Raw genomic sequence first — 71,625 nt, forward strand, 5'->3', positions numbered from 1 at the left:
GAGCAGAACGTAAAAAAAAAAAAAAAAAACTGGAAGAAAACGGAAAAAACAAACCGGAAAAAAATCTGGGAAAAAATTGTGAAAAAAAACCGGAGGAGCCTGCTAAAAATGAGGCCATTACGGCTCGCCTTTAGGTGACCTCCTCGGGATAGCGTCATTTAAAGAATGAGGGTCAGCAGAACGTATAAAAAAAAACCTGGAAAAAAACAAACCGGAAAAAAATTTGGGAAAAAAACTGTGAAAAAAACCGGAGGAGCTTGCCAAAAATGAGGCCATTACGGCTCGCCTTTAGGTATCCTCCTCAGGATAGCGTCATTTAAAGAACGAGTGTCAGCAGAAGGTAAAAAAAATGGAAAAAACCGGAAATAAAGAAATTGGAGAAAATTCTGGGAAAAAAACTGTGAAAAAAACTGGAGCTTGCCAAAGATGAGGCCATTACGGCTCGCCTTTAGGTGTCCTCCTCGGGATAGCGTCATTTAAAGAACGAGGGTCAGCAAAACGTATATAAAAAAAAACAGGAAAAAAAATTCGGGAAAAAAACTGTGAAAAAAAACTGGAGGAGCTTGCCAAAAATGAGGCCATAACGGCTCGCCTTTTGGTGTCCTCCTCGGGATAGCGTCATTTAAACAATGAGGGTCAGCACAATGTAAAAAAAAAAAAGGAAAAAACCAGAAAAATACAAACCGGAAAAAAAACTGTGAAAAAACCGGAGGAGCTTGCCAAAGATGAGGCCATTATGGCTCGCCTTTAGGTGTCCTCCTCGGGATAGCGTCTTTTAAAGAACGAAGGTCAGCAGAACGTTAAAAAAAAAAAAAAAAAAAAAAAAACTGGAAAAAACCAGAAAAAAACAAACCGGAAAAAAAATCTGGGAAAAAAACTGTGAAAAAAACCGGAGGAGCGTGCCAAAAATGAGGCCATTACGGCTCGCCTTTAGGTGTCCTCCCCGGAAAAAAATCCGGGAAAAAACTGTGAAAAAAACCTGAGGAGCTTCCCAAAGATGAGGCCATTACGGCTCGCTTTTACGTTTCCTCCTTGGGATAGCGTCATTTAAAGAACGAGGGTCAGTAGAACGTAAAAAATAAATAAATAAATAAATAAAAACTGGAAAAAACAAGAAAAAAACAAACCGGAAAAAAATCTGGGAAAAAATTTGTGAAAAAACCGGAGGAGCTTGCGAAAGATGAGGCCATTACGGCTCGCCTTTAGGTGTCCTCCTCGGGATAGCGTCTTTTAAAGAACGAGGGTCAGCAGAACGTAAAAAAAAAAATAAAAAATAAAAAAAATACCTGGAACAAAACCAGAAAAAAACAAATCAAAAAAAAATCTGGGAAAAAAACTGTGAAAAAAACCGGAGGAGCTTGCCAAAGATGAGGCCATTACGGCTCGCCTTTAGGTGTCCTCCTCAGGATAGCGTTATTTAAAGAACGAGGGTCAGCAGAATGTAAAAAAAAAGTAAAAAAAAAACTGGAAGAAACCGGAAAAAACAAACCGGAAAAAATTCTGGAAAAAAAACTGTGAAAAAATCGGAGGAGCTTGCCAAAGATGAGGCCATTACGGCTCGCCTTTAGGTGTCCTCCTCGGGATAGCGTCTTTTAAAGAACGAGGGTCAGCAGAACGTATAAAAAAAAATCCGGGAAAAAACTGTGAAAAAAAAAAACGGAGGAGCTTCCTAAAGATGAGGCCATTACGGCTCACTTTTACGTTTCCTCCTCGGGATAGTGTCATTTAAAGAATGAAGGTCAGCATAATGTAAAAAAAAAAAAAAAAACCTGGAAAAAAACAAACCGAAAAAAAAATTTGGGAAAAAAACTATGAAAAAAACCGGAGGAGCTTGCCAAAAATTAGGTCATTACGGCTCGCCTTTAGGTGTCCTCCTCAGGATAGCGTCATTTAAAGAACGAGGGTCAGCAGAAGGTTAAAAAAAATGGAAAAAACCTGAAATAAAGAAATTGGAGAAAATTCTGGGAAAAAAACTGTGAAAAAAACCGGAGGAGCTTGCCAAAGATGAGGCCATTACGGCTCGCCTTTAGGTGTCCTCCTCGGGATAGTGTCATTTAAAGAACGAGGGTCAGCAAAACGTATATAAAAAAAAATAGGAAAAAAATTCGGGAAAAAAACTGTGAAAAAAAACCGGAGGAGCTTGCCAAAAATGAGGCCATAACGGCTCGCCTTTAGGTGTCCTCCTCGGGATAGCGTCATTTAAAGAATAAGGGTCAGCAGAACGTTAAAGAAAAAAAAAAAAAGAAACATGAAAAAAACTGGAAAAAAAAAACCGGAAAAAAAAATTTGGGAAAAAAACTGTGAAAAAAGCCGGAGGAGCTTGCCCAAAATGAGGCCATTACGGCTCGCCTTTAGGTGTCCTCCTCGGGATAGCGTCATTTAAAGAACGAGGGTCAGCACAACGTAAAAAAAAAAAATGGAAAAAACCAAAAAAAAAGCAAACCGGAAAAAAACTGTGAAAAAACCGGAGGAGCTTGCCAAAGATGAGGCCATTACGGCTCGCCTTTAGGTGTCCTCATCGGGATAGCGTCTTTTAAAGAACGAGGGTTAGCAGAACGTTAAAAAAAAAACTGGAAAAAACCGGAAAAAACAAACCGGAAAAAAAATCCGGGAAAAAAACTGTGAAAAAAAACCGGAGGAGCTTCCCAAATATGAGGCCATTACGGCTCGCTTTTACGTTTCCTCCTTGGGATAGCGTCATTTAAAGAACGAGGGTCAGCAGAACGTAAAAAAAAAATAAATAAAAAAAATTGGAAAAAACCAGAAAAAACAATCCGGAAAAAAATCTGGGAAAAAAACTGTGAAAAAATCGGAGGATCTTGCCAAAGATGAGGCCATTACGGCTCGCCTTTAGGTGTCCTCCTCGGGATAGCGTCTTTTAAAGAACGAGGGTCAGCAGAACGTTAAAAAAAAAAAAAAAAAAAAAAAAAAAAAAAAAAACGGAAAGAAAATCCGGGAAAAAACTGTGAAAAAAAATGGAGGAGCTTCCTAAAGATGAGGCCATTAGGGCTCACTTTTACATTTCCACCTCGGGATAGCGTCATTTAAAGAACGAGGGTCAGCAGAACGTAAAAAAAAAAAAAAAAAAAAAACCTGGAACAAAACCAGAAAAAAACAAACCGGAGGAGCTTGCCAAAGATGAGGCCATTATGGCTCGGCTTTAGGTGTCCTCCTCAGGATAGCGTCATTTAAAGAACGAGGGTGAGCAGAACGTAAAAAAAAAAAAAAAAAAGGAATTAATCGGAAAAAACAAACCGGAAAAAAAAATCCGGGAAAAAAACTGTGAAAAAAACCGGAGGAGCTTGCAAAAAATGAGGCCATCACGGCTCGCCTTTAGGTGTCCTCCTCGGGATAGCATCATTTAAAGAACGAGGGTTAGCAGATAAAAAAAGAAAAAAAAAACTGGAAAAAACCGGAAAAAAACAAACCGGAAAAAAAATTCGGGAAAAAATCTGTGAAAAAAAACCGGAGGAGCTTCCCGAAGATGAGGCCATTACGGCTCGCCTATAGGTGTCCTCCTCGGGATAGCGTCATTTAAAGAACGAGGGTCAACAGAACGTAAAAAAAAAATGGAAAAAACCGAAAAAAAAAACAAACCGAAAAAAAATCCGGGAAAAAACTGTGAAAAAAAACCGCAGGAGCTTGCCAAAAATGAGGCCATTACGGCTAGCCTTTAGGGGTCCTCCTCGGAATAAAGTCATTTAAAGAACGAGGGTCAACAGAACGTTTAAAAAAAAAAAACCTGGGAAAAAATAAACCGGAAAAAAACTTTGAAAAAAACCGAAGGAGCTTGCCAAAGATGAGGCCATTATGGCTCGCCTTTAGGTGTACTCCTCGGGATAGCGTCATTTAAAGAACAAGGGTCGGCAGAACGTAAAAAAAAAAAAAAAAAAAAAAAAAAACGAAAAAATCCGGAAAAAATTCGGGAAAAAAACTGTGAAAAAAAAAACTGGAGGAGCTTGCCAAAGATGAGGCCATTACGGCTCGCCTTTAGGTGTCCTCCTCGGGATAGCGTCATTTAAAGATCGAGGGTCAGCAGAACATAAAAAAAAAAATGGAAAAAACCGGAAAAAACAAACCGGAAAAAAAAATCCGGGAAAAAACTGGGGAAAAAAGCCGGAAGAGCTTGCCAAAAATGAGGCCATTACGGCTCGCCTTTAGGTGTCCTCCTCGGGATAGCGTCATTTAAAGAACGAGGGTCAGCACAATGTAAAAAAAAATGGAAAAAACCAGAAAAAAACAAACCGGAAAAAAAACTGTGAAAAAACCGGAGGAGCTAGCCAAAGATGAGGCCATTACGGCTCGCCTTTTGGTGTCCTCCTCGGGATAGCGTCTTTTAAAGAACGAGGGTCAGCAGAACGTTAAAAAAAATGGAAAAAACTGGAAAAAAACAAACCGGAAAAAAAATCCGGGAAAAAACTGTGAAAAAAAACCGGAGGAGCTTCCCAAAGATGAGGCCATTACGGCTCGCTTTTACGTTTCCTCCTTGGGATAGCGTCATTTAAAGAACGAGGGTCAGCAGAACGTAAAAAAAAAATAAACAAAAAAAAAACTGGAAAAAACCAGAAAAAACAAACCGGAAAAAAATCTGGGAAAAAAACTGTGAAAAAATCGGAGGAGCTTGCCAAAGATGAGGCCAGTACGGCTCGCCTTTAGGTGTCCTCCTCGGGATAGCGTCTTTTAATGAACGAGGGTCAGCAGAACGTAATAAAAAAAAAAAAACCGGAAAGATAATCCGGGAAAAAACTGTGAAAAAAAAACGGAGGAGCTTCCTAAAGATGAGGCCATTAGGGCTCACTTTTACGTTTCCTCCTCGGGATAGCGTCATTTAAAGAACGAGGGTCAGCAGAACGTAAAAAAAAAAAAAAAAAAAACCTGGAACAAAACCAGAAAAAAACAAACCGCAGGAGCTTGCAAAAAATGAGGCCATTACGGCTCGCCTTTAGGTGTCCTCCTCGGGATAGAGTCATTTAAAGAATGAGGGTCAGCAGAACGTAAAAAAAAAAACCGGAAAAAATCTGGAAAAAAACTGTGAAAAAAACTGGAGGAGCTTGCCAAAGATGAGGGCATCACGGCTCGCCTTTAGGTGTCCTCCTCGGGATACCGTCATTTAAAGAACGAGGGTCAGCAGATAAAAAAAGAAAAAAAAACTAGAAAAAACCGGAAAAAAACAAACCGGAAAAAAAATTCAGGAAAAAATCTGTGAAAAAAAAACCGGAGGAGCTTCCCGAAGATGAGGCCATTACGGCTCGCCTTTAGGTGTCCTCCTCGGGATAGCGTCATTTAAAGAACGAGGGTCAACAGAACGTAAAAAAAAAAATGGAAAAAACCGAAAAAAAACAAACCGAAAAAAAATCCGGGAAAAAACTGTGAAAAAAACCGGAGGAGCTTGCCAAAAATGAGGCCATTACGGCTAGCCTTTAGGGGTCCTCCTCGGAATAAAGTCATTTAAAGAACGAGGGTCAACAGAACGTTTAAAAAAAAAAACCTGGGAAAAAACAAACCGGAAAAAAAATCGGGAAAAAAACTTTGAAAAAAACCGAAGGAGCTTGCCAAAGATGAGGCCATTATGGCTCGCCTTTAGGTGTACTCCTCGGGATAGCGTCATTTAAAGAACGAGGGTCGGCAGAACGTAAAAAAAAAAAAAAAAAAAGAAAACGAAAAAATCCGGAAAAAATTCGGGAAAAAAACTGTGAAAAAAAAACTGGAGGAGCTTGCCAAAGATGAGGCCATTACAGCTCGCCTTTAGGTGTCCTCCTCGGGATAGCGTCATTTAAAGAACGAGGGTCAGCAGAAAAAAAAAAGGAAAAAAAAACTGGAAAAAACCGGAAAAAAATTCGGAAAAAAACTGTGAAAAAAAACCTGAGGAGCTTGCCAAAGATGAGGCCATTACGGCTCGCCTTTAGGTGTCCTCCTCGGGATAGCGTCATTTAAAGATCGAGGGTCAGCAGAACGTAAAAAAAAAATGGAAAAAACCGGAAAAAACAAACCGGAAAAAAAAATCCGGGAAAAAACTGGGGAAAAAAGCCGGAAGAGCTTGCCAAAAATGAGGCCATTACGGCTCGCCTTTAGGTGTCCTCCTCGGGATAGCGTCTTTTAAAGAACGAGGGTCAGCACAACGTAAAAAAAAATGGAAAAAACCAGAAAAAAACAAACCGGAAAAAAAACTGTGAAAAAACCGGAGGAGCTAGCCAAAGATGAGGCCATTACGGCTCGCCTTTTGGTGTCCTCCTCGGGATAGCGTCTTTTAAAGAACGAGGGTCAGCAGAACGTTAAAAAAAATGGAAAAAACCGGAAAAAAACAAACCGGAAAAAAAAATCCGGGAAAAAACTATGAAAAAAAACCGGAGGAGCTTCCCAAAGATGAGGCCATTACGGCTCGCTTTTACGTTTCCTCCTTGGGATAGCGTCATTTAAAGAACGAGGGTCAGCAGAACGTAAAAAAAAAATAAACAAAAAAAAAACTGGAAAAAACCAGAAAAAACAAACCGGAAAAAAATCTGGGAAAAAAACTGTGAAAAAATCGGAGGAGCTTGCCAAAGATGAGGCCAGTACGGCTCGCCTTTAGGTGTCCTCCTCGGGATAACGTCTTTTAATGAACGAGGGTCAGCAGAACGTAATAAAAAAAAAAAAAACCGGAAAGATAATCCGGGAAAAAACTGTGAAAAAAAAACGGAGGAGCTTCCTAAAGATGAGGCCATTAGGGCTCACTTTTACGTTTCCTCCTCGGGATAGCGTCATTTAAAGAACGAGGGTCAGCAGAACGTAAAAAAAAAAAAAAAAAAACCTGGAACAAAACCAGAAAAAAACAAACCGCAGGAGCTTGCAAAAAATGAGGCCATTACGGCTCGCCTTTAGGTGTCCTCCTCGGGATAGAGTCATTTAAAGAATGAGGGTCAGCAGAACGTAAAAAAAAAAAACCGGAAAAAATCTGGAAAAAAACTGTGAAAAAAACTGGAGGAGCTTGCCAAAGATGAGGGCATCACGGCTCGCCTTTAGGTGTCCTCCTCGGGATACCGTCATTTAAAGAACGAGGGTCAGCAGATAAAAAAAGAAAAAAAAACTAGAAAAAACCGGAAAAAAACAAACCGGAAAAAAAATTCAGGAAAAAATCTGTGAAAAAAAAACCGGAGGAGCTTCCCGAAGATGAGGCCATTACGGCTCGCCTTTAGGTGTCCTCCTCGGGATAGCGTCATTTAAAGAACGAGGGTCAACAGAACGTAAAAAAAAAAATGGAAAAAACCGAAAAAAAACAAACCGAAAAAAAATCCGGGAAAAAACTGTGAAAAAAAACCGGAGGAGCTTGCCAAAAATGAGGCCATTACGGCTAGCCTTTAGGGGTCCTCCTCGGAATAAAGTCATTTAAAGAACGAGGGTCAACAGAACGTTTAAAAAAAAAACCTGGGAAAAAACAAACCGGAAAAAAAATCGGGAAAAAAACTTTGAAAAAAACCGAAGGAGCTTGCCAAAGATGAGGCCATTATGGCTCGCCTTTAGGTGTACTCCTCGGGATAGCGTCATTTAAAGAACGAGGGTCGGCAGAACGTAAAAAAAAAAAAAAAAAAAGAAAACGAAAAAATCCGGAAAAAATTCGGGAAAAAAACTGTGAAAAAAAAACTGGAGGAGCTTGCCAAAGATGAGGCCATTACAGCTCGCCTTTAGGTGTCCTCCTCGGGATAGCGTCATTTAAAGAACGAGGGTCAGCAGAAAAAAAAAAGGAAAAAAAAACTGGAAAAAACCGGAAAAAAATTCGGAAAAAAACTGTGAAAAAAAACCTGAGGAGCTTGCCAAAGATGAGGCCATTACGGCTCGCCTTTAGGTGTCCTCCTCGGGATAGCGTCATTTAAAGATCGAGGGTCAGCAGAACGTAAAAAAAAAATGGAAAAAACCGGAAAAAACAAACCGGAAAAAAAAATCCGGGAAAAAACTGGGGAAAAAAGCCGGAAGAGCTTGCCAAAAATGAGGCCATTACGGCTCGCCTTTAGGTGTCCTCCTCGGGATAGCGTCTTTTAAAGAACGAGGGTCAGCACAACGTAAAAAAAAATGGAAAAAACCAGAAAAAAACAAACCGGAAAAAAAACTGTGAAAAAACCGGAGGAGCTAGCCAAAGATGAGGCCATTACGGCTCGCCTTTTGGTGTCCTCCTCGGGATAGCGTCTTTTAAAGAACGAGGGTCAGCAGAACGTTAAAAAAAATGGAAAAAACCGGAAAAAAACAAACCGGAAAAAAAAATCCGGGAAAAAACTATGAAAAAAAACCGGAGGAGCTTCCCAAAGATGAGGCCATTACGGCTCGCTTTTACGTTTCCTCCTTGGGATAGCGTCATTTAAAGAACGAGGGTCAGCAGAACGTAAAAAAAAAATAAACAAAAAAAAACTGGAAAAAACCAGAAAAAACAAACCGGAAAAAAATCTTGGAAAAAAACTGTGAAAAAATCGGAGGAGCTTGCCAAAGATGAGGCCAGTACGGCTCGCCTTTAGGTGTCCTCCTCGGGATAGCGTCTTTTAAAGAACGAGGGTCAGCAGAACGTAATAAAAAAAAAAAAAAGAAAACGAAAAAATCCGGAAAAAATTCGGGAAAAAAACTGTGAAAAAAAAACTGGAGGAGCTTGCCAAAGATGAGGCCATTACAGCTCGCCTTTAGGTGTCCTCCTCGGGATAGCGTCATTTAAAGAACGAGGGTCAGCAGAAAAAAAAAAGGAAAAAAAAACTGGAAAAAACCGGAAAAAAATTCGGAAAAAAACTGTGAAAAAAAACCTGAGGAGCTTGCCAAAGATGAGGCCATTACGGCTCGCCTTTAGGTGTCCTCCTCGGGATAGCGTCATTTAAAGATCGAGGGTCAGCAGAACGTAAAAAAAAAATGGAAAAAACCGGAAAAAACAAACCGGAAAAAAAAATCCGGGAAAAAACTGGGGAAAAAAGCCGGAAGAGCTTGCCAAAAATGAGGCCATTACGGCTCGCCTTTAGGTGTCCTCCTCGGGATAGCGTCTTTTAAAGAACGAGGGTCAGCACAACGTAAAAAAAAATGGAAAAAACCAGAAAAAAACAAACCGGAAAAAAAACTGTGAAAAAACCGGAGGAGCTAGCCAAAGATGAGGCCATTACGGCTCGCCTTTTGGTGTCCTCCTCGGGATAGCGTCTTTTAAAGAACGAGGGTCAGCAGAACGTTAAAAAAAATGGAAAAAACCGGAAAAAAACAAACCGGAAAAAAAAATCCGGGAAAAAACTATGAAAAAAAACCGGAGGAGCTTCCCAAAGATGAGGCCATTACGGCTCGCTTTTACGTTTCCTCCTTGGGATAGCGTCATTTAAAGAACGAGGGTCAGCAGAACGTAAAAAAAAAATAAACAAAAAAAAACTGGAAAAAACCAGAAAAAACAAACCGGAAAAAAATCTGGGAAAAAAACTGTGAAAAAATCGGAGGAGCTTGCCAAAGATGAGGCCAGTACGGCTCGCCTTTAGGTGTCCTCCTCGGGATAGCGTCTTTTAAAGAACGAGGGTCAGCAGAACGTAATAAAAAAAAAAAAAAAAACCGGAAAGATAATCCGGGAAAAAACTGTGAAAAAAAAAACGGAGGAGCTTCCTAAAGATGAGGCCATTAGGGCTCACTTTTACGTTTCCTCCTCGGGATAGCGTCATTTAAAGAACGAGGGTCAGCAGAACGTAAAAAAAAAAAAAAAAAAAAAAACCTGGAACAAAACCAGAAAAAAACAAACCGGAGGAGCTTGCCAAAGATGAGGCCATTACGGCTCGGCTTTAGGTGTCCTCCTCAGGATAGCGTCATTTAAAGAACGAGGGTGAGCAGAACGTAAAAAAAAAAAAAAAAAAAAAAAAAAAAAAACTGGAATTAACCGGAAAAAAGCAAACCGGAAAAAAAAATCCGGGAAAAAATTGTGAAAAAAACCGCAGGAGCTTGCAAAAAATGAGGCCATTACGGCTCACCTTTAGGTGTCCTCCTCGGGATTGAGTCATTTAAAGAATGAGGGTCAGCAGAACGTAAAAAAAAAAACCGGAAAAAATCTGGAAAAAAACTGTGAAAAAAACTGGAGGAGCTTCCCGAAGATGAGGCCATTACGGCTCGCCTTTAGGTGTCCTCCTCGGGATAGCGTCATTTAAAGAACGAGGGTCAACAGAACGTAAAAAAAATGGAAAAAACCGAAAAAAAACAAACCGAAAAAAAATCCGGGAAAAAACTGTGAAAAAAAACTGGAGGAGCTTTGATGACAAGTCATCTTAGCCTATTTTAACTAGTCTTTTTCTCTTGTTTTCATTAGAATTATGCACTTTCTTGAGCTACAAGCAAGCTAATTGAGTAGATTTTCATGTTTCCCTTGATTGAACCAACCGTATATGAATTCATTACATTTCATGAGGTTTTATGCTATATTTGTTGCATATTATGAAAGAATGAATATCTCATGATTTTGAGCATAGCTTTAATGAGTTTGGTTGATTAATGATAGGTGAAGAAAGCTTGGAGAAAGGTTGAAGCAAAGAGGAATGGCTAGGAGTGAAGGGAGGACAATGGAATAAGTGAAATTGAACCAGGAAGCAAGAAGTTAGCCCCAACGTTAGCCCCCTAACTTGGAGGCTAACGTTGGAACTTGAAATTTCCTCCCTGGCCATCCCACGTTTGCGCCAACGTTAGCCCCCTAACTTGGAGGCTAACGTTGGCACATGAATTCCCCCATGGCCAACCAACGTTTGCGCCAACGTTAGCCCCCTAACTTGGAGGCTAACGTTGGCACATGAAAACACAAGGGAGAGGGGCCAACGTTTGCGCCAACGTTAGCCCCCTAACTTGGAGGCTAACGTTGGCGCCACTAGCATACAAGGCAAGGCCAACGTTAGGGTCAAAGTTAGACCCCTAACGTTGGCACCAACGTGCATACCAGAAAAATGTGTATGCTGCTATGAAAAGTTGGAGCCAAAGTTAGACCCCTAACTTTGGCTCAAACTTTTGGTCCAACTTTTGCTAACTTCAAAACCGGTTCAATTGGTTCACTTCGGTTCTTCTCCAAACTTCAAGAGCAATCAACCAAGGCCTCTTTCAACCCAATTCCACCAAGAGCAAAGGCCCAACTCAAGGCTTGAAGATCATTTGAAGAAAGTGTATAAATAGGATAGAATTCAAGTTCTTTGGGGGGCTTTCCTTTTGGAATTTTCATAATAGTTTTCGCAGAGCTTTTGAACTTTAATTTCTTTGTTTCCATTGCTTTCAATTTCATTTTACATTTGTCTTGGATCTTGGATTGGAGAATTGAAGAAATTCTGTTTAAATCTCAATCTTGGATCTCTCTGTTTCTTTACTTCTAATTGAATTTCATTTCCGGTTAATTGCTCTTGATCTCTTTTCTTTGCAATTTACAATTTCCTTGCAATTGTTCTTGTTGGATCTAGGAAGGCATTGAGATCTAGACTTGGTTTTCTAGTCTCTGGGTCCTGAGATCCAAATCTCCAATTTACATTCTGTTTCTTTCCTTTCTATGTTCATTTACTTTTCTGCTTCATATCCGGTTCAATCCCAATTCCCTTTCCCTCTTCTGTTTGATGCAATTTAATTTTTTCTTGTTTAATTTCTGCAAATCCACATCCCAATCCCCTTTACATTTCAAGCAATTTACATTCCTTGCACTTTAAGATTCCGCAATTTACATTTCTTGCACTTTAAGTTTCTGCCATTTAATTCCTTGTTCCTTAAGATTCAGAAATTTAATTTCCTGCACTATTTACTTTCATGCAATTTACATTCTGCAAATCACAAATCACCCAACCAACACTCGATTCGCTTGACTAAATCAACCACTAAACTAAAATTGCTCAATCCTTCAATCCCTGTGGGATCGACCTCACTCCCGTGAGTTTTTATTACTTGATACGACCCGGTGCACTTGCCGGTTAGTTTTGGGTGTTCTGGGAGAAATTTATTTTTCCTCCAAAATATCTCATCAAGTTTTTGGCGCCGTTACCGGGGATTGATTAGATTGACAATGATTAAGTGAGGTGGTAATCTAGATCAAGCACTTTGTCTTTAATTTTGACTAACCCACTAACTGTTTGAAGTTTTGCCTGAGCTAATAGAAACCTCATTCTAGCAATAGAGTGAAATTTCCTTGGCTCATCCTGCTGAATATGATTTTCATAGCTTGAAAAACAAACGAGAGGAGTGGTTTTCGTTCATTTCTCTCTCAAGTTTGCCAACTGTTTGATACTTTGTGTCAACTGATCCTTCAACCATATCCTGGCCTGAATATGCTCTATCTTCACTTGAATTGGTTGTGACTGTGCAGATCATGGAAGGGAACTCAACAAATTCGAGCAATCATGAGAGTAATACCCCCACCTTGGACGATAATGTAACCCATGGTTCGAAGCAACCATCCATAGCCATGAATGATGTTGCCCAATGGTTTGAAGCTTTTCCGCAAGGAAGCATTATCGGATGGGAAGAATTGATGAATGGACTCCTAGTCAAATTTAACCCATTACAAAGAGTTGTTAAGCAAGAGGCAGAAGTGCATCCATTAGAGAAAGAAATTGAAGGTGCTCGTGCAGTAATAATCCAAAACAAGCAGATGCATCAGCAAACTCTGCAACAACTAGATATGATGGCTAGAAAATTCACTGAATTGAGGCATGCTGTAGTACATACATACAACCTGACTCAAAGCTCATATGGGTGTAATCAAGCTGAACAAAGCTTTGGGGCCATTAACCATGAGCAACAAAGCTATGAGCAACTACAAGCTCCAAGAAATCACTCTAGCATGCTCCAGAACAGGCCTCAGAATGATGTATACAATCCACCTTGGAGAACTCATTCTAATGGGAGAGGGGTTGAAAACCAAAACCAAAGACCAAGGGACTTCAACTGCAACAATCCCAACTTCAAAAATCAACTTAAAACACACCCCCACAACAACAATCACACACACTTCCAACCCCGTCCTACCTCACCATTCACTCAAAATGACCTTAATCAACCACCACAATTGCCTCAACCACTTCCAACCTTTCAAAGGATCTATATTCTAGAAATGCTGATGGAGAGGTCCATCAAAATTCAAGAAATGATGGCAATAGAGCGGGAAGAAATAAAGAAGCATAAAGAGATGATAAGCAAGAACCAGGAGGCTTCACTCAGAAGATTTGAAAGGCAGGTGGAACAATTAGTGCAAAACCTTGCTGAATTGGGTGAGAAAAAAGGGACTCTGAACCCAAAGAGCCATGAAAAGGATGCTGTGTTGAAAGAGAAGGGAGTCATGGAGGAAAATAAGAAGGCTATAGAAAGAGAAATAGAGGGAAGGAAGCCCATAGCAAGAGGAGGAAACCTGAGGCAACAGAAGCCTCAACTTCCATGAGCACAGAGTGAAGGATGTCAAGCTAGTGACAATAAAAGAGCGCTTGTTGGGAGGCAACCCAACCCGAGGTAGTTTTCTGTTCTTAACTATTTTAATAAAAAGGTTAATTAGTTTTATCTATAATGCAAGAAGCTAAGTTTGGTGTTGCACACCAAAACAATCTAAGGGAGAATGAAGGATTCTAAGTTTGGTGTCCACCAAAACCCCATTAAAACACATTCTCACTTTCTGCATAATGTAGGCTTCAAGCATACTGGATGAACTAGTTAGCCATTTTAATGCTTTTCTTAGTTTCCAGTTCTATCACTTTTGAAAAAGAAAAAGAAATTATCACACATGGTTAACCATGGGCAAGGTACTAAGTTTGGTGTTCCCACACCAAAGTAAGTTCAAAAAGCCCGCAAATAAATCATGCAAGCTAACCATTTTTCAAGTGCTTGGGGGACAAGCAACTTTCAATATCATTGCAAAGGTCAATACAAGCTGTTGGAAGGATTAAGCATCATCAACCAAAGAACAAAAGATGAACCTAAAGGCCAGCAATGATGATGATGAGAAAAAGAAAAGCAATTGAACTCCAACAGGTTGTATTGTTAAGTGATTGTTCTACATCAAATATTGCTGTGATTGAAAGTTGGATTGTATCCTTAATTGCCCTGCCTATCTGCATGATGAGATATTTTGTTGAGAAACGAATCTCTCCCAAAACACCCAAAACTAACCGGCAAGTGCACCGGGTCGTATCAAGTAATAAAAACTCACGGGAGTGAGGTCGATCCCACAGGGATTGAAGGATTGAGCAATTTTAGTTTAGTGGTTGATTTAGTCAAGCGAATCAAGATTTGGTTGATGGTTTTGTGACTTGCAGAATTAAATTGCATTGAAGTAAAGAGAACAAGAAATAAATTGCTGAAACGTAAAGAACAAGAGATTAAATGGCGGAAGCTTAGAGTGCAAGAAATGTAAATTGCGGAATCTTAAAGTGCAAGGAATGTAAATTGCTTGAAATGTAAAGGGGATTGGGATGTGGATTTGCAGAAATTAAACAAGGAAAAATTAAATTGCATCAAACAGAAGAGGGAAAGGGAATTGGGATTGAACCGGATCTTGAAGCAGTAAAGTAAATGAACAGAAAAAGCAATAAACAGGGAATTGAAATGAGAAATTCAGATCTCAGGACCCAGAGACTAGAAAACCAAGTCTAGATCTCAATGCCTTCCTAGATCCAACAAGAACAATAGCAAGGGAATTGTAAATTGCAAAGAAAAGAGATGAAGAACAATGAACTGGAAATGGAATTCAATTAACAGTAAAGAAACAGAGAGATCCAAGATTGAGATTGAAACAGAATTTCTTCAATTCTCCAATCCAAGATCCAAGACAAATGTCAAATGAAATTGAAAGCAATTGAAAACAAGAAATTAAAGTTCACCCAAGTTCAAAAGCTCTTCGAAAACTATTATGAAAATTCTAAAAGGAAAGCTCTCTGAATAACTTGAATTCTATCCTATTTATACACTTTCCAAAATGATCTTAAAGCCTTGAGTTGGGCCTTTGTTCTTGGTGGAATTGGGTTGAAAGAGGCCTTGGTTGATTGCTCTTGAAGTTTGAAGAAGAACCAAAGTGAACCAATTGAACCGGTTTTGAAGTTAGCCATAGTTGGACCTAACGTTTGAGCCAAAGTTAGGGGTCTAACTTTGGCTCCAACTTTTCATAGCAGCAAGCAAAATTTACTGGTATGCACGTTGGTGCCAACGTTAGGGGTCTAACTTTGACCCTAACGTTGGCCTTGCTTATATGCTAGTGGCGCCAACGTTAGCCTCCAAGTTAGGGGGCTAACGTTGGCGCAAACGTTGGCCCTTCCCCCTTTGTAATTTATGTGCCAACGTTAGCCTCCAAGTTAGGGGGCTAACGTTGGCGCAAACGTTGGTGCCCAGGGAAAAAGTTTCTCTTGCCAACGTTAGCCTCCAAGTTAGGGGGCTAACGTTGGTTCAAACGTGGGGAGCCCAGGGAGAAATCTTCATGCCTAACGTTAGCCTCCAAGTTAGGGGGCTAACGTTGGGGCTAACTTCATGCCTCCTGGTTCAATTTCACTTATTCCATTGTCCTCTCTTCACTCCTAGCCATTCCTCTTTGTTTCAACCTTTCTCCAAGCTTTCTTCACCTATCATTAATCAACCAAACTCATCAAAGCTATGCTAAAAATCATGAGATATTCATTCTTTCATAATATGCAACAAATATAGCATAAAACCTCATGAAATGGCATAAATTCATATATGGTTGGTTCAATCAAGGGAAACATGAAAATCTACTCAATTAGCTTGCTTGTAGCTCAAGAAAGTGTATAATTCTAATGAAAACAAAAGAAAAAGACTAGTTAAAATAGGCTAAGATGACTTGTCATCACAACACCAAACTTAAAGCTTGCTTGTCCCCAAGCAAGAAATAGATTTATGCTCCAAGGTTCTTTCAATTAAGATGGATTGAGGAACACTTGTAAAGTGCAGTGAGTGAAGTGATCAAGTATCAGTAGGATAAATTCTAAATCATATGCTTATGCAAGGGCTTCAGTGCTCACTAGTCCTCACATATTGGGAGTCGTAGGTCTTAGGATTTTCATCCAAATGGTATCATGGAGATCTCTTTATATGTAATCACCTTGAAGCAGCTTATAGTTTCTGTGCTTTGGCCTCGACTCTAAGTATCATGTCTCAAGGCGGCTTTTTAGATAAGCTTTCAATCAATACTCCTAAACCAGTTGGTCTTAAGGTATTAGGTGTTGAAGCACCCCTAAGGATTTACTTGCTCAAGCCTCTTTCCTTGACACATCTCAACCACAAGCATTTACTAGGATAACAACTCTTTGAGTTTTTGTTTCTTTCTTTCTTTTTCTGCCTAGTAATTGATGCTCAGAGCCTTGGGCCATGTTCTTTTTGCTTTTGTATTTTCTTTATTTTCCTTTGTTTTGTTTGCTGCTTCTTGGATCAATAAATTTTTGAGAATCTCCACAATACTTCTTTGAACTTCATGTCCCGCCTATGAGCTCCCATGCAAGTTTTCACAAGCATGCAACCTCAATACAAAATCACACAACTAGAACTACTACTTCTCCTAATCTTTTGCTTGCCTCAAAATTGTTTAATTCCTCAATCCTTCTTTTCAAAGAACTTTCATGTGATGCATTCTTGAAAAATTGAGTGCAAACAAGTTTTGAAGATAAGAATGTTGTGAATGATCAAGCATCTTGCTTATTGAATCATAAAGAAAGACTATGCTATGCAGGCAGGGGTAAATAAAAAAAACTATGCTATGCAGATAGGCAGGGCAGATCAGAATACAATCCAACTTTCAATTACAGCAACATTTGATGCAAAATAATGACTTAACAATACAACCTGTTGAAGTTTACTTGCTTTCCTTCTTCTCATCATCATCATTACTGGCCTTTAGGTTCGTCTTTTGTTTCTTTGGTTGATGATGCTTAATCCTTCTAACAGCTTGTATGGATCTCTGTAATGATATTGAAAGTTGCTTGTTTCCCAAGCACTTGAAAAATGGTTAGCTTGCATGATTTATTTGCGGGCTTTTTGAACTTACTTTGGTGTGGGGACACCAAACTTAGTACCTTGACGATGCATTAGATTAACCATGTGTGAAACTCTTTTTCTTCTTTTTCAAAAGCAATAAAACTGAAACTAGGAAACAGCAGAATAGTTAACTAGTTTATCCAATATGCTTGAAGCCATCATTATGTAGAAGGTGAGAGTGTGTTTTATGATGAGATTTTGGTGGAACACCAAACTTAGAATCTTTCATTCTCCCTTAGATTGTTTTGGTGTGCAACACCAAACTTAGCTTCTTGCATTATAGATAAAACTAATTAACCTTTTTATTAAACTAGTTATGAACAGAAAACTACCTCGGGTTGGGTTGCCTCCCAACAAGCGCTCTTTTATTGTCACTAGCTTGACATCCTTCACTCTGTGCTCATGGAAGTTGAGGCTTCTGTTGCCTCAGGTTTCCTCCTCTTGCTATGGGCTTCCTTCCCTCTATTTCTCTTTCCATAGCCTTCTTATTTTCCTCCATGACTCCCTTCTCTTTCAACACAGCATCCTTTTCATGGCTCTTTGGGTTCAGAGTCCCCTTTTTCTCACCCAATTCAGCAAGGTTTTGCACTAATTGTTCCACCTGCCTTTCAAGTCTTCTGAGTGAAGCCTCCTGGTTCTTGCTTATCATCTCTTGATGCTTCTTTATTTCTTCCCGCTCTATTGCCATCATTTCTTGAATTTTGATGGACCTTTCCATCAGCATTTCTAGAATATAGATCCTTTGAAAGGTTGGAAGTGGTTGTGGCAATTGTGGTGGTTGATGAAGGTCATTTTGAGTGAATGGTGAGGTAGGACGAGGTTGGAAGTGTGTGTGATTGTTGTTGTGGGGGTGTGTTTTAAGTTGGTTTTTGAAGTTGGGATTGTTGCAGTTGAAGTCCCTTGGTCTTTGGTTTTGGTTCTCAACCCCCCTCCCATTAGAATGAGTTCTCCAAGGTGGAGTGTACACATCATTCTGAGGCCTGTTCTGATGCATGCTGGAGTGATTGCTTGGAGCTTGTAGTTGCTCATAGCTTTGTTGCTCATGGTTAATGACCCCAAAGCTTTGTTCATCTTGATTACACCCATATGAGCTTTGAGTCAGGTTGTATGTATGTACTACAACATGTCTCAACTCAATGATTTTTCTAGCCATCATATCTAATTGTTGTAGAGTCTGCTGATGCATCTGCTTGTTTTGGCTTATTACTGCACGAGCACCTTCAATTTCTTTCTCTACTGGATGCACTTCTGCCTCTTGCTTAACAACTCTTTGTGATGGGTTAAATTTGACTAGGAGTCCATTCATCAATTCTTCCCATCCGATAATGCTTCCTTGTGGAAAAGCTTCAAACCATTGGGCAACATCATTCATGGCTATGGATAGTTGCTTCGAGCTATGGGTTACATTATCATCCATGGTGGGGGTATTACTCTCATGATTGCTAGGATTTGTTGAGTTCCCTTCCATGATCTGCACAGTCACAACCAATTCAAGTGAAGATAGAGCATATTCAGGCCAGGGTATGATTGAAGGATCAATTGACACAAAGTATCAAACAGTTAGCAAACTTGAGAGAGAAATGAACGAAAACCACTCCTCTCGTTTGTTTTTCAAGCTATGAAAATCATATTCAGCAGGATGAGCCAAGGAAATTTCACTCTATTGCTAGAATGAGGTTTCTATTAACTCAGGCAAAACTTCAAACAGTTAGTGGGTTAGTCAAAATTAAAGAAAAAGTGCTTGATCTAGATTACCACCTCACTTAATTATTGTCAATCTAATCAATCCCCGGCAACGGCGCCAAAAAACTTGATGAGATATTTTGTTGAGAAACGAATCTCTCCCAAAACACCCAAAACTAACCGGCAAGTGCACCGGGTCGTATCAAGTAATAAAAACTCACGGGAGTGAGGTCGATCCCACAGGGATTGAAGGATTGAGCAATTTTAGTTTAGTGGTTGATTTAGTCAAGCGAATCAAGATTTGGTTGATGGTTTTGTGACTTGCAGAATTAAATTGCATTGAAGTAAAGAGAACAAGAAATAAATTGCTGAAACGTAAAGAACAAGAGATTAAATGGCGGAAGCTTAGAGTGCAAGAAATGTAAATTGCGGAATCTTAAAGTGCAAGGAATGTAAATTGCTTGAAATGTAAAGGGGATTGGGATGTGGATTTGCAGAAATTAAACAAGGAAAAATTAAATTGCATCAAACAGAAGAGGGAAAGGGAATTGGGATTGAACCGGATCTTGAAGCAGTAAAGTAAATGAACAGAAAAAGCAATAAACAGGGAATTGAAATGAGAAATTCAGATCTCAGGACCCAGAGACTAGAAAACCAAGTCTAGATCTCAATGCCTTCCTAGATCCAACAAGAACAATAGCAAGGGAATTGTAAATTGCAAAGAAAAGAGATGAAGAACAATGAACCGGAAATGGAATTCAATTAACAGTAAAGAAACAGAGAGATCCAAGATTGAGATTGAAACAGAATTTCTTCAATTCTCCAATCCAAGATCCAAGACAAATGTCAAATGAAATTGAAAGCAATTGAAAACAAGAAATTAAAGTTCACCCAAGTTCAAAAGCTCTCCGAAAACTATTATGAAAATTCTAAAAGGAAAGCTCTCTGAATAACTTGAATTCTATCCTCTTTATACACTTTCCAAAATGATCTTCAAGCCTTGAGTTGGGCCTTTGTTCTTGGTGGAATTGGGTTGAAAGAGGCCTTGGTTGATTGCTCTTGAAGTTTGAAGAAGAACCAAAGTGAACCAATTGAACCGGTTTTGAAGTTAGCCATAGTTGGACCTAACGTTTGAGCCAAAGTTAGGGGTCTAACTTTGGCTCCAACTTTTCATAGCAGCAAGCAAAATTTACTGGTATGCACGTTGGTGCCAACGTTAGGGGTCTAACTTTGACCCTAACGTTGGCCTTGCTTATATGCTAGTGGCGCCAACGTTAGCCTCCAAGTTAGGGGGCTAACGTTGGCGCAAACGTTGGCCCTTCCCCCTTTGTAATTTATGTGCCAACGTTAGCCTCCAAGTTAGGGGGCTAACGTTGGCGCAAACGTTGGTGCCCAGGGAAAAAGTTTCTCTTGCCAACGTTAGCCTCCAAGTTAGGGGGCTAACGTTGGTTCAAACGTGGGGAGCCCAGGGAGAAATCTTCATGCCTAACGTTAGCCTCCAAGTTAGGGGGCTAACGTTGGGGCTAACTTCATGCCTCCTGGTTCAATTTCACTTATTCCATTGTCCTCTCTTCACTCCTAGCCATTCCTCTTTGTTTCAACCTTTCTCCAAGCTTTCTTCACCTATCATTAATCAACCAAACTCATCAAAGCTATGCTCAAAATCATGAGATATTCATTCTTTTATAATATGCAACAAATATAGCATAAAACCTCATGAAATGGCATAAATTCATATATGGTTGGTTCAATCAAGGGAAACATGAAAATCTACTCAATTAGCTTGCTTGTAGCTCAAGAAAGTGTATAATTCTAATGAAAACAAAAGAAAAAGACTAGTTAAAATAGGCTAAGATGACTTGTCATCACTGCATAGTATAATTTCTTTCTATATACCCCTGCCTGCATGCATAGTATAATTTCTCTCTTTATAATTCAATAAGCAAGATGTTTGATCATTCACAACATTCTCATCTTCAAAACTTGTTTGCACTCAATTTCCAAGAAATGCATCACATGAAAGTTCTTTAAAAAGAAGGATTGAGGAATCAAACAATTTCGAGGGAATCAAAAGATTAGGAGAAGTGGTGGTTCTAGTTGTATGATTTTGTATTGAGGTTGCATGCTTGTGAAAACTTGCATGGGAGCTCATAGGCGGGACATGAAGTTCAAAGAAGTATTGTGGAGAATCTCAAAAACTTATTGATCTGAGAAGCAGCAAACAAAACAAAAGAAAGAAAAGAAAATACAAAAACAAAAAGAATATGGCCCAAGGCTCTGAGCATCAATTACTAGGCAGAAAAAGAAAGAAAGAAACAAAAACTCAAAGAGTTGTTATCCTAGTAAATGCTTGTGGTTGAAGTGTGTCAAGGAAAGAGGCTTGAGCAAGTAAATCCTTAGGGGTGCTTTAACACCTAATACCTTAAAACCAACTGGTTTAGGAGTATTGATTGAAAGCTTATCTAAAGAGCCGCTTTGAGACATGATACTTAGAGTCGAGGCCAAAGCACAGAAACTATAAACTGCTTCAAGGTGATTACATATAAAGAGATCTCCATGGTACCATTTGGATGAAAATCCTAAGACCTACGACTCCCAATATGTAAGGACTAGTGAGCACTGAAACCCTTGCATGAGCATATGATTTAGAGTTTACCCCACTGATACTTGATCACTTCACTCACTGCACTTTACAAGTGTTCCTCAATCCATCTTAATTAAAAGAATCTTGGAGCATAAATTTATTTCTTGCTTGGGGACAAGCAAGCATTAAGTTTGGTGTTGTGATGACAAGTCATCTTAGCCTATTTTAACTAGTCTTTTTCTCTTGTTTTCATTAGAATTATGCACTTTCTTGAGCTACAAGCAAGCTAATTGAGTAGATTTTCATGTTTCCCTTGATTGAACCAACCATATATGAATTCATGCCATTTCATGAGGTTTTATGCTATATTTGTTGCATATTATGAAAGAATGAATATCTCATGATTTTGAGCATAGCTTTGATGAGTTTGGTTGATTAATGATAGGTGAAGAAAGCTTGGAGAAAGGTTGAAGCAAAGAGGAATGGCTAGGAGTGAAGAGAGGACAATGGAATAAGTGAAATTGAACCAGGAAGCAAGAAGTTAGCCCCAAAGTTAGCCCCCTAACTTGGAGGCTAATGTTGGAACTTGAAATTTCCTCCCTGGCCATCCCACGTTTGCGCCAACGTTAGCCCCCTAACTTGGAGGCTAACGTTGGCACATGAATTCCCCCATGGCCATCCAACGTTTGCGCCAACGTTAGCCCCCTAACTTGGAGGCTAACGTTGGCACATGAAAACACAAGGGAGAGGGGCCAACGTTTGCGCCAACGTTAGCCCCCTAATTTGGAGGCTAACGTTGGCGCCACTAGCATACAAGGCAAGGCCAACGTTAGGGTCAAAGTTAGACCCCTAACGTTGGCACCAACGTGCATACCAGAAAAATGTGTTTGCTGCTATGAAAAGTTGGAGCCAAAGTTAGACCCCTAACTTTGGCTCAAACTTTTGGTCCAACTTTTGCTAACTTCAAAACCGGTTCAATTGGTTCACTTCAGTTCTTCTCCAAACTTCAAGAGCAATCAACCAAGGCCTCTTTCAACCCAATTCCACCAAGAGCAAAGGCCCAACTCAAGGCTTGAAGATCATTTGAAGAAAGTGTATAAATAGGATAGAATTCAAGTTCTTTGGGGGGCTTTCCTTTTGGAATTTTCATAATAGTTTTCGGAGAGCTTTTGAACTTTAATTTCTTTGTTTCCATTGCTTTCAATTTCATTTTACATTTGTCTTGGATCTTGGATTGGAGAATTGAAGAAATTCTGTTTAAATCTCAATCTTGGATCTCTCTGTTTCTTTACTTCTAATTGAATTTCATTTCCGGTTAATTGCTCTTGATCTCTTTTCTTTGCAATTTACAATTTCCTTGCAATTGTTCTTGTTGGATCTAGGAAGGCATTGAGATCTAGACTTGGTTTTCTAGTCTCTGGGTCCTGAGATCCAAATCTCCAATTTACATTCTGTTTCTTTCCTTTCTATGTTCATTTACTTTTCTGCTTCATATCCGGTTCAATCCCAATTCCCTTTCCCTCTTCTGTTTGATGCAATTTAATTTTTCCTTGTTTAATTTCTGCAAATCCACATCCCAATCCCCTTTACATTTCAAGCAATTTACATTCCTTGCACTTTAAGATTCCGCAATTTACATTTCTTGCACTTTAAGTTTCTGCCATTTAATTCCTTGTTCCTTAAGATTCAGAAATTTAATTTCCTGCACTATTTACTTTCATGCAATTTACATTCTGCAAATCACAAATCACCCAACCAACACTCGATTCGCTTGACTAAATCAACCACTAAACTAAAATTGCTCAATCCTTCAATCCCTGTGGGATCGACCTCACTCCCGTGAGTTTTTATTACTTGATACGACTCGGTGCACTTGCCGGTTAGTTTTGGGTGTTCTGGGAGAAATTTATTTTTCCTCCAAAATATCTCATCAAGCTTGCCAAAAATGAGGCCATTACGGCTAGGCTTTAGGGGTCCTCCTCAAGATAAAGTCATTTAAAGAACGAGGGTCAACAGAACGTTTAAAAAAAAACCTGGAAAAAAACAAACCGGAAAAAAAATCTGGAAAAAAACTGTGAAAAAAACCGAAGGAGCTTGCCAAAGATGAGGCCATTATGGCTCGCCTTTAGGTGTACTCCTCGGGATAGCGTCATTTAAAGAACGAGGGTCGGCAGAACGTAAAAAAACAAAAAAAAAAAACGAAAAAAACCGGAAAAAATTCAGGAAAAAAAAACTGGAGGAGCTTCCCAAAGATGAGGCCATTACGGCACGCCTTTAGGTGTCCTCCTCGGGATAGCGTCATTTAAAGATCGAGGGTCAGCAGAACGTAAAAAAAAAAGGAAAAAACCGAAAAAAACAAACCGGAAAAAAAATCCGGGAAAAAACTGGGGAAAAAAGCCGGAAGAGCTTGCCAAAAATGAGGCCATTATGGCTCGCCTTTAGGTGTCCTCCTCGGGATAGCGTCATTTAAAGAACGAGGGTCAGCACAACGTAAAAAAAATGGAAAAAACCAGAAAAAAACAAACCGGAAAAAAAACTATGAAAAAACCGGAGGAGCTTGCCAAAGATGAGGCCATTACGGCTCGCCTTTTGGTGTCCTCCTCGGGATAGCGTCTTTTAAAGAACGAGGGTCAGCAGAACGTTAAAAAAAATGGAAAAAACCGGAAAAAACAAACCGGAAAAAAAAATCCGGGAAAAAACTGTGAAAAAAAACCGGAGGAGCTTCCCAAAGATGAGGCCATTACGGCTCGCTTTTACGTTTCCTCCTTGGGATAGCGTCATTTAAAGAACGAGGGTCAGCAGAACGTAAAAAAAAAATAAATAAAAAAAAACTGGAAAAAACCAGAAAAAACAAACCGGAAAAAAATCTGGGAAAAAAACTGTGAAAAAATCGGAGGAGCTTGCCAAAGATGAGGCCATTACGGCTCGCCTTTAGGTGTCCTCCTCGGGATAGCGTCTTTTAAAGAACGAGGGTCAGCAGAACGTAATAAAAAAAAAAAACCAGAAAGATAATCCGGGAAAAAACTGTGAAAAAAAAACGGAGTAGCTTCCTAAAGATGAGGCCATTAGGGCTCACTTTTACGTTTCCTCCTCGGGATAGCGTCATTTAAAGAACGAGGGTCAGCAGAACGTAAAAAAAAAAAAAAACCTGGAACAAAACCAGAAAAAAACAAACCGGAGGAGCTTGCCAAAGATGAGGCCATTACGGCTCGGCTTTAGGTGTCCTCCTCGGGATAGCGTCATTTAAAGAACGAGGGTCAGCACAACGTAAAAAAAAATGGAAAAAACCAGAAAAAAACAAACCGGAAAAAAACTGTGAAAAAACCGGAGGAGCTTGCCAAAGATGAGGCCATTACGGCTCGCCTTTTGGTGTCCTCCTCGGGATAGCGTGATGAGTATTTTGGTGAAAAATAAATTTCTCCCAAAACACACAAATCTAACCGGCAAGTGCACCGGGTCGCATCAAGTAATAATAACTCACGGGAGTGAGGTCGATCCCACAGGGATTGATGGATCAAGCAACTTTAGTGGGTGATTAGTTTAGTCAAGCTAACATAGAGTGAATTGTGTGAAGTTGAGCAACAGAAAGTAAAAATTGCAGGGAAATTAAAGTTGCAGAAAGTAAAATTGCAAGTAAGTTAAAGAACAAGAAAGTAAAATAGCTGAAACTTAAATTGCAAGAAAAGTAAAGGGGCTGGGGTGTTGGAAATTAAAAAGAGCAATAGATCACGCAACTGGAAATTTAAATTGCAGGAAGAATAAAGGAAATTGGATGCTGGGAATCAAAACAGAATTGAAATTTTGAAGTGCAGTGAATTAAAAGCAGCAAGAAAAACAAAGAGAAATATCAGAGGGAGAATGAAACAGAACACCTTCAATTCTCCACCCAAGATTCAAAACAAAGAAAATTAAAGAGAGAGCTCTCAAATTCTGGTGCTCCTTAGTGGAGCCAGCCTCCACACAAATATGAAAATGATGCCTTATATAGGCTTTACAAAATGGAAATGAAAATGAAATTAAAAACAAATTACAATTAAATGAAATTCCTATTTTATCTATTTCTTGTGCCTTTGAGTGATGATCATTTAGGCCCTTGCTCTTGATGGAATTGGGTTGATAAAGGCCTTGGTTGATTGCTCTTGGAGTTTGAAGAGGAACCGAATTGAACCGGGTTGAGTTTGCAAAAGTTGGACCAAAAGTTGGAGCTAAAGTTAGGGGTCTAACTTTGGCTCCAACTTTTCATAGCAGCCCACAAAACTTGCTGGTATGAACGTTGGTGCCAACGTTAGGGGTCTAACTTTGACCCTAACGTTGGCCTCCCTTATGCACATTTATGGCGCCAAATTTGTCCTCTTGTCATGTTGCCAATTTTATGCCCAATATAGACTATCATATATGGTTGGAAAACTCTGAATGTCAGCTTTCTAACCCACTTGGAATCACTTCAATTGGACATCTACAACTCAAGTTATGATCATTTGAAGAGGGCATGGTCGCTGGCTTTGGTGTGCAGCGTTTGAGGTAACGTTTGCCTCAAACGTTGGCGAAAACGCCAGTTCTGGAGGCTCAAAGGTATTGTCCACCCCATACTATTATACATTGTTGGAAAGCCCTGGATGTCTACTTTCCAATGCCGTTGGGAGCACATCAATTGGAGCTCTACAGCTCGAGTTATACTCCATCGAAGGTGCAGAGGTCAAGTGGCCTCACTGCAGGTTGCCACCATGTTCATTTATGCACATTGCGGGGCAGTTTTCTCCCTCAATTTTAGTGTCCACCATGCAGTGCCATATATGCTTGGAAAGCTCTTGATTCCTACTTTCCAATGCTTCTTGAATCACCTCATTTGGAGCTCTGTAGCTCAAGTTATTCTTGTTGGAAGTATACCCCTTCAAGTTGTTGTGGTGTGTGGCGCCAACGTTAGCCTCAAAGTTAGGGGGCTAACGTTGGCGCAAACTTTTGCTCCTCCCCTTGTGAATTTCATGTGCCAACGTTAGCCACCAAGTTAGGGGGCTAACGTTGGCGCAAACTTTTGGTGCCCAGGGGTGAATTTCATGTGCCAATGTTAGCCTCCAAGTTAGGGGTCTAACTTTGAGGCTAACTTTTCACCCAAAAGTTTTTGCTTCCTGGTTCAACTTATTCCATTGTCCTCTCTTTACTCCTAGCCATTCCTTCTTGCTTCACCCTTTCTCCAAGCCTTCTTCACCTATCATTAATCAACCAAACACATCAAAGCTATGCTCAAAATCATGAGATATTCATTCTTTCATAATATGTGACAATTTTAGCATAAAACCTCATGAAATAGCATGAATTCATACATGGTTGATTAAATCAAAGGAAGCATGAAAATCTACCCACTTGGCTTGCTTATGGCTCAAGAAAGTGCATAAAACCTATTGAAAACAAAGGAGAAAGGCATAGAAAAACATGACATGATGACATGTCATCACAACACCAAACTTAAACCTTGCTTGTCCCCAAGCAAGAAAAAACCTGGAACATAACCAGAAAAACATACCGAAAAAAATCTGGAAAAAAAACTGTGAAAAAAACCGGAGGAGCTTGCCAAAGATGAGGCCATTACGGCTCACCTTTAAGTGTCCTCCTCAGGAAAGCGTCATTTAAAGAACGAGTGTCAGCAGAACGTAAAAAAAAAATAAAAAAAAACTGGAAGAAACCGGAAAAAACCGGAAAAAACAAACCGGAAAAAAAATCTGGGAAAAAACTGTGAAAAAAAATCGGAGGAGCTTGCCAAAGATGAGGCCATTACGGCACGCCTTTACGTTTCCTCCTCGGGATAGCGTCATTTAAAGAACGACGGTCAGCAGAACGTAAAAAAAAAAAAAAAAAAAAAAAAACTGGAAAAAACCAGAAAAAAACAAACCGGAAAAAAATCTGGGAAAAAAACTGTGAAAAAACCGGAGGAGCTTGCCAAAGATGAGGCCATTACGGCTCGCCTTTTGGTGTCCTCCTCGGGATAGCGTCTTTTAAAGAATGAGGGTCAGCAGAACGTTAAAAAAAATGGAAAAAACCGGAAAAAAACAAACCGGAAAAAAATCCGGGAAAAAAACTGTGAAAAAAAATCGGAGGAGCGTGCCAAAAATGAGGCCATTACGGCTCGCCTTTAGGTGTCCTCCCCAGAAAAAAATCCGGGAAAAAACTGTGAAAAAAACCGGAGGAGCTTCCCAAAGATGAGGCCATTACGGCTCGCCTTTAGGTGTCCTCCTCAGGATAGCGTCATTTAAAGAACGAGGGTCAGCAGAACATAAAAAAAAATAAAAAAAAACTGGAAGAAACCGAAAAAAACAATCCGGGAAAAAATTGTGAAAAAAACCTGAGGAGCTTGCCAAAAATGAGGCCATAATGGCTCGCCTTTAGGTGTCCTCCTCGGGATAGCGTCATTTAAAGAATGAGGGTCAGCAGAACGTAAAAAAAAAAAAAAAAAAAAAAAAAAAACTTGAAAAAAACTGGAAAAAAAACCGGAAAAAAACAAACCGAAAAAAAAATTTGGGAAAAAAACTGTGAAAAAAGCCGGAGGAGCTTGCCAAAAATGAGGCCATTACGGCTCGCCTTTAGGTGTCCTCCTCGGGATAGCGTCATTTAAAGAACGAGTGTCAGCACAACGTAAAAAAAAATGGAAAAAACCAAAAAAAAGCAAACCAGAAAAAAACTGTGAAAAAACTGGAGGAGCTTGCCAAAGATGAGGCCATTACGGCTCACCTTTAGGTGTCCTCCTCGGGATAGCGTCTTTTAAAGAACGAGGGTTAGCAGAACGTTAAAAAAAAAAAAAGAAACTTGAAAAAAACTGGAAAAAAAACCGGAAAAAAACAAACCGGAAAAAAAATTTGGGAAAAAAACTGTGAAAAAATCCGGAGGAGCTTGCCAAAAATGAGGCCATTACGGCTCGCCTTTAGGTGTCCTCCTCGGGATAGCGTCATTTAAAGAACGAGGGTCAGCACAACGTAAAAAAAAAAAAAAGGAAAAAACCAGAAAAAAACAAACCGGAAAAAAAACTGTGAAAAAACCGGAGGAGCTTGCCAAAGATGAGGCCATTACGGCTCGCCTTTAGGTGTCCTCCTCGGGATAGCGTCTTTTAAAGAACGAGGGTCAGCAGAACGTTTAAAAAAAAAAATTCGGAAAAACCGGAAAAAAAAATCCGAGAAAAAAACTGTGAAAAAAAACCGGAGTAGCTTCCCAAAGATGAGGCCATTACGGCTCGCTTTCACATTTCCTCCTTGGGATAGCGTCATTTAAAGAACGAGGGTCTGCAGATCGTAAAAAAAAAAAAAAAAAAAAAAAAAACCTGGAACATAACCAGAAAAACATACCGAAAAAAATCTGGAAAAAAAAACTGTGAAAAAAATCGGAGGAGCTTGCCAAAGATGAGGCCATTACAGCTCACCTTTAGGTGTCCTCCTCAGGATAGCGTCATTTAAAGAACGAGTGTCAGTAGAACGTAAAAAAAAAAAAAAAAAAAAACTGGAAGAAACCGGAAAAAACAAACCGGAAAAAAATCCGGAAAAAAATTGTGAAAAAAACCGGAGGAGCTTGCCAAAAATGAGGCCATTACGGCTCGCCCTTAGGTGTCCTCCTCGGGATAGCGTCATTTAAAGAACGAGGGTCAGCAGAACGTAATAAAAAAAAAAAAAAAAAACCGGAAAAAAAATTCGGGAAAAAAACTGTGAAAAAAAACCGGATGAGCTTGCCAAAAATGAGGCCATTACTGCTCGCCTTTAGGTGTCCTCCTCGGGATAGCGTCATTTAAAGAATGAGGGTCAGCAGAATGTAAAAAAAAAAAAAGAAAAAAAAATCCGGGAAAATAACTGTGAAAAAAAACCGGAGGAGCGTGCCAAAAATGAGGCCATTACGGCTCGCCTTTAGGTGTCCTCCCCGGAAAAAAATCTGGGAAAAAACTGTGAAAAAAAACCGGAGGAGCTTCCCAAAGATGAGGCCATTACGGCACGCTTTTACGTTTCCTCCTTGGGATAGCGTCATTTAAAGAACGAGGGTCAGTAGAACGTAAAAAAAAATAAAATAAAAAAAATGGAAAAAACCAGAAAAAAACAAACCGGAAAAAAATCTGGGAAAAAAACTGTGAAAAAACCGGAGGAGCTTGCCAAAGATGAGGCCATTACGGCTCGCCTTTAGGTGTCCTCCTCGGGATAGCGTCATTTAAAGAACGAGGGTCAGCAGAACGTAAAAAAAAATAAATAAAAAAAAACTGGAAAAAAAAACCTCGAACAAAACCAGAAAAAAACAAACCGAAAAAAAATCTGGGAAAAAAACTGTGAAAAAAACCGGAGGAGCTTGCCAAAGATGAGGCCATTACAGCTCGCCTTTAGGTGTCCTCCTCAGGATAGCGTCATTTAAAGAACGAGGGTCAGCAGAACGTAAAAAAAAATAAAAAAAAAACTGGAAGAAACCGGAAAAAACAATCCGGGAAAAATTTGTGAAAAAAACCTGAGGAGCTTGCTAAAAATGAGGCCATAACGGCTCGCCTTTAGGTGTCCTCCTCGGGATAGCGTCATTTAAAGAATGAGGGTCAGCAGAACGTAAAAAAAAAAAAAAAAAAAACTTGAAAAAAACTGGAAAAAAACCGGAAAAAAACAAACCGAAAAAAAAAATTTGGGAAAAAAACTGTGAAAAAAGCCGGAGGAGCTTGCCAAAAATGAGGCCATTACGGCTCGCCTTTAGGTGTCCTCCTCGGAATAGCGTCATTTAAAGAACGAGTGTCAGCACAACGTAAAAAAAAAAAAAAGGAAAAAACCAGAAAAATACAAACTGGAAAAAAAAACTGTGAAAAAACCGGAGGAGCTTGCCAAAGATGAGGCCATTACGGCTCGCCTTTAGGTGTCCTCCTCGGGATAGCGTCTTTTAAAGAACGAAGGTCAGCAGAACGTTAAAAAACAAACCGGAAAAAAAATCTGGGAAAAAAACTGTGAAAAAAATCGGAGGAGCGTGCCAAAAATGAGGCCATTACGGCTCGCTTTTACGTTTCCTCCTTGGGATAGCGTCATTTAAAGAACGAGGGTCAGTAGAACGTAAAAAAAAATAAATAAATAAATAAAAACTGGAAAAAACCAGAAAAAAACAAACCGGAAAAAAATCTGGGAAAAAATTTGTGAAAAAACCGGAGGAGCTTGCCAAAGATGAGGCCATTACGGCTCGCCTTTAGGTGTCCTCCTCGGGATAGCGTCTTTTAAAGAACGAGGGTCAGCAGAACGTAAAAAAAAAAAAAATAAAAAATAAAAAAAAAATACCTGGAACAAAACCAGAAAAAAACAAATCGAAAAAAAATTTGGGAAAAAAACTGTGAAAAAAACCGGAGGAGCTTGCCAAAGATGAGGCCATTACGGCTCGCCTTTAGGTGTCCTCCTCAGGATAGCGTCATTTAAAGAACGAGGGTCAGCAGAACGTAAAAAAAAAGTAAAAAAAAACTGGAAGAAACCGGAAAAAACAAACCGGAAAAAATTCTGGAAAAAAAACTGTGAAAAAATCGGAGGAGCTTGCCAAAGATGAGGCCATTACGGCTCGCCTTTAGGTGTCCTCCTCGGGATAGCGTCTTTTAAAGAACGAGGGTCAGCAAAACGTATAAAAAAAAAATTCGAAAAAAAATCCGGGAAAAAACTGTGAAAAAAAAAAACGGAGGAGCTTCCTAAAGATGAGACCATTACGGCTCACTTTTACGTTTCCTCCTCGTGATAGCGTCATTTAAAGAATGAGGGTCAGCATAATGTAAAAAAAAAAAAAACTGTGAAAAAAACCGGAGGAGCTTGCCAAAAATTAGGTCATTACGGCTCGCCTTTAGGTGTCCTCCTCAGGATAGCGTCATTTAAAGAACGAGGGTCAGCAGAAGGTTAAAAAAAATGGAAAAAACCTTAAATAAAGAAACTGGAGAAAATTCTGGGAAAATAACTGTGAAAAAAACCGGAGGAGCTTGCCAAAAATGAGGCCATAACGGCTCGCCTTTAGGTGTCCTCCTCGGGATAGCGTCATTTAAAGAATGAGGGTCAGCAGAACGTTAAAAAAAAAAAAAAAAAGAAACTTGAAAAAAACTGGAAAAAAAACCGGAAAAAAAAATTTGGGAAAAAACTGTGAAAAAAGCCGGACGAGCTTGCCAAAAATGAGGCCATTACGGCTCGCCTTTAGGTGTCCACCTCGGGATAGCGTCATTTAAAGAACGAGGGTCAGTATAACGTAAAAAAATAAATAAATAAAAAAAACTGGAAAAAACCAGAAAAACAAACCGGAAAAAAATCTGGGAAAAAAACTGTGAAAAAATCGGAGGAGCTTGCCAAAGATGAGGCCATTACGGCTCGCCTTTAGGTGTCCTCCTCGGGATAGCGTCTTTTATAGAACGAGGGTTAGCAGAACGGTAAAAAAAAAACTGGAAAAAACCGGAAAAAAAACAAACCGGAAAAAAAAATCCGGGAAAAAAACTGTGAAAAAAAACCGGAGGAGCGTGCCAAAAATGAGGCCATTACGGCTCGCCTGTAGGTGTCTTCCCCGGAAAAAAATCCGGGAAAAAACTGTGAAAAAAACCGGAGGAGCTTCCCAAAGATGAGGCCATTACGGCTCGCTTTTACGTTTCCTCCTTGGGATAGCGTCATTTAAAGAACGAGGGTCAGCAGAACGTAAAAAAAAAAATAAATAAAAAAAAACTGGAAAAAACCAGAAAAAACAATCCGGAAAAATATCTGGGAAAAAAACTGTGAAAAAATCGGAGGAGCTTGCCAAAGATGAGGCCATTACGGCTCGCCTTTAGGTGTCCTCCTCGGGATAGTGTCTTTTAAAGAACGAGGGTCAGCAGAACTTAAAAAAAAAAAAAAAAAAAAAAAAAAAAAAAAAAAAAAAACGGAAAGAAAATCCGGGAAAAAACTGTGAAAAAAAAACGGAGGAGCTTCCTAAAGATGAGGCCATTAGGGCTCTCTTTTACATTTCCTCCTCGGGATAGCGTCATTTAAAGAACGAGGGTCAGCAGAACGTAAAAAAAAAAAAAACCTGGAACAAAATCAGAAAAAAACAAACCGGAGGAGCTTGCCAAAGATGAGGCCATTACGGCTCGGCTTTAGGTGTCCTCCTCAGGATAGCGTCATTTAAAGAACGAGGGTGAGCAGAACATAAAAAAAAAAAAAAAAAAAAACTGGAATTAACCGGAAAAAACAAACCGGAAAAAAAAATCCGGGAAAAAATTGTGAAAAAAACCGGAGGAGCTTGCAAAAAATGAGGCCATTACGGCTTGCCTTTAGGTGTCCTCCTCGGGATAGAGTCATTTAAAAAATGAGGGTCAACAGAACGTAAAAAAAGAAAAAAACCGGAAAAAAATCTGGAAAAAAACTGTGAAAAAAACTGGAGGAGCTTGCCAAAGATGAGGCCATCACGGCTCGCCTTTAGGTGTCCTCCTCGGGATAGCGTCATTTAAAGAACGAGGGTTAGCAGATAAAAAAAGAAAAAAAAAACTGGAAAAAAACCGGAAAAAAACAAACCGGAAAAAAAATTCGGGAAAAAATCTGTGAAAAAAACCGGAGTAGCTTCCCGAAGATGAGGCCATTACGGCTCGCCTTTAGGTGTCCTCCTCGGGATAGCGTCATTTAAAGAACGAGGGTCAACAGAACGTAAAAAAAAATGGAAAAAATCGAAAAAAAACAAACCGAAAAAAAATCCGGGAAAAAACTGTGAAAAAAAGCCGGAGGAGCTTGCCAAAAATGAGGCCATTACGGCTAGCCTTTAGGGGTCCTCCTCGGGATAAAGTCATTTAAAGAACGAGGGTCAACAGAACGTTTAAAAAAAAAACCTGGAAAAAAACAAACCGGAAAAAAAATCTGGAAAAAAACTGTGAAAAAAACCGAAGGATCTTGCCAAAGATGAGGCCATTATGGCTCGCCTTTAGGTGTACTCCTCGGGATAGCGTCATTTAAAGAACGAGGGTTGGCAGAACGTAAAAAAAAAAAAAAAAAAAAAAACGAAAAAAACCGGAAAAAATTCGGGAAAAAAACTGTGAAAAAAAAACTGGAGGAGCTTGCCAAAGATGAGGCCATTACGGCTCGCCTTTAGGTGTCCTCCTCGGGATAGCGTCATTTAAAGAACGAGGGTCAGCAGAAAAAAAAAAGGAAAAAAAAACTGGAAAAAACCGGAAAAAAATTCGGGAAAAAAACTGTGAAAAAAAACCTGAGGAGCTTGCCAAAGATGAGGCCATTTGATGACAAGTCATCCTAGCCTATTTTAGCTAGTCTTTTTCTCTTGTTTTCATTAGAATTATGCACTTTCTTGAGCTACAAGCAAGCTAATTGAGTAGATTTTCATGTTTCCCTTGATTGAATCAACCATATATGAATTCATGCCATTTCATGAGGTTTTATGCTATATTTGTTGCATATTATGAAAGAATGAATATCTCATGATTTTGAGCATAGCTTTGATGTGTTTGGTTGATTAATGATAGGTGAAGAAAGCCTGGAGAAAGGTTGAAGCAAGAAGGAATGGCTAGGAGTGAAGGGAGGACAATGGAATAAGTGAAATTGAACCAGGAAGCAAAAAGCTGGACCTAAAGTTAGCATCAAACTTTTGCACAAACTTTTGGTTGAAAAGTTAGCCCCAACGTTAGCCCCCTAACTTGGAGGCTAACGTTGGAACTTGAAAATTCTCCCCTGGGCTTCAAAAGTTTGCGCCAACGTTAGCCCCCTAACTTTGAGGCTAACGTTGGCACATGAATTTCTCCCCTGGGCACCAAAAGTTTGCGCCAACGTTAACCCCCTAACTTTGAGGCTAACGTTGGCACATGAATTTCTCCCCTGGGCACCAAAAGTTTGCGCCAACGTTAGACCCCTAACTTGGAGGCTAACGTTGGCGCATGAAAATTCAAGGAAGAGGAGCAAAAGTTTGCGCCAATGTTAGACCCCTAACTTGGAGGCTAACGTTGCCGCCACTAGCACACAAGGCAAGGCCAACGTTAGGGTCAAAGTTAGACCCCTAACGTTGGCACCAACGTTCATATCAGTAAGTTTTGTGGGCTGCTATGAAAAGTTGGAGCCAAAGTTAGACCCCTAACTTTAGCTCCAACTTTTGGTCCAACTTTTGCTAACCTCAAAACCGGTTCAATTGGTTCACTTTGGTTCTTCTCCAAACTTCAAGAGCAATCAACCAAGGCCTCTTTCAACCCAATTCCACCAAGAGCAAAGGCCCAACTCAAGGCTTGAAGATCATTTGAAGAAAGTGTATAAATAGGATAGAATTCAAGTTCTTCGGAGAGCTTTTTTTTGGGAATTTTCATAATAGTTTTCGGAGAACTTTTGTGAACTTTAATTTCTTTGTCTTGGGGAAGGAGAATTCACTTCTCTTCCTCTTAGTTTTATTGCTTTCAATTTCAATTACACTTGTCTTGGATCTTGGATTGGAGAATTGAAGAAATTCTGTTTCAATCTCAATCTTGGATCTCTCTGTTTCTTTACTGTTAATTGAATTTCATTTCCGGTTAATTGCTCTTCATCTATTCTCTTTGAAATTTACAATTCCCTTGCAATTGTTCTTATTGGATCTAGGAAGGCATTGAGATCTAGACTTAGTTTTCTAGTCTCTGGGTCCTGAGATCCAAATCTCCAATTTACATTCTGTTTCTTACTTTCCATGTTCATTTACTTTTCTGCTATAAGATCCGATCCAATCCCAATTCCCTTTTACTCTTCTGTTAGATGCAATTTAACTTTTCCTTGTTTAATTTCTGCAAATCCACGTCCCAATCCCCTTTACATTTCAAGCAATTTACATTCCTTGCACTTTAAGATTCCGCAATTTACATTTCTTGCACTCTAAGTTTCTGCCATTTAATTTCTTGTTCTTTACGTTTCAGCAATTTATTCCTTGTTCTCTTTACTTTCATGCAATTTAATTTCAGCAAAGCACAGAACACTCAACCAAATCTTGATTCGCTTGACTAAATTAACCACTAAGCTAAAATTGCACAATCCTTCAATCCCTGTGGGATCGACCTCACTCCCGTGAGTTTTTATTACTTGATACGACCCGGTACACTTGCCGGTTAGATTTGTGTGTTTTGGGAGAAATTTATTTTTCCTCCAAAATACTCATCACCATTACGGCTCGCCTTTAGGTGTCCTCCTCGGGATAGCGTCATTTAAAGATCGAGGGTCAGCAGAACGTAAAAAAAATGGAAAAAACTGGAAAAAACAAACCGGAAAAAAAATCCGGGAAAAAACTGGGGAAAAAGCCAGAAGAGCTTGCCAAAAATGAGGCCATTACGGCTCGCCTTTAGGTGTCCTCCTCGGGATAGCGTCATTTAAAGAACGAGGGTCAGCACAACGTAAAAAAAATGGAAAAAACCAGAAAAAAACAAACTGGAAAAAAAACTGTGAAAAAACCGGAGGAGCTTGCCAAAGATGAGGCCATTACGGCTCGCCTTTTGGTGTCCTCCTCGGGATAGCGTCTTTTAATGAACGAGGGTCAGCAGAACGTTAAAAAAAATGGAAAAAACCGGAAAAAAAACAAACCGGAAAAAAAATCCGGGAAAAAACTGTGAAAAAAAACCGGAGGAGCTTCCCAAAGATGAGGCCATTACGGCTCGCTTTTACGTTTCCTCCTTGGGATAGCGTCATATAAAGAACGAGGGTCAGCAGAACGTAAAAAAAAAATAAATAAAAAAAACTGGAAAAAACCAGAAAAAACAAACCGGAAAAAAATCTGGGAAAAAAATTGTGAAAAAATCGGAGGAGCTTGCCAAAGATGAGGCCATTATGGCTCACCTTTAGGTGTCCTCCTCGGGATAGCGTCATTTAAAGAACGAGGGTCGGCAGAACGTAAAAAAAAAAAAAAAAAAAAGTAAAAAAAAAAAAAAACGAAAAAAACCGAAAAAAATTCGGGAAAAAAACTGGAGGAGCTTGCCAAAGATGAGGCTATTACGGGTCGCCTTTAGGTGTCCTCCTCGGGATAGCGTCATTTAAAGAACGAGGGTCAGCAGAAAAGAAAAGGAAAAAAAAACTGGAAAAAACCGGAAAATAATTCGGGAAAAAAACTGTGAAAAAAAACCTGAGGAGCTTGCCAAAGATGAGGCCATTACGGCTCGCCTTTAGGTGTCCTCCTCGGGATAGCATCATTTAAAGATCGAGGGTCTGCAGAACGTAAAAAAAAATGGAAAAAACCGGAAAAAACAAACCGAAAAAAAAAATCCGGGAAAAAATTGGGAAAAAAAGCCGGAAGTGCTTGCCAAAAATGAGGCCATTACGGCTCGCCTTTAGGTGTCCTACTCGGGATAGCGTCATTTAAAGGACGAGGGTCAGCACAACGTAAAAAAAAATGGAAAAAACCAGAAAAAACAAACCGGAAAAAAAACTGTGAAAAAACCGGAGGAGCTTGCCAAAGATGAGGCCATTACGGCTCGCCTTTTGGTGTCCTCCTCGGGATAGCGTCTTTTAAAGAATGAGGGTCAGCAGAACGTTAAAAAAAATGGAAAAAACCGGAAAAAAACAAACCGGAAAAAAAATCCGGGAAAAAAACTGTGAAAAAAAATCGGAGGAGCGTGCCAAAAATGAGGCCATTAAGGCTCGCCTTTAGGTGTCCTCCCCAGAAAAAAATCCGGGAAAAAACTGTGAAAAAAACCGGAGGATCTTCCCAAAGATGAGGCCATTACGGCTCGCTTTTACATTTCCTCCTTGGGATAGCGTCATTTAAAGAACGAGGGTCAGTAGAACGTAAAAAAATAAATAAATAAAAAAAACTGGAAAAAACCAGAAAAAAACAAACCGAAAAAAATATGGGAAAAAAACTGTGAAAAAAACCGGAGGAGCTTGCCAAGAATGAGGCCATTACGGCTCGCCTTTAGGTGTCCTCCTCAGGATAGCGTCATTTAAAGAACGAGGGTCAGCAGAAGGTAAAAAGGAAAAAAAAACTTGAAAAAACCGGAAAAAAATTCGGGAAAAAAACTGTGAAAAAAACCGGAGGAGCTTGCCAAAGATGAGGCCATTACGGCTCGCCTTTAGGTGTCCTCCTCGGGATAGCGTCATTTAAAGATCGAGGGTCAGCAGAACGTAAAAAAAAATGGAAAAAACCGGAAAAAAAAATCCGGGAAAAAACTGGGGAAAAAAGCCGGAGGAGCTTGCCAAAAATGAGGCCATTACGGCTCTTCTTTAGGTGTCCTCCTCGGGATAGCGTCATTTAAAGAATGAGGGTCAGCACAACGTAAAAAAAAATGGAAAAAACCAGAAAAAAACAAACCGGAAAAAAAACTGTGAAAAAACCGGAGGAGCTTGCCAAAGATGAGGCCATTACGGCTCGCCTTTTGGTGTCCTCCTCGGGATAGCGTCTTTTAATGAACGAGGGTCAGCAGAACGTTAAAAAAAATGGAAAAAACCGGAAAAAAAACAAACCGGAAAAAAAATCCGGGAAAAAACTATGAAAAAAAACCGGAGGAGCTTCCCAAAGATGAGGCCATTACGGCTCGCTTTTACGTTTCCTCCTTGGGATAGCGTCATTTAAAGAACGAGGGTCAGCAGAACGTAAAAAAAAAATAAATAAAAAAAACTGGAAAAAACCAGAAAAAACAAACCGGAAAAAAATCTGGGAAAAAAATTGTGAAAAAATCGGAGGAGCTTGCCAAAGATGAGGCCATTATGGCTCACCTTTAGGTGTCCTCCTCGGGATAGCGTCATTTAAAGAACGAGGGTCGGCAGAACGTAAAAAAAAAAAAAAAAAAAAAAAAAAAAAAAAAAAAAGTAAAAAAAAAAAAAAAAACGAAAAAAACCGAAAAAAATTCGGGAAAAAAACTGTGAAAAAAAAACTGGAGGAGCTTGCCAAAGATGAGGCTATTACGGGTCGCCTTTAGGTGTCCTCCTCGGGATAGCGTCATTTAAAGAACGAGGGTCAGCAGAAAAGAAAAGGAAAAAAAAACTTGAAAAAACCGGAAAAAAATTCGGGAAAAAAACTGTGAAAAAAACCGGAGGAGCTTGCCAAAGATGAGGCCATTACGGCTCGCCTTTAGGTGTCCTCCTCGGGATAGCGTCATTTAAAGATCGAGGGTCAGCAGAACGTAAAAAAAAATGGAAAAAACCGGAAAAAACAAACCGGAAAAAAAAATCCGGGAAAAAACTGGGGAAAAAAGCCGGAGGAGCTTGCCAAAAATGAGGCCATTACGGCTCTTCTTTAGGTGTCCTCCTCGGGATAGCGTCATTTAAAGAACGAGGGTCAGCACAACGTAAAAAAAATGGAAAAAACCAGAAAAAAACAAATCGGAAAAAAAACTATGAAAAAACCGGAGGAGCTTGCCAAAGATGAGGCCATTACGGCTCGCCTTTTGGTGTCCTCCTCGGGATAGCGTCTTTTAAAGAACGAGGGTCAGCAGAACGTTAAAAAAATGAAAAAAACCGGAAAAAAACAAACCGGAAAAAAAAATCTGGGAAAAAACTGTGAAAAAAACCGGAGGAGCTTCCCAAAGATGAGGCCATTACGGCTCGCTTTTACGTTTCCTCCTTGGGATAGCGTCATTTAAAGAACGAGGGTAAGCAGAACGTAAAAAAATAAATAAATAAATAAAAACTGGAAGAAACCAGAAAAAACAAACCGGAAAAAAATCTGGGAAAAAAACTGTGAAAAAATCGGAGGAGCTTGCCAAAGATGAGGCCATTACGGCTCGCCTTTAGGTGTCCTCCTCAGGATAGCGTCTTTTAAAGAACGAGGGTCAGCAGAACGTAATAAAAAAAAAAAACCGGAAAGAAAATCCAGGAAAAAACTGTGAAAAAAAAAAACGGAGGATAGCGTCATTTAAAGAACGAGGGTCAGCAGAACGTAAAAAAAAAAAAAAAAAAAAAAAAACCAGGAACAAAACCAGAAAAAAACAAACCGGAGGAGCTTGCCAAAGATGAGGCCATTACGGCTCGGTTTTAGGTGTCCTCCTCAGGATAGCGTAATTTAAAGAACGAGGGTGAGCAGAACGTAAAAAAAAAAAAAAAAAAAAAAAAAAAAAAAAAAAAAAAAAAAACTGGAACAAAACCAGAAAAAAACAAACCGAAAAAAAATCCGGGAAAAAATTGTGAAAAAAACTGGAGGAGCTTGCAAAAAATGAGGCCATTACGGCTCGCCTTTAGGTGTCCTACTCGGGATAGAGTCATTTAAAGAATGAGGGTCAGCAAAACGTAAAAAAAAAAAAAACCGGAAAAAACCTGGAAAAAAACTGTGAAAAAAACTGGAGGAGCTTGCCAAAGATGAGGCCATCACGGCTCGCCTTTAGGTGTCCTCCTCGGGATAGCGTCATTTAAAGAACGAGGGTCAACAGAACGTAAAAAAAAATGGAAAAAACCGAAAAAAAATCTGGGAAAAAACTGTGAAAAAAAACCGGAGGAGCTTGCCAAAAATGAGGCCATTACGGCTAGCCTTTAGTGGTCCTCCTCGGGATAAAGTCATTTAAAGAACGAGGGTCAGCAGAACGTTTAAAAAAAAAAACCTGGAAAAAAACAAACCGGAAAAAAAATCTAGAAAAAAACTGTGAAAAAAATCGAAGGAGCTTGCCAAAGATGAGGCCATTATGGCTCGCCTTTAGGTGTCCTCCTCGAGATAGCGTCATTTAAAGAACGAGGGTCGGCAGAACGTAAAAAAAAAAAACGAAAAAAACCGGAAAAAATTCGGGAAAAAAACTGTGAAAAAAAAAACTGGAGGAGCTTGCCAAAGATGAGGCCATTACGGCTCGCCTTTAGGTGTCCTCCTTGGGATAGCGTCATTTAAAGAACGAGGGTCAGCAGAAAAAAAAAAGGAAAAAAAACAGGAAAAAACCGGAAAAAAATTCGGGAAAAAAACTGTGAAAAAAAACCTGAGGAGCTTGCCAAAGATGAGGCCATTACGGCTCGCCTTTAGGTGTCCTCCTAGGGATAGCGTCATTTAAAGATCGAGGGTCAGCAGAATGTAAAAAAAAATGGAAAAAACCGGAAAAAACAAACCGGAAAAAAAATCCTGGAAAAAACTGGGAAAAAAAGCCGGAGGAGCTTGCCAAAAATGAGGCCATTACGGCTCGCCTTTAGGTGTCCTCCTCGGGATAGCGTCATTTAAAGAACGAGGGTCAGCACAACGTAAAAAAAATGGAAAAAACCAGAAAAAAACAAACCGGAAAAAAATCTGTGAAAAAACCGGAGGAGCTTGCCAAAGATGAGGCCATTACGGCTCGCCTTTAGGTGTCCTCCTTGGGATAGCGTCTTTTAAAGAACGAGGGTCAGCAGAACGTTAAAAAAAATGGAAAAAACCGGAAAAAAACAAACCGGAAAAAAAAATCCGGGAAAAAAACCGTGAAAAAAGACCGGAGGAGCGTTCCAAACATGAGGCCATTACGGCTCGCCTTTAGATGTCCTCCCCGGAAAAAAATCCGGGAAAAAACTGTGAAAAAAAACCGGAGGAGCTTCCCAAAGATAAGGCCATTACGGCTCGCTTTTACGTTTCCTCCTTGGGATAGCGTCATTTAAAGAACGAGGGTCAGTAGAACGTAAAAAAATAAATAAATAAATAAAAACTGGAAAAAACTAGAAAAAAACAAACCGGAAAAAAATCTGGGAAAAAAACTGTGAAAAAACCGGAGGAGCTTTCCAAAGATGAGGCCATTACGGCTCGCCTTTAGGTGTCCTCCTCGGGATAGCGTCTTTTAAAGAACGAGGGTCAGCAGAACGTAAAAAAAAAAAATAAAAAAAAATAAAAAATATAAAAAAAATAAAAAAAATACCGGAAAAAAATCCGGGAAAAAACTGTGAAAAAAAAAAAACGGAGGAGCTTCCTAAATATGAGGCCATTACGGCTCACTTTTACGTTTCCTCCTCGGGATAGCGTCATTTAAAGAACGAGGGTCAGCAGAACGTAAAAAAAAAAAAAATTAGAACAAAACCAGAAAAAAACAAACCGCAAGAGCTTGCCAAAGATGAGGCCATTACGGCTCGCCTTTAGGTGTCCTCTTCAGGATAGCGTCATTTAAAGAACGAGGGTGAGCAGAATGTAAAAAAAAAAAAAAAAACTGGAAGAAACCGGAAAAAAAAATCCGGGAAAAAATTGTGAAAAAAACCGGAGGAGCTTCCCAAAGATGAGGCCATTACGGCTCGCTTTTACGTTTCCTCCTTGGGATAGCGTCATTTAAAGAACGAGGGTCAGCAGAACATAAAAATAAATAAATAAATAAAAATAATGGAAAAAACCAGAAAAAACAAACTGGAAAAAAATCTGGGAAAAAAACTGTGAAAAAATCGGAGGAGCTTGCCAAAGACGAGGCCATTACGGCTCGCCTTTAGGTGTCCTCCTCGGGATAGCGTCTTTTAAAGAACGAGGGTCAGCAGAACGTAAAAAAAAAAAAAAAAAAAAAAAAAAAAAAAAAAAAAAAAAAAAACCGGAAAGAAAATCCGGGAAAAGACTGTGAAAAAAAAAACGGAGGAGCTTCCTAAAGATGAGGCCATTAGGGCTCACTTTTACATTTCCTCCTCGGGATAGCGTCATTTAAAGAACGAGGATCAGCAGAACGTAAAAAAAAAAAAAACCTGGAACAAAACCAGAAAAAAACAAACCGGAGGAGCTTGCCAAAGATGAGGCCATTACGGCTCGCCTTTAGGTGTCCTCCTCAGGATAGCGTCATTTAAAGAACGAGGGTGAGCAGAACGTAAAAAAAAAAAATGGAAGAAATCGGAAAAAACAAACCGAAAAAAAAAATCAGGGAAAAAATTGTGAAAAAAACCGGAGGAGCTTGCAAAAAATGAGGCCATTACGGCTCGCCTTTAGGTGTCCTCCTCGGGATAGAGTCATTTAAAGAATGAGGGTCAGCAAAACGTAAAAAAAAAAAAAACCGGAAAAAAATCTGGAAAAAAACTGTGAAAAAAACTGGAGGAGCTTGCCAAAGATGAGGCCATCACGGCTCGCCTTTAGGTGTCCTCCTCGGGATAGCGTCATTTAAAGAACGAGGGTCAGCAGATAAAAAAAGAACAAAAAAACTGGAAAAAACCGGAAAAAACAAACCGGAAATAAAATTCGGGAAAAAACCTGTGAAAAAAAACCGGAGGAGCTTCCCGAAGATGAGGCCATTACGGCTCGCCTTTAGGTGTCATCCTCGGGATAGCGTCATTTAAAGAACGAGGGTCAACAGAACGTAAAAAAAAATGGAAAAAACCGAAAAAAAATCTGGGAAAAAACTCTGAAAAAAAACCGGAGGAGCTTGCCAAAAATGAGGCCATTACGGCTAGCCTTTAGTGGTCCTCCTCGGGATAAAGTCATTTAAAGAACGAGGGTCAGCAGAACGTTTAAAAAAAAAAAACCAGGAAAAAAACAAACCGGAAAAAAAATCTGGAAAAAAACTGTGAAAAAAACCGAAGGAGCTTGCCAAAGATGAGGCCATTATGGCTCGCCTTTAGGTGTCCTCCTCGGGATAGCGTCATTTAAAGAACGAGGGTCGGCAGAACGTAAAAAAAAAAAAAAAACAAAAAAAACCGGAAAAAATTCGGGAAAAAAACTGTGAAAAAAAACTGGAGGAGCTTGCCAAAGATGAGGCCATTACGGCTCGCCTTTAGGTGTCCTCCTTGGGATAGCGTCATTTAAAGAACGAGGGTCAGCAGAAAAAAAAAAGGAAAAAAAACTGGAAAAAACCGGAAAAAAATTCGGGAAAAAAACTGTGAAAAAAAACCTGAGGAGCTTGCCAAAGGTGAGGCCATTACGGCTCGCCTTTAGGTGTCCTCCTAGGGATAGCGTCATTTAAAGATCGAGGGTCAGCAGAACGTAAAAAAAATGGAAAAAACCGGAAAAAACAAACTGGAAAAAAAATCTGGGAAAAAACTGGGAAAAAAGCCGGAGGAGCTTGCCAAAAATGAGGCCATTACGGCTCGCCTTTAGGTGTCCTCCTCGGGATAGCGTCATTTAAAGAACGAGGGTCAGCACAACGTAAAAAAAAATGGAAAAAACCAGAAAAAAACAAACCGGAAAAAAAACTGTGAAAAAACCGGAGGAGCTTGCGAAAAATGAGGCCATTACGGCTCGCCTTTAGGTGTCCTCCTCGGGATAGCGTCATTTAAAGAATGAGGGTCAGCAGAACGTAAAAAAAAAAAAAAAAAACCGGAAAAAAATCTGGAAAAAAACTGTGAAAAAAAACCGGAAAAAAATCCGAGAAAAAACTGGGAAAAAAAGCCGGAGGAGCTTGCCAAAAATGAGGCCATTACGGCTCGCCTTTAGGTGTCCTCCTCGGGATAGCGTCATTTGAAGAACGAGGGTCAGCACAACGTAAAAAAAAATGGAAAAAACCAGAAAAAAGCAAACCGGAAAAAAAACTGTGAAAAAACCGGAGGAGCTTGCCAAAGATGAGGCCATTACGGCTCGCCTTTAGGTGTCCTCCTCGGGATAGCGTCTTTTAAAGAACGAGGGTTAGCAAAAAGTAAAAAAAAAAAAAAAAAAAAAAAAAAAAAAAAAAAAAAAAAAAAAACTGGAAAAAACCGGAAAAAAACAAACCGGAAAAAAAAACCCGGGAAAAAAACTGTGAAAAAAAACCGGAGGAGCGTGCCAAAAATAAGGCCATTACGGCTCGCCTGTAGGTGTCCTCCCCGGAAAAAAATCCAGGAAAAAACTGTGAAAAAAACCGGAGGAGCTTCCCAAAGATGAGGCCATTACGGCTCGCTTTTACGTTTCCTCCTTGGGATAGCGTCATTTAAAGAACGAGGGTCAGCAGAACATAAAAATAAATAAATAAATAAAAATAATGGAAAAAACCAGAAAAAACAAACTGGAAAAAAATCTGGGAAAAAAACTGTGAAAAAATCGGAGGAGCTTGCCAAAGACGAGGCCATTACGGCTCGCCTTTAGGTGTCCTCCTCGGGATAGCGTCTTTTAAAGAACGAGGGTCAGCAGAACGTAAAAAAAAAAAAAAAAAAAAAAAAAAAAAAAAAAAAAAACCGGAAAGAAAATCCGGGAAAAGACTGTGAAAAAAAAAAACGGAGGAGCTTCCTAAAGATGAGGCCATTAGGGCTCACTTTTACGTTTCCTCCTCGGGATAGCGTCATTTAAAGAACGAGGATCAGCAGAACGTAAAAAAAAAAAAAACCTGGAACAAAACCAGAAAAAACAAACCGGAGGAGCTTGCCAAAGATGAGGCCATTACGGCTCGCCTTTAGGTGTCCTCCTCAGGATAGCGTCATTTAAAGAACGAGGGTGAGCAGAACGTAAAAAAAAAAAATGGAAGAAATCGGAAAAAACAAACCGAAAAAAAAAATCAGGGAAAAAATTGTGAAAAAAACCGGAGGAGCTTGCAAAAAATGAGGCCATTACGGCTCGCCTTTAGGTGTCCTCCTCGGGATAGAGTCATTTAAAGAATGAGGGTCAGCAAAACGTAAAAAAAAAAAAACCGGAAAAAAATCTGGAAAAAAACTGTGAAAAAAACTGGAGGAGCTTGCCAAAGATGAGGCCATCACGGCTCGCCTTTAGGTGTCCTCCTCGGGATAGCGTCATTTAAAGAACGAGGGTCAGCAGATAAAAAAAGAACAAAAAAACTGGAAAAAACCGGAAAAAACAAACCGGAAAAAAAATTCGGGAAAAAACCTGTGAAAAAAAACCGGAGGAGCTTCCCGAAGATGAGGCCATTACGGCTCGCCTTTAGGTGTCCTCCTCGGGATAGCGTCATTTAAAGAACGAGGGTCAACAGAACGTAAAAAAAAATGGAAAAAACCGAAAAAAAATCTGGGAAAAAACTCTGAAAAAAAACCGGAGGAGCTTGCCAAAAATGAGGCCATTACGGCTAGCCTTTAGTGGTCCTCCTCGGGATAAAGTCATTTAAAGAACGAGGGTCAGCAGAACGTTTAAAAAAAAAAAAACCAGGAAAAAAACAAACCGGAAAAAAAATCTGGAAAAAAACTGTGAAAAAAACCGAAGGAGCTTGCCAAAGATGAGGCCATTATGGCTCGCCTTTAGGTGTCCTCCTCGGGATAGCGTCATTTAAAGAACGAGGGTCGGCAGAACGTAAAAAAAAAAAAAACAAAAAAAACCGGAAAAAATTCGGGAAAAAAACTGTGAAAAAAAACTGGAGGAGCTTGCCAAAGATGAGGCCATTACGGCTCGCCTTTAGGTGTCCTCCTTGGGATAGCGTCATTTAAAGAACGAGGGTCAGCAGAAAAAAAAAAGGAAAAAAAACTGGAAAAAACCGGAAAAAAATTCGGGAAAAAAACTGTGAAAAAAAACCTGAGGAGCTTGCCAAAGGTGAGGCCATTACGGCTCGCCTTTAGGTGTCCTCCTAGGGATAGCGTCATTTAAAGATCGAGGGTCAGCAGAACGTAAAAAAAATGGAAAAAACCGGAAAAAACAAACTGGAAAAAAAATCTGGGAAAAAACTGGGAAAAAAGCCGGAGGAGCTTGCCAAAAATGAGGCCATTACGGCTCGCCTTTAGGTGTCCTCCTCGGGATAGCGTCATTTAAAGAACGAGGGTCAGCACAACGTAAAAAAAAATGGAAAAAACCAGAAAAAAACAAACCGGAAAAAAAACTGTGAAAAAACCGGAGGAGCTTGCCAAAGATGAGGCCATTACGGCTCGCCTTTAGGTGTCCTCCTTGGGATAGCGTCTTTTAAAGAACGAGGGTCAGCAGAACGTTAAAAAAAATGGAAAAAACCGGAAAAAAACAAACCGGAAAAAAAAATCCGGGAAAAAACCCTGAAAAAAAACCGGAGGAGCGTGCCAAAAATGAGGCCATTACGGCTCGCCTTTAGGTGTCCTCCCCGGAAAAAAATCCGGGAAAAAACTGTGAAAAAAAACCGGAGGAGCTTCCCAAAGATGAGGCCATTACGGCTCGCTTTTACGTTTCCTCCTTGGGATAGCGTCATTTAAAGAACGAGGGTCAGTAGAACGTAAAAAAATAAATAAATAAATAAAAACTGGAAAAAACCAGAAAAAAACAAACCTGAAAAAAATCTGGGAAAAAAACTGTGAAAAAACCGGAGGAGCTTGCCAAAGATGAGGCCATTACGGCTCGCCTTTAGGTGTCCTCCTCGGGATAGCGTCTTTTAAAGAACGAGGGTCAGCAGAACGTAAAAAAAAAAATAAAAAAAAATAAAAAATATAAAAAAATAAAAAAAATACCGAAAAAAAATCCGGGAAAAAACTGTGAAAAAAAAAAACGGAGGAGCTTCCTAAATATGAGGCCATTACGGCTCACTTTTACGTTTCCTCCTCGGGATAGCGTCATTTAAAGAACGAGGGTCAGCAGAACGTAAAAAAAAAAAAAAAAAATTAGAATAAAACCAGAAAAAAACAAACCGCAAGAGCTTGCCAAAGATGAGGCCATTACGGCTCGCCTTTAGGTGTCCTCCTCAGGATAGCGTCATTTAAAGAACGAGGGTGAGCAGAATGTAAAAAAAAAAAAAAAAAAAAAAAAAAAAAAAAAAAAACTGGAAGAAACCGGAAAAAAAAATCCGGGAAAAAATTGAGAAAAAAACCGGAGGAGATTGCAAAAAATGAGGCCATTACGGCTCGCCTTTAGGTGTCCTCCTCGGGATAGCGTCATTTAAAGAATGAGGGTCAGCAGAACGTAAAAAAAAAAAAAAAGAAAAAAATCGGAAAAAAACTGTGAAAAAAAATCGGAAAAAAATCCGAGAAAAAACTGGGAAAAAAAGCCGGAGGAGCTTGCCAAAAATGAGGCCATTACGGCTCGCCTTTAGGTGTCCTCCTCGGGATAGCGTCATTTGAAGAACGAGGGTCAGCACAACGTAAAAAAACAAACCGGAAAAAAAAAACTGGAAAAAATCGGAAAAAAACAAACCGGAAAAAAAAACCCGGGAAAAAACTGTGAAAAAAAACCGGAGGAGCGTGCCAAAAATGAGGCCATTACGGCTCGCCTGTAGGTGTCCTCCCCGGAAAAAAATCCAGGAAAAAACTGTGAAAAAAACCGGAGGAGCTTCCCAAAGATGAGGCCATTACGGCTCGCTTTTACGTTTCCTCCTTGGGATAGCGTCATTTAAAGAACGAGGGTCAGCAGAACGTAAAAAAAAAAATAAATAAAAATAATGGAAAAAACCAGAAAAAACAAACTGTGAAAAAAATCTGGGAAAAAAACTGTGAAAAAAACTGGAGGAGCTTGCCAAAGATGAGGCCATCACGGCTCGCCTTTAGGTGTCCTCCTCGGGATAGCGTCATTTAAAGAACGAGGGTCAGCAGATAAAAAAAGAAAAAAAAACTGTAAAAAAAATTCGGGAAAAAAACTGTGAAAAAAACCGGAGGAGCTTCCCGAAGATGAGTCCATTACGGCTCGCCTTTAGGTGTCCTCCTCGGGATAGCGTCATTTAAAGAACGAGGGTCAACAGAACGTAAAAAAAAATGGAAAAACCGAAAAAAAACAAACCGAAAAAAAATCTGGGAAAAAACTGTGAAAAAAAACCGGAGGAGCTTGCCAAAAATGAGGCCATTACGGCTAGCCTTTAGGGGTCCTCCTCGGGATAAAGTCATTTAAAGAACGAGGGTCAGCAGAACGGTTAAAAAAAAAAACCCGGAAAAAAACAAACCGGAAAAAAAATCTGAAAAAAAACTGTGAAAAAAACCGAAGGAGCTTGCCAAAGATGAGGCCATTATGGCTCGCCTTTAGGTGTCCTCCTCGGGATAGCATCATTTAAAGAATGAGGGTCAGCAGAACGTAAAAAAAAAAAAAAAAAAAAAACAAAAACAAAAACAAAAACGAAAAAAACCGGAAAAAATTCGGGAAAAAAACTGTGAAAAAAAAAACTGGAGGAGCTTGCCAAAGATGAGGCCATTACGGCTCGCCTTTAGGTGTCCTCCTCGGGATAGCGTCATTTAAAGAACGAGGGTCAACAGAAAAAAAAAAGGAAAAAAAAACTGGAAAAAACCGGAAAAAAATTCGGGAAAAAAAGTGTGAAAAAAAACCTGAGGAGCTTGCCAAAGATGAGGCCATTACGGCTCGCCTTTAGGTGTCCTCCTAGGGATAGCGTCATTTAAAGATCGAGGGTCAGCAGAACGTAAAAAAAAAATGGAAAAAACCGGAAAAAACAAACCGGAAAAAAATCCGGGAAAAAACTGGGAAAAAAAGCCGGAGGAGCTTGATGACAAGTCATCATATACCGTTTTTAATAGTCTTTTTCTTTATTTTCATTTGGTTTTATGCACTTTCTTGTACTCTAAGTAAGTAATTTGGAATGGAAATGCATAACTTCTCTTAATCAAACAACCACTATATAATTGATGCTAAATCATGAGGTTTAGGCCAAATTTAATTGCAGTTTTATGATTTGTAAACCTTGTGAATTTGGTGATACTTTGATTGGTTGTTTTGATTAATTATAGGTGAAGAAAAGAAGAAAAGCGTGGCCTAAGAAGCGTGGTTCAAGGAATAGAAAGTGTGGCCAAGAAAGGAGGAAGTGTGGTGCAACAAACCATGGAACTCATTCCAAGAGCACCAAGCACTAAGAGAGCGCTACACTCACTTCCAAGGGACCAAGGCACAAAGTGAAGCTCAGCTCACAAAGTGAGCATTATCGAGAGCGCTAGAGGAAAAATTCAAGGAAAATGTTTTGCAAATGCATGCTCCAAGACTTGAACCCATGACCAAAGGGGATGGGGGAACGCTACTCCTTGCAAGGAAAATAAGCCAAAATTGGCCAAAATGCTCCCAGCAAGTTTCGAACACAGAAGCTTTAGCAAGGAAGATGCGCTCCTAGCACCACTTGGGCACTACCCTGATGTTGTCCAAGACTTGGCACGCGAAATATTTCAAGGCGCCACTTCCTTCACCAAGAAAAGCTTCAGCGCATGCTTCCCTCAAGTTTCGAACCAAGGACCTCTCCTTGTGAGCACCAAAGCTTAGCTCACTTGGAGAGCTGAGCGCTATCCTTGGTGCATGAAGCGCAACACTTGACACAGGCAGGGAGTAGGGAGCGCGCAAAGTTGACACGGTCCTGGCAGCACAAGGCGCACACAAAAGTGGCACCAAGACACTAGCGCTCAGCTCACAAAGTGAGCTGAGCTCTCCCCTGATGCTTCCCAACCAACAAGACATGCTATGCAAGGCACAAAGCTCAGCTCACTTTGTGAGCTGAGCATTCCCCTGGGAGATACATTTGGGCTGAAATTGAAATTTAAAATTCCAACTTAATTCATTTCTTCACCAAATCAAAAGCCCATCCAAATTTCAAAATCCAAGAATAGAAAGTGTATAAATAGGAGTTAGTTTGATGTAATTAGGACCTCTAGACTTCATTTTGAATTTTCCCTTTTTACTTGCATTTTAATTCTGAGCTTTTTTGAATTTCTGAGAGAACTTGGAAGGAGAATTAATCTCTCTTCTTCTTGGTTCTTGCTTGAGCACTCTTTTATTTCCTTGCTTTGGATCTTGGGTAGAGAATTGAAGAACTTCTGTTTCAATCTCACCTTGGGATCTTGTTTATTTTCTTTCTGCATAATTGAATTTGAATTTCTGTTTACTGCTTCTTCATCTACTTTGCTTCTGCAATTTACTTTTCTTTACTTCTTTTGCAATTTCTCTTGTTGGATCTAGGAAGGGAGTGAGATCTAGATTTGTTTTCTAGTCTCTTTGATTTCCTGAGATCTTCAACACCTTTTAGAATTGCTGCAACTTAAGCACTACTTTCCAGTTCTTTAAATTCTCAAGTCATTTTACTTTTCTGATAAGATCTACTTCACTGCACTTAAATTTTCTCTTTTATGTTTAATGCAATTTAGTTGTTCTTGTTCAAATTCTGCTATCCTAATTTCCAATTCCTTTTATGATTCAAGCAATTTACATTTCTTGCACTTTAAGCTTCAGCCATTTACATTTCTTGCAATCTAAGTTTCTGCAATTTATATTACTTGCACTTTAAGAATCTGCTTCTTTACTTTCCTGCTCTTTAATTTACTGCACTTTACCCCTCCCCCTTTACTTTCCAAGCAAATTTAGTTTCTGCAAGTTACAATCACTCAACCAAATCTTGATTCGCTTGACTAAATCAACCACTAAACAAAAATTGCTCAATCCTTCAATCCCTGTGGGATCGACCTCACTCATGTGAGTTATTATTACTTGATGCGACCCGGTACACTTGCCGGTGAGTTTTGTGTTGGATCATTTTCCACACATCAGAGCTTGCCAAAAATGAGGCCATTACGGCTCGCCTTTAGGTGTCCTCCTCGGGATAGCGTCATTTAAAGAACGAGGGTCAGCACAACGTAAAAAAAATGGAAAAAAATAGAAAAAAACAAACCGGAAAAAAACTATGAAAAAACCGGAGGAGCATGCCTAAGATGAGGCCATTACGGCTCGCCTTTAGGTGTCCTCCTCGGGATAGCGTCTTTTAAAGAACGAGGGTCAGCAGAACGTTAAAAAAAATGGAAAAAATCGGAAAAAAACAAACCGGAAAAAAAATCCGGGAAAAAAACTGTGAAAAAAAACCAGAGGAGCGTGCCAAAAATGAGGCCATTACGGCTCGCCTTTAGGTGTCCTCCCCGAAAAAAAATCCGGGAAAAAACTGTGAAAAAAAACCGGAGGAGCTTCCCAAAGATGAGGCCATTACGGCTCGCTTTTACGTTTCCTCCTTGGGATAGCGTCATTTAAAGAACGAGGGTCAGTAGAACGTAAAAAAATAAAAAAAAAACTGGAAAAAACCAGTAAAAAACAAACCGGAAAAAAATCTGGGAAAAAAACTGTGAAAAAACCGGAGGAGCTTGCCAAAGATGAGGCCATTACGGCTCGCCTTTAGGTGTCCTCCTCGGGATAGCGTCTTTTAAAGAACGAGGGTCAGTAGAACGTAAAAAAAAAAATAAAAAAAAAAAAAAAAAAAATACCGGAAAAAAATCTGGGAAAAAACTGTGAAAAAAAAAAACGGAGGAGCTTCCTAAATATGAGGCCATTACGGCTCACTTTTACGTTTCCTCCTCGGGATAGCGTTATTTAAAGAACGAGGGTCAGCAGAACGTAAAAAAAAAAAAAAAAAAAAAAAACTTGGAACAAAACCAGAAAAAAACAAACCGCAGGAGCTTGCCAAAGATGAGGCCATTACGGCTCGCCTTTAGGTGTCCTCCTCAGGATAGCGTCATTTAAAGAACGAGGGTGAGCAGAATGTAAAAAAAAAAAAAAAAAAAACTGGAAGAAACCGGAAAAAAAATCCGGGAAAAAATTGTGAAAAAAACCGGAGGAGCTTGCAAAAAATGAGACCATTATGGCTCGCCTTTAGGTGTCCTCCTCGGGATAGCGTCATTTAAAGAATGAGGGTCAGCAGAACGTATAAAAAAAAAAATCGGAAAAAAATCTGGAAAAAAACTCTGAAAAAGGAGGAGCTTGCCAAAGATGAGGCCATTACGGCTCGCCTTTAGGTGTCCTCCTCGGGATAGCGTCTTTTAAAGAAAGAGGGTCAGCAGAACGTAAAAAAAAAAAAACGGAAAAAATCCGGGAAAAAACTGTGAAAAAAAAACCGGAGGAGCTTCCTAAAGATGAGGCCATTACGGCTCACTTTTACGTTTCCTCCTCGGGATAGCGTCATTTAAAGAACGAGGGTCAGCAGAACGTATATAAAAAAAAAAAAAAAACCTGGAACAAAACCAGAAAAAAACAAACCGAAAAAAAATCTGGAAAAAAAATTGTGAAAAAAACCGGAGGAGCTTGCCAAAGATGAGGCCATTACGGCTCGCCTTTAGGTGTCCTCCTCAGGATAGCGTCATTTAAAGAACGAGGGTCAGCAGAATGTAAAAAAAAAAATAAAAAAAAAGGAAGAAACCGGAAAAAACAAACCGGAAAAAAAAATTCGGAAAAAAATTGGGAAAAAAACCGGAGGAGCTTGCCAAAAATGAGGCCATAACGGCTCGCCTTTAGGTGTCCTCCTCGGGATAGCGTCATTTAAAGAATGAGGGTCAGCAGAACGTATAAAAAAAATAAAAAAAATAACTTGAAAACAATTGGAAAAAAAACCGGAAAAAAATTTTGGGAAAAAACTGTGAAAAAAGCCGGAGGAGCTTGCCAAAAATGAGGCCATTACGGCTCACCTTTAGGTGTCCTCCTCGGGATAGCGTCATTTAAAGAACGATGGTCAGCACAACGTAAAAAAAATGGAAAAAAACAGAAAAAAACAAACCGGAAAAAAAACTATGAAAAAACCGGAGGAGCATGCCTAAGATGAGGCCATTACGGCTCGCCTTTAGGTGTCCTCCTCGGGATAGCGTCTTTTAAAGAACGAGGGTCAGCAGAACGTTAAAAAAAATGGAAAAAACCGGAAAAAAACAAACCGGAAAAAAAAATCCGGGAAAAAAACTGTGAAAAAAAACCGGAGGAGCGTGCCTAAAATGAGGCCATTACGGCTCGCCTTTAGGTGTCCTCCCCGAAAAAAAATCCGGGAAAAAACTGTGAAAAAAAACCGGAGGAGCTTGCCAAAGATGAGGCCATTACGGCTCGCTTTTACGTTTCCTCCTTGGGATAGCGTCATTTAAAGAACGAGGGTCAGTAGAACGTAAAAAAATAAAAAAAAAAACTGGAAAAAACCAGAAAAAAACAAACCGGAAAAAAATCTGGGAAAAAAACTGTGAAAAAACCGGAGGAGCTTGCCAAAGATGAGGCCATTACGGCTCGCCTTTAGGTGTCCTCCTCGGGATAGCATCTTTTAAAGAACGAGGGTCAGTAGAACGTAAAAAAAAAAAAAAAAAAAATAAAAAAAATACCGGAAAAAAATCTGGGAAAAAACTGTGAAAAAAAAAAACGGAGGAGCTTCCTAAATATGAGGCCATTACGGCTCACTTTTACGTTTCCTCCTCGGGATAGCGTCATTTAAAGAACGAGGATCAGCAGAACGTAAAAAAAAAAAAAAAAAAAAAAAAAAAAAAAACTTGGAACAAAACCAGAAAAAAACAAGCCGGAGGAGCTTGCCAAAGATGAGGCCATTACGGCTCGCCTTTAGGTGTCCTCCTCAGGATAGCGTCATTTAAAGAACGAGGGTGAGCAGAATGTAAAAAAAAAAAAAAAAACTGGAAGAAACCGGAAAAAAATCCGGGAAAAAATTGTGAAAAAAACCGGAGGAGCTTGCAAAAAATGAGACCATTATGGCTCGCCTTTAGGTGTCCTCCTCGGGATAGCGTCATTTAAAGAATGAGGGTCAGCAGAACGTATAAAAAAAAATCGGAAAAAAATCTGGAAAAAAACTCTGAAAAAGGAGGAGCTTGCCAAAGATGAGGCCATTACGGCTCGCCTTTAGGTGTCCTCCTCGGGATAGCGTCTTTTAAAGAAAGAGGGTCAGCAGAACTTAAAAAAAAAAAAAACGGAAAAAATCCGGGAAAAAACTGTGAAAAAAAAACCGGAGGAGCTTCCTAAAGATGAGGCCATTACGGCTCACTTTTACGTTTCCTCCTCGGGATAGCGTCATTTAAAGAACGAGGGTCAGCAGAACGTATATAAAAAAAAAAAAACCTGGAATAAAACCAGAAAAAAACAAACCGAAAAAAAATCTGGAAAAAAAATTGTGAAAAAAACCGGAGGAGCTTGCCAAAGATGAGGCCATTACGGCTCGCCTTTAGGTGTCCTCCTCAGGATAGCGTCATTTAAAGAACGTGGGTCAGCAGAATGTAAAAAAAAAAATAAAAAAAATGGAAGAAACCGGAAAAAACAAACCGGAAAAAAAAATTCGGAAAAAAATTGTGAAAAAAACCGGAGGAGCTTGCCAAAAATGAGGCCATAACGGCTCGCCTTTAGGTGTCCTCCTCGGGATAGCGTCATTTAAAGAATGAGGGTCAGCAGAACGTATAAAAAAAATAAAAAAAAAACTTGAAAACAATTGGAAAAAAAATCGGAAAAAAATTTTGGGAAAAAACTGTGAAAAAAGCCGGAGGAGCTTGCCAAAAATGAGGCCATTACGGCTCGCCTTTAGGTGTCCTCCTCGGGATAGCGTCATTTAAAGAACGATGGTCAGCACAACGTAAAAAAAAATGGAAAAAACCAGAAAAAAGCAAACCGGAAAAAAAACTGTGAAAAAACCGGAGGAGCTTGCCAAGGATGAGGCCATTACGGCTCGCATTTAGGTGTCCTCCTCGGGATAGCGTCTTTTAACGAACGAGGGTCAGCAGAACGTTAAAAAAAAATGGAAAAAACCGGAAAAAAAATCCGGGAAAAAAACTGTGAAAAAAACCGGAGGAGCGTGCAAAAAATGAGGCCATTACGGCTCGCCTTTAGGTGTCCTCCCCGGAAAAAAATCCGGGAAAAAACTGTGAAAAAAACCGGATGAGCTTCCCAAAGATGAGGCCATTACGGCTCGCTTTTACGTTTCCTCCTTGGGATAGCGTCATTTAAAGAACGAGGGTCAGCAGAACGTAAAAAAAAAAAAAAAAAAAATGGAACAAAACCAGAAAAAAACAAACCGGAAAAAAATCTGGGAAAAAAACTGTGAAAAAATCGGAGGAGCTTGCCAAAGATGAGGCCATTACGGCTCGCCTTTAGGTGTCCTCCTTGGGATAGCGTCTTTTGAAGAACGAGGGTCAGCAGAACGTAAAAAAATAAAAAATAAAACCTGGAACAAAACCAGAAAAAAACAAACCGGAGGAGCTTGCCAAAGATGAGGCCATTACGGCTCTTCTTTAGGTGTCCTCCTCAGGATAGCGTCATTTAAAGAACGAGGGTGAGCAGAACGTAAAAAAAAAAATAAAAAAAAAAAAAAAAAAAAAAAAAAAAAAAAAACTGGAAGAAACCGGAAAAAAAAACTGGAAAAAAAATCCGGGAAAAAATTGTGAAAAAAACCGGAGGAGCTTGCAAAAAATGAGGCCATTACGGCTCGCCTTTAGGTGACCTCCTCGGGATAGCGTCATTTAAAGAATGAGGGTCAGCAGAAAAAAAAAAAACCTGGAAAAAAACAAACCGGAAAAAAATTTGGGAAAAAAACTGTGAAAAAAACCGGAGGAGCTTGCCAAAAATGAGGCCATTACGGCTCGCCTTTAGGTGTCCTCCTCAGGATAGCGTCATTTAAAGAACGAGGGTCAGCAGAAGGTAAAAAAAAAATGGAAAAAACCGGAAATAAAGAAACTGGAGAAAATTCTGGGAAAAAACTGTGAAAAAAACCAGAGGAGCTTGCCAAAGATGAGGCCATTATGGCTCGCCTTTAGGTGTCCTCCTCGGGATAGCGTCATTTAAAGAACGAGGGTCAGCAAAACGTATATATAAAAAAAAAACAGGAAAAAAAATTCGGGAAAAAAACTTTGAAAAAAAACCGGAGGAGCTTGCCAAAAATGAGGCCATAACGGCTCGCCTTTAGGTGTCCTCCTCGGGATAGCGTCATATAAAGAATGAGGGTCAGCAGAACGTTAAAAAAAAAAAAAAAGAAACTTGAAAAAAACTGGAAAAAAAACCGGAAAAAAACAAACCGGAAAAAAAATTTGGGAAAAAAACTGTGAAAAAAGCCGGAGGAGCTTGCCAAAAATGAGGCCATTACGGCTCGCCTTTAGGTGTCCTCCTCAGGATAGCGTCATTTAAAGAACGAGGGTCAGCAGAACGTAAAAAAAATAAAAAAAACTGGAAGAAACCGGAAAAAATTCTGGGAAAAAAACTGTGAAAAAATCGGAGGAGCTTGCCAAAGATGAGGCCATTACGGCTCGCCTTTAGGTGTCCTCCTCGGGATAGCGTCTTTTAAAGAACGAGGGTCAGCAGAACGTAAAAAAAAAAAAAAATCCGGGAAAAAACTGTGAAAAAAAAAACGGAGGAGCTTCCTAAAGATGAGGCCATTACGGCTCACTTTTACGTTTCCTCCTCGGGATAGCGTCATTTAAAGAATAAGGGTCAGCAGAACGTAAAAAAAAAGAAAAAAAAAAAAAAAAAAAAAAAACCTGGAAAAAAACAAACCGAAAAACAAATTTGGGAAAAAAACTGTGAAAAAAACCGGAGGAGCTTGCCAAAAATGAGGTCATTACGGCTCGCCTTTAGGTGTCCTCCTCAGGATAGCGTCATTTAAAGAACGAGGGTCAGCAGAAGGTTAAAAAAAATGGAAAAAACCGGAAATAAAGAAACTGGAGAATATTCTGGGAAAAAACTGTGAAAAAAACCGAAGGAGCTTGCCAAAGATAAGGCCATTACGGCTCGCCTTTAGGTGTCCTCCTTGGGATAGCGTCATTTAAAGAACGAGGGTTAGCAAAACGTATATAAAGAAAACAGGAAAAAAAATTCGGGAAAAAAACTGTGAAAAAAAACCGGAGGAGCTTGCCAAAAATGAGGCTATAACGGCTCGCCTTTAGGTGTCCTCCTCGGGATAGCGTCATTTAAAGAATGAGGGTCAGCAGAACATTAAAAAAAAATAATAAAAAACTTGAAAAAAACTGGAAAAAAAACCGGAAAAAAACAAACCGGAAAAAAAATTTGGGAAAAAAACTATGAAAAAAGCCGGAGGAGCTTGCCAAAAATGAGGCCATTACGGCTCGCCTTTAGGTGTCCTCCTCCGGATAGCGTCATTTAAAGAACGAGGGTCAGCACAACGTAAAAAAAAATGGAAAAAACCAGAAAAAAGCAAACCGGAAAAAAAACTGTGAAAAAACCGGAGGAGCTTGCCAAAGATGAGGCCATTATGGCTCGCATTTAGGTGTCCTCCTCGGGATAACGTCTTTTAAAGAAGGAGGGTTAGCAGAACGTTAATAAAAAAAAAAAAAAAAAAAAAAAAAAAAAAAAAAACTGGAAAAAACCGGAAAAAAACAAACCGGAAAAAAATCCGGAAAAAAAACTGTGAAAAAAACCGGAGGAGCGTGCCAAAAATGAGGCCATTACGGCTCGCCTGTAGGTGTCCTTGATGACAAGTCATCTTAGCCTATTTTAACTAGTCTTTTCCTTTTGTTTTCATTAGAATTATGCACTTTCTTGAGCTACAAGCAAGCTAATTGAGTAGATTTTCATGTTTCCCTTGATTGAATCAACCATGTATGAATTCATGCCATTTCATGAGATTTTATGCTATAATTGTTGCATATTATGATAGAATGAATATCTCATGATTTTAAGCATAGCTTTGATGTGTTTGGTTGATTAATGATAGGTGAAGAAAGCTTGGAGAAAGGTTGAAGCAAGAAGGAATGGCTAGGAGTGAAGAGAGGACAATGGAATAAGTGAAATTGAACCAGGAAGCAAAAAGCTGGACCTAAAGTTAGCATCAAACTTTTGCACAAACTTTTGGTTGAAAAGTTAGCCCCAACATTAGCCCCCTAACTTGGAGGCTAACGTTGGAACTTGAAAATCACTCCCTGGGTACCAAAAGTTTGCGCCAACGTTAGCCCCCTAACTTTGAGGCTAACGTTGGCACATGAAATTCACCCCTGGGCACCAAAAGTTTGCGCCAACGTTAGCCCCCTAACTTTGAGGCTAACGTTGGCATGAAGAAAACCTCCCTGGGCACCAAAAGTTTGCGCCAACGTTAGCCCCCTAACTTGGTGGCTAACGTTGGCACATGAAAATCACAAGGAGGAGCAAAAGTTTGCGCCAACGTTAGCCCCCTAACTTGGTGGCTAACGTTGGCGCCACAAGTGCAAGGTAAAGCCAACGTTGGGGCCAAAGTTAGACCCCTAACTTTGGCACCAACGTGAGTATCAGCAAAGTGGTGTTAGCTGATATGAAAAGTTGGAGCAAAAGTTAGACCCCTAACTTTTGCTCAAACTTTTGGTCCAACTTTTGCAAAACTCAAACCCGGTTCAATTGGTTCGTTTTGGTTCTTCTCCAAACTTCAAGAGCAATCAACCAAGGCCTCTTTCAACCCAATTCCACCAAGAGCAAAGGCCCAACTCAAGGCTTGAAGATCATTTGAAGAAAGTGTATAAATAGGATAGAATTCAAGTTCTTCAGTGAGCTTTCCTTTTGGAATTTTCATAATAGTTTTCGGAGAGCTTTTGATATTGAGTGAACTTTAATTTCTTTGTCTTGGGGAAGGAGAATTCACTTCTCTTCCTCTTAGTTTTATTGCTTTCAATTTCAATTACAATTGTCTTGGATCTTGGGTTGGAGAATTGAAGAAATTCTGTTTCAATCTCATCCTTGGATCTCTCTGCTTTATTTACTGCAATTTAATTTCCATTTCTGTTACTTGCTTCTCATCTACTTTCCTTGCAATTTACAATTTCCTTGCAATTGTTCTTGTTGGATCTAGGAAGGCATTGAGATCTAGACTTGGTTTTCTAGTCTCTGGGTCCTGAGATCTGATTTCCCATTTTCAATTCTCTGTTTACTGCTTTATATGTTCATTTACTTTTCTGTTTCAGATCCGATTCAATCCCAATTCCCTTTTACTCTTCTGTTTAATGCAATTCAACCTTTCCTTGTTTAAATTCTGCAAATCCAATCCCCAATTCCCTTTACAATTCCAGCCGTTTACATTTCTTGCACTTTAAGATTCCGCTATTTACATTTCTTGCATTCTAAGTTTCTGCTATTTAATTTCTTGTTCTTTAAGATTCAGCACTTTAATTCCCTGTTCTCTTTACTTCCATGCAATTTAATTTCTGCACATCACAAAACACTCAACCAAATCTTGATTCGCTTGACTAAATTAACCACTTAGCTAAAATTGCTCAATCCTTCAATCCTTGTGGGATCGACCTCACTCCCGTGAGTTTTTATTACTTGATACGATCCGGTATACTTGCCGGTTAGATTTGTGTGTTTTGGGAGAAATTTATTTTTCACCAAAATACTCATCAAGTTTTTGGCGCCGTTGCCGGGGATTGATTAGATTGACAATGATTAAGTGAGGTGGTGATCTAGATCAAGCACTTTTTCTTTTATTTTTGACTGACACACTAACTGTTTGAATTTTTGCCTGAGCTAATTGAAACCTCACTTTAGCAATAGAGTGAAGTTTTCTTGGTTTATCTTGCTGAATATGATTCTCATAGCTTGATAAATAAACGAGAGAAGTGATTTACGTTCATTAATCTCTCAAGTTTACCAACTGTTTTACACATGGTGTCAACTAATCCTCTGACTACATTCTGGCTTGAGAATATCCAATTTTCATTTGGATTGTTTGTGATTGTGCAGGTCATGGAGGAAAGGAATCCTACAGCAAGAGGAGAAAAACTGAGGCATTATGATTTCCAGCCTCCATAATCAAAGAGCAAGATGTCAAGCTAGTGACAATAAAAGAGCGCTTGTTGGGAGGCAACCCAACCGGAGGTAACTATCTTTTCATATCTATTTCAATAAAAAGGTTAATTAATTTTATCTATATTGCAAGAAGCTAAGTTTGGTGTTGCACACCAAAACAATCTAAGGGAGAATGAAGGATTCTAAGTTTGGTGTTCCACCAAAATCCCATCATAAAACACATTATCACTTTCTGCATAATGCTGGCTTCAAGCATGTTGGATGAACTAGTTAACTATTCTGCTGTTTCCTAGTTTTCAGTTTTATTGCTTTTGAAAAAAAAAGAGAGAGAAAAAATTATCACACATGGTTAATTTGATGTATGAAAACCATTGGGATCCTCCTCGGGATAAAGTCATTTAAAGAACGAGGGTCAGCAGAACGTTTAAAAAAAAAACCTGGAAAAAAACAAACCGGAAAAAAAATCTGGAAAAAAACTGTGAAAAAAACCGAAGGAGCTTGCCAAAGATGAGGCCATTATGGCTCGCCTTTAGGTGTCCTCCTCGGTATAGCGTCATTTAAAGAACGAGGGTCGGCAGAACGTAAAAAAAAAACGAAAAAAACCGAAAAAAATTCGGGAAAAAAACTGTGAAAAAAAACTGGAGGAGCTTGCCAAAGATGAGGCCATTACGGCTCGCCTTTAGGTGTCCTCCTCGGGATAGCGTCATTTAAAGAACGAGGGTCAGCAGAAAAAAAAAGGAAAAAAAACTGGAAAAAACCGGAAAAAAATTCGGGAAAAAAACTGTGAAAAAAAACCTGAGGAGCTTGCCAAAGATGAGGCCATTACGGCTCGCCTTTAGGTGTCCTCCTCGGGATAACGTCATTTAAAGATCGAGGGTCAGCAGAACGTAAAAAAAAATGGAAAAAACCGGAAAAAACAAACCGGAAAAAAAAATCTGGGAAAAAACTGGGAAAAAAAGCTGGAGGAGCTTGCCAAAAATGAGGCCATTACGGCTCGCCTTTAGGTGTCCTCCTTGGGATAGCGTAATTTAAAGAACGAGGGTCAGCACAACGTAAAAAAAAATGGAAAAAACCATAAAAAACAAACCGGAAAAAAAACTGTGAAAAAACCGGAGGAGCTTGCCAAAGATGAGGCCATTACGGCTCGCCTTTAGGTGTCCTCCTCGGGATAGCGTCTTTTAAAGAACGAGGGTCAGCAGAACATTAAAAAAAATGGAAAAAACCGGAAAAAAACAAACCGGAAAAAAAAATCCGGGAAAAAAACTGTGAAAAAAAACCGGAGGAGCGTGCCAAAAATGAAGCCATTACGGCTCGCCTTTAGGTGTCCTCCACGGAAAAAAATCCGGGAAAAAACTGTGAAAAAAAACCGGAGGAGCTTCCCAAAGATGAGGCCATTACGGCTCGCTTTTACGTTTCCTCCTTGGGATAGCGTCATTTAAAGAACGAGGGTCAGTAGAACGTAAAAAAAAATAAATAAAAAAAACTGGAAAAAACCAGAAAAAAACAAACCGGAGGAGCTTGCCAAAGATGAGGCCATTACGGCTCGCCTTTAGGTGTCCTCCTCAGGATAGCGTCATTTAAAGAACGAGGGGTGAGCAGAATGTAAAAAAAAAAAAAAAAAAAACTGGAAGAAACCGGAAAAAAAAATTCGGGAAAAAATTGTGAAAAAAACCGGAGGAGCTTGCAAAAAATCCTCCTCGGGATAGCGTCATTTAAAGAACGAGGGTCAGCAGAACGTTAAAAAAAAAAAAAAACTTGGAACAAAACCAGAAAAAAACAAACCGTAGGAGCTTGCCAAAGATGAGGCCATTACGGCTCGCCTTTAGGTGTCCTCCTCAGGATAGCGTCATTTAAAGAACGAGGGGTGAGCAGAATGTAAAAAAAAAAAAAAAAAAACTGGAAGAAACCGGAAAAAAAAATTCGGGAAAAAATTGTGAAAAAAACCGGAGGAGCTTGCAAAAAATGAGGCCATTACGGCTCGCCTTTAGGTGTCCTCCTCGGGATAGCGTCATTTAAAGAATGAGGGTCAGCAGAACGTAAAAAAAAAAAAAAAAAAAAAAACAAAAAAAGAAACCGGAAAAAAATCTGGAAAAAACTCTGAAAAAGGAGGAGCTTGCCAAAGATGAGGCCATTACGGCTCGCCTTTAGGTGTCCTCCTCGGGATAGCGTCTTTTAAAGAACGAGGGTCAGCAGAACGTAAAAAAAAAAAAAAAAAAAAAAACCGGAAAAAAATCCGGGAAAAAACTGTGAAAAAAAAACGGAGGAGCTTCCTAAATATGAGGCCATTACGGCTCACTTTTACGTTTCCTCCTCGGGATAGCGCCATTTAAAGAACGAGGGTCAGCAGAACGTAAAAAAAAAAAAAAAAACCTGGAACAAAACCAGAAAAAAACAAACCAAAAAAAAAATCTGGGAAAAAAATTGTGAAAAAAACCGGAGGAGCTTGCCAAAGATGAGGCCATTACGGCTCGCCTTTAGGTGTCCTCCTCAGGATAGCGTCATTTAAAGAACGAGGGTCACCAGAACGTAAAAAAAAAATAAAAAAAACTGGAAGAAACCGGAAAAAACAAACCGGAAAAAAATTTTGAGAAAAATTGTGAAAAAAACCGGAGGAGCTTGCCAAAAATGAGGCCATAACGGCTCGCCTTTAGGTGTCCTCCTCGGGATAGCGTCATTTAAAGAATGAGGGTCAGCAGAACGTATAAAAAAAATAAAAAAAATAAAAAAAAAACTTGAAAAAAACTGGAAAAAAAACCGGAAAAAAATTTTGGGAAGAAAACTGTGAAAAAAGCCGGAGGAGCTTGCCAAAAATGAGGCCATTACGGCTCGCCTTTAAGTGTCCTCCTCGGGATAGCGTCATTTAAAGAACGAGGGTAAGCACAACGTAAAAAAAAATGGAAAAAACCAGAAAAAAGCAAACCGGAAAAAAAACTGTGAAAAAACCGGAGGAGCTTGCCAAAGATGAGGCCATTACGGCTCGCCTTTAGGTGTCCTCCTCGGGATAGCGTCTTTTAAAGAACGAGGGTCAGCAGAACGATAAAAAAAATGGAAAAAACCGGAAAAAACAAACTGGAAAAAAAATCCGGGAAAAAAACTGGGAAAAAAAACCGGAGGAGCGTGCCAAAAATGAGGTCATTACGGCTCGCCTTTCGGTGTCCTCCCCGGAAAAAAATCCGAGAAAAAACTGTGAAAAAAAAACCGGATGAGCTTCCTAAAGATGAGGCCATTACGGCTCGCTTTTACGTTTCCTCCTTGGGATAGCGTCATTTAAAGAACGAGGGTCAGTAGAACGTAAAAATAAAAAAATAAAAAAAAACTGGAAAAAACCAGAAAAAAACAAACCGGAAAAAAATATGGGAAAAAAACTGTGAAAAAACCAGAGGAGCCTGCCAAAGATGAGGCCATTACGGCTCGCCTTTAGGTGTCCTCCTCGGGATAGCGTCTTTTAAAGAACGAGGGTCAGCAGAACGTAAAAAAAAAAATAAAAAAAAAACTGGAAGAAACCGCAAAAAACAAACCGGAAAAAAAATCCGGGAAAAAATTGTGAAAAAAACCGGAGGAGCTTGCCAAAAATGAGGCCATAACGGCTCGCCTTTAGGTGTCCTCCTCGAGATAGCGTCATTTAAAGAATGAGGGTCAGCAGAATGTTAAAAAAAAAAAAAAAAAAAAAAAAAAAAAAAAAAAAAAAAAACGGAAAAAAACAAACCGGAAAAAAATTTGGGAAAAAAACTGTGAAAAAAGCCGGAGGAGCTTGCCAAAAATGAGGCCATTACGGCTCGCCTTTAGGTGTCCTCCTCGGGATAGCGTCATTTAAAGAACGAGGGTCAGCAGAACGTTAAAAAAAAATAAAAAAAAGGAAAAAACCGGAAAATAAATTAACCGGAAAAAAAATCCGAGAAAAAAACTGTGAAAAAAAACCGGAGGTGCTTGCCAAAAAAATGAGCCCATTATGGCTCACCTTTAAGTGTCCTCCTCGGGATAGCGTCATTTAAAGAATGAGGGTCAGCAGAACGTAAAAAAAAAAAAGGAAAAAATCGGAAAAAAAACTAACCGGAAAAAAAATCTAGGAAAAAGACTGTGAAAAAAACCGGAGGAGCTTGCCAAAAATAAGGCCATTACGGCCCGCCTTTAGGTGTCTTCCTCGGGATAGCGTCATTTAAAGAACGAGGGTAAGCACAACGTAAAAAAAAAATGGAAAAAACCAGAAAAAAACAAACCGGAAAAAAAACTGTGAAAATACCGGAGGAGCTTGCCAAAGATGAGGCCATTACGGCTCGCCTTTAGGTGTCCTCCTCGGGATAGCGTCATTTAAAGAACGAGGGTCAGCAGAACGTAGAAAAAAAAAAAAAAACCTGGAACAAAACCAAAAAAAAACAAACCAAAAAAAAATCTGGGAAAAAAATTGTGAAAAAAACCGGAGGAGCTTGCCAAAGATGAGGCCATTACGGCTCGCCTTTAGGTGTCCTCCTCAGGATAGCGTCATTTAAAGAACGAGGGTCACCAGAACGTAAAAAAAAAAATAAAAAAAACTGGAAGAAACCGGAAAAAACAAACCGGAAAAAAAAATTTGAGAAAAATTGTGAAAAAAACCGGAGGAGCTTGCCAAAAATGAGGCCATAACGGCTCGCCTTTAGGTGTCCTCCTCGGGATAGCGTCATTTAAAGAATGACGGTCAGCAGAACGTATAAAAAAAATAAAAAAAATAAAAAAAAAAACTTGAAAAAAACTAGAAAAAAAACCGGAAAAAAATTTTGGGAAGAAAACTGTGAAAAAAGCCGGAGGAGCTTGCCAAAAATGAGGCCATTACGGCTCGCCTTTAAGTGTCCTCCTCGGGATAGCGTCATTTAAAGAACGAGGGTAAGCACAACGTAAAAAAAAATGGAAAAAACCAGAAAAAAGCAAGCCGGAAAAGAAACTGTGAAAAAACCGGAGGAGCTTGCCAAAGATGAGGCCATTACGGCTCGCCTTTAGGTGTCCTCCTCGGGATAGCGTCTTTTAAAGAACGAGGGTCAGCAGAACGATAAAAAAAATGGAAAAAACCGGAAAAAACAAACTGGAAAAAAAATCCGGGAAAAAAACTGTGAAAAAAAACCGGAGGAGCGTGCCAAAAATGAGGTCATTACGGCTCGCCTTTAGGTGTCCTCCCCGGAAAAAAATCCGGGAAAAAACTGTGAAAAAAAAACCGGATGAGCTTCCCAAAGATGAGGCCATTACGGCTCGCTTTTACGTTTCCTCCTTGGGATAGCGTCATTTAAAGAACGAGGGTCAGTAGAACGTAAAAATAAAAAATAAAAAAAAACTGGACAAAACCAGAAAAAAACAAACCGGAAAAAAATCTAGGAAAAAAACTGTGAAAAAACCAGAGGAGTCTGCCAAAGATGAGGCCATTACGGCTCAACTTTAGGTGTCCTCCTCGGGATAGCGTCTTTTAAAGAACGAGGGTCAGCAGAACGTAAAAAAAAAAATAAAAAAAAAAACTGAAAGAAACCGCAAAAAACAAACCGGAAAAAAAATCCGGGAAAAAATTGTGAAAAAAACCGGAGGAGCTTGCCAAAAATGAGGCCATAACGGCTCGCCTTTAGGTGTCCTCCTCGGGATAGCGTCATTTAAAGAATGAGGGTCAGCAGAACGTTAAAAAAAAAAAAAAAAAAAAAAAAAAAAAAAACGGAAAAAAACAAACCGGAAAAAAAATTTGGGAAAAAAACTGTGAAAAAAGCCGGATGAGCTTGCCAAAAATGAGGCCATTACGGCTCGCCTTTAGGTGTCCTCCTCGGGATAGCGTCATTTAAAGAACGAGGGTCAGCAGAAAAAGAAAAGAAAAAAAACTTGGAAAAAACTGGAAAAAAATTCGGAAAAACAACTGTGAAAAAAAATCCGGAGGAGCTTGCCAAAGATGAGGCCATTACGGCTCACCTTTAGGTGTCCTCCTCGAGATAGCGTCATTTAAAGAACGAGGGTCAGCAGAACGTTAAAAAAAAATAAAAAAAAGGAAAAAACCGGAAAATAAATTAACCGGAAAAAAAATCCGAGAAAAAAACTGTGAAAAAAAACCGGAGGAGCTTGCCAAAAAAATGAGCCCATTTTGGCTCACCTTTAAGTGTCCTCCTCGGGATAGCGTCATTTAAAGAATGAGGGTCAGCAGAACGTAAAAAAAAAAAAAAAGGAAAAAATCGGAAAAAAAACTAACCGGAAAAAAAATCTAGGAAAAAAACTGTGAAAAAAAACCGGAGGAGCTTGCCAAAAATGAGGCCATTACGGCCCGCCTTTAGGTGTCCTCCTCGGGATAGCGTCATTTAAAGAACGAGGGTAAGCACAACGTAAAAAAAAATGGAAAAAACCAAAAAAAAAACAAACCGGAAAAAAAACTGTGAAAAAACCGGAGGAGCTTGCCAAAGATGAGGCCATTACGGCTCGCCTTTAGGTGTCCTCCTTGGGATAGCGTCTTTTAAAGAACGAGGGTCAGCAGAACATTAAAAAAAATGGAAAAAACCGGAAAAAAACAAACCGGAAAAAAAAATCCGGGAAAAAAACTGTGAAAAAAAACCGGAGGAGCGTGCCAAAAATGAGGCCATTACGGCTCGCCTTTAGGTGTCCTCCCCAGAAAAAAATCCGGGAAAAAACTGTGAAAAAAAACCGGAGGAGCTTCCCAAAGATGAGGCCATTACGGCTCGTTTTTATGTTTCCTCCTTGGGATAGCGTCATTTAAAGAACGAGGGTCAGTAAAACGTAAAAAAAAAAAAAATAAAAAAAAACTGGAAAAAACCAGAAAAAACAAACCGGAAAAAAATCTGGGAAAAAAACTGTGAAAAAACCGGAGGAGCTTGCCAAAGATGAGGCCATTACGGCTCGCCTTTAGGTGTCCTCCTCGGGATAGCGTCTTTTAAAGAACGAGGGTTAGCAGAACGTAAAAAAAAAATAAAAAAAAATAAAAAAAAATAAAAAAAATACCGAAAAAAAATCCGGGAAAAAACTGTGAAAAAAAAAAACGGAGGAGCTTCCTAAATATGAGGCCATTACGGCTCACTTTTTGATGACAAGTCATCTTAGCCTATTTTAACTAGTCTTTTTCTTTTGATTTCACTTAGTTTTATGCACTTTCTTGTATTATAAATTAGCCATTTGGATTGGAATTGCATGGTTTCCTTAATTCAAGCACCCACCTCTTAATTGATACAAAATCATGAGATTCAAGCCAACTTTAGTTGATAACTAATTGATTTATAAACCTTGTGAATTTTGTGATACTTTGATTGGTTGTTTTGATTACTTGTAGGTGAAGAAAGGAAACAAAAGATGTGCCAACATTATGGAAGAAGGTTGCAAGAATGGGTTTAAGAAAATGGAATTCACGTTTGAGCTAACGTTTGAGTCAAACGTCAACTCAAACGTGAGTAGCAGTTGAAGAACACCCTGGGGAAAGCCAACGTTTGCGCCAACGTTTGCCTCAAACGTTGGCTGAAGAATGAAGCTCATGGAAGGCAACGTTTGAGCCAACGTTTGCCTCAAACGTGAGGTCAAACGTTGGCTCCAAAAGAGAAGAGAATTGAAGCTCCTGGGAAGGCAACGTTTGCGCCAACGTTTGCCTCAAACGTGAGGTCAAACGTTGGCGCCAAAGAGAAGAGAAATGGCATCCCTGGAGGCAGCAACGTTTGAGCCAACGTTTGACTCAAACGTGAGGTCAAACGTTGGCGCCAAACAGCATGAAGGGGGCACACTTCAAACAAGAATAACTTGAGTTGTAGATGTCCAATTGAGGTGATTCCAAGTGGGTTAGAAAGCTGACATTCAGAGCTTTCCAACCATATATAATAGTCTCTATTGGGCACAAAAATTGGCAACACAACAAGAGGACAAAGTAGCCCCAAGAAGCATGCAAGAGGGAAGAACCACGTTTGAGCTCACGTTTGACCTCAAACGTTAGCTCAAACGTGGATGACAGCAAATGGCCTATGCTGCATAATTTCACTCAAGTAACGTTTGAGTCAATGTTTGACTCAAACGTTGGCTCAAACGTGAATGACTCATGGCCCGTTTCACTAATGGATTTCTTCCCAACACCAAGAGCAATCAACGGAGGCTACTATCAACCCAATTCCATCAAGACTAAAGGCCCAATTCAATGCTTAATGATCATTGGAAGAAAGTGTATAAATAGCTTAGGATTTGAAGTTTTTGGAGAGCTTTTTTTCCTTTTGAGTTTTTACAGAGTGATTTTGGGAGAGAGCTTTTGGGGTTTTGAGCTACTTGGAGTGATTTTTAATTTCTTTGTCTTGGGGAAGGAGAATTCATTCCTCTTCCTCTTAGTTTTATTGCTTTCAATTTCAATTACACTTGTCTTGGATCTTGGGTTGGAGATTTGAAGAAATTCTATTTCAATCTCATCCTTGGATCTCTCTGCTTAATTACTGAATTTAAATTTCTGTCTCTGTTACTTACTTCTCATCTACTTTCCTTGCAATTTACAATTCCCTTGAAATTGTTCTTGTTGGATCTAGGAAGGCATTGAGATCTAGACTTGGTTTTCTAGTCTCTGGGCCCTGAGATCTAAATTCCCAATTTACATTTTGTTTCTTGCTTTTAATGTTCATTTACTTTACTGCTTCAAGATCCGCTTCAATCCCAATTCCCTTTTACTCTTCTGTTTAATGCAATTCAACTTCTCCTTGTTTAAATTCTACAAATCCATTCCCCAATTCCCTTTATAATTCCAGCCGTTTACATTTCTTGCACTTTAAGATTCCGCAATTTACATTTCTTGCATTCTAAGTTTCTGCTATTTAATTTCTTGTTCTTTAAGATTCAGCACTTTAATTCCCTGTTCTCTTTACTCCCATGCAATTTAATTTCTGCAAATCACAAATCACCCAACCAAAACTTGATTCGCTTGACTAAATCAACCACTAAACAAAAATTGCTCAATCCTTCAATCCCTGTGGGATCGACCTCACTCCCGTGAGTTTTTATTACTTGATGCGACCCGGTGCACTTGCCGGTTAGTTTTGGGTATTTTGGAAGATTCAGTTTTCCACAAATTTTCCCATCAAGTTTTTGGCGCCGTTGCCGGGGATTGATTAGATTGACAATGATTACGTGAAGTGGAGATCTAGATCAAGCACTTTTTCTTTTCTGATTCTTTAATCTTGGACTCACCCACTAACTGTTTGAATTTTTGCTTAAACTAAACTTCATTCTGGCAATAGATTGAAGTGATCTTACTGGTGTTTCTTTTGTTTTGTTTGTATGTCAGGTACAGGGAGATCCGTTCCTGTTTTATCTGAAGCTGATCAGAGAACTCTTAGAAGGATAAGAAGAGCCGAAAGAGGGAAAAATATTGTTGGAGAAGAAGAATCTGAGGAAGAATACCACGAGATGGAAGGAGATACATCTAACCCAGGAGGAGGAGTTAATAATCAACCACAACAGAGGAGAGTATTGGCTTCCTACACCTTTGCAAATGCTAGACATTGTGGAAGCAGCATTCTCACCCCTAATGTCAATGCAAATAACTTTGAACTGAAGCCACAACTCATCACATTGGTCCAAAACAACTGCTCATTTGGGGGAGGACCATTGGAGGATCCAAATCAACATCTATCTACCTTCTTAAGGATCTGTGACACTGTCAAATCCAATGGCGTGAATCCTGAAACCTACAAGCTTCTGCTGTTCCCGTTCTCATTAAGGGATAAGGCCGCACAATGGCTTGAAACTTTTCCCCAAGGAAGTATCACTAGTTGGGATGATTTGGTGACTAAATTTTTAGCCAAATTCTATCCACCCCAAAGAGTCATCAGGCTGAAAACCGAGGTGCAGACATTCACACAATTAGATGCCGAATCCTTGTATGAAGCATGGGAGAGGTACAAAGCCTTAATCAGAAAGTGTCCCCCAGAGATGTTCAATGAATGGGACGTGCTGCAAAATTTCTATGAAGGCCTGACATTGAAATCTCAGGAGGCACTAGATCATTCTGCTGGAGGTTCACTACAACTGATGAAAACTGCTGAGGAAGCCCAGAATCTTGTGGACATGGTGGCTAACAATCAATATTTCTTTGCCCATCAAAGAAACCGCCAACCATCACAAAGGAGAGGAGTAATGGAGCTAGAAGGAGTAGACTCAATCTTGGCTCAAAACAAGATGATGCAGCAGCAAATTCAACAACAATTTGAGCAAATGGCCAAGAGGATTGATAGCCTCCAAGTTGCTGCAGTCAACACAAGGCAACCATCATCCATGATGAGTATATTGGAGGAAAAATAAATTTCTCCCAAAACACACAAATCTAACCGGCAAGTGTACCGGGTCGTATCAAGTAATAAAAACTCACGGGAGTGAGGTCGATCCCACAGGGATTGAAGGATTGAGCAATTTTAGCTTAGTGGTTGATTTAGTCAAGCAAATCAAGATTTGGTTGATGGTTTTGTGACTTGCAGAATTAAATTGCATTGAAGTAAAGAGAATAAGAAATAAATTGCTGAAACGTAAAGGACAAGAAATTAAATGGCAGAAACTTAGAGTGCAAGAAATATAAATTGCGAAATCTTAAAGTGCAAGAAATGTAAATGACTCGGAATGTAAAGGGGATTGGGACGTGGATTTGCAGTAATTAAACAAGGAAAAGTTGAATTGCATTAAACAGAAGAGGGAAAGGGAATTGGGATTGAACCGGATATGAAGCAGAAAAGTAAATGAACATAGAAAGCAGTAAACAGAGAAGTGAAATGGGAAATTCAGATCTCAGGACCCAGAGACTAGAAAACCAAGTCTATATCTCAATGCCTTCCTAGATCCAACAAGAACAATTGCAAGGAAATTGTAAATTGCAAGGAAAATAGATGAAGAGCAATTAACCGGAAATAAAATTCAATTAGCAGTAAAGAAACAGAGAGATCCAAGATTGAGATTGAAACAGAATTTCTTCAATTCTCCAATCCAAGATCTAAGACAAGTGTAATTGAATTTGAAAGCAATAAAACTAAGAGGAAGAGAAGTGAATTCTCCTTCCCCAAGACAAAGAAATTAAAGTTCACTCAATAACAAAAGCTCTCCGAAAACTATTATGAAAATTCCAAAAGGAAAGCTCTCCGAAGAACTTGAATTTTATCCTATTTATACACTTTCTTCAAATGATCTTCAAGCCTTGAGTTGGGCCTTTGCTCTTGGTGGAATTGGGTTGAAAGAGGCCTTGGTTGATTGCTCTTGAAGTTTGGAGAAGAACCAAAGTGAACCAATTGAACCGGTTTTGAGGTTAGCAAAAGTTGGACCAAAAGTTGGAGCTAAAGTTAGGGGTCTAACTTTGGCTCCAACTTTTCATATCATCTAGCACAATTTGCTGGTATGAACGTTGGTGCCAACGTTAGGGGTCTAACTTTGACCCTAACGTTGGCCTTGCCTTGTGTGCTAGTGGCGCCAACGTTAGCCTCCAAGTTAGGGGTCTAACGTTGGCGCAAACTTTTGCTCCTCTCCCTTGTAATTCATGTGCCAACGTTAGCCTCCAAGTTAGGGGGCTAACGTTGGCGCAAACTTTTGGTGCCCAGGGGAGAAATTCATGTGCCAACGTTAGCCTCAAAGTTAGGGGGCTAACGTTGGCGCAAACTTTTGGTGTCCAGGGGAGAAATTCATGTGCCAACGTTAGCCTCAAAGTTAGGGGGCTAACGTTGGCGCAAACTTTTGGAGCCCAGGGGAGAAATTCATGTGCCAACGTTAGCCTCAAAGTTAGGGGGCTAACGTTGGCGCAAACTTTTGAAGCCCAGGGGAGAATTTTCAAGTTCCAACGTTAGCCTCCAAGTTAGGGGGCTAACGTTGGGGCTAACTTTTCAACCAAAAGTTTGTGCAAAAGTTTGAAGCTAACTTTAGGTCCAGCTTTTTGCTTCCTGGTTCAATTTCACTTATTCCATTGTCCTCTCTTCACTCCTAGCCATTCCTTCTTGCTTCAACCTTTCTCCAAGCTTTCTTCACCTATAATTAATCAACCAAACACATCAAAGCTATGCTCAAAATCATGAGATATTCATTCTTTCACAATATGCAACAAATATAGCATAAAACCTCATGAAATGGCATGAATTCATATATGGTTGGTTCAATCAAGGGAAACATGAAAATCTACTCAATTAGCTTGCTTGTAGCTCAAGAAAGTGCATAATTCTAATGAAAACAAGAGAAAAAGACTAGCTAAAATAGGCTAGGATGACTTGTCATCAATCCACATGGGTGCAAAATGAAGAGACTCAAGAAGAGCAGCAGCAAGAACAAGTCCAGTACATGCACAACCAAAACTCTGGACAGAATGAAGTGTATGGAGACACATACAATCCATCCTGGAAGAACCACCCAAACCTCAGATGGGGGGATAACCATACCCAAAACCAACAACC

The sequence above is a fragment of the Arachis ipaensis genome, chromosome B1 (genome assembly GCF_059453495.1).
Source record: "Arachis ipaensis isolate K30076 ecotype BB chromosome B1, ASM5945349v1, whole genome shotgun sequence".
Classification (NCBI taxonomy): domain Eukaryota; kingdom Viridiplantae; phylum Streptophyta; class Magnoliopsida; order Fabales; family Fabaceae; genus Arachis; species Arachis ipaensis.